The 68703-nt window shown below is 44.0% G+C and overlaps 7 protein-coding genes across 8 annotated transcripts in view; 3 read left to right on the forward strand and 4 right to left on the reverse strand.

Moving 5' to 3' along the window:
* The window catches only part of LOC306838688 (protein FAM240B), a 7004-nt gene extending 2219 nt beyond the window's left edge, over positions 1-4785 (reverse strand). The window contains exons 1-2 of the mRNA XM_079367011.1: positions 4611-4785; positions 3248-3369 (exon numbers count right to left, since the gene is read on the reverse strand). Of these exons, the coding sequence (XP_079223137.1) occupies positions 3248-3369 (122 nt within the window). The 5' untranslated portion in view covers positions 4611-4785. The remainder of the gene's footprint in view (positions 1-3247; positions 3370-4610) is intronic.
* Positions 4786-9224: 4439 nt separating this feature from the next.
* Positions 9225-15031, forward strand: lrrc2 (leucine rich repeat containing 2). The gene is made up of 10 exons (XM_079370331.1): positions 9225-9325; positions 10003-10147; positions 10709-10824; positions 11108-11205; positions 11298-11454; positions 11635-11771; positions 11885-12030; positions 12317-12469; positions 12905-13083; positions 13278-15031. The coding sequence occupies exons 2-10, from the start codon at positions 10011-10013 to the stop codon at positions 13325-13327; spliced, it is 1173 nt and encodes a 390-aa protein (XP_079226457.1). The 5' UTR covers positions 9225-9325; positions 10003-10010; the 3' UTR covers positions 13328-15031.
* A 3249-nt stretch (positions 15032-18280) lies between these two features.
* On the reverse strand, positions 18281-30968 carry mfsd14bb (major facilitator superfamily domain containing 14Bb). Its single transcript, XM_079370269.1, has 12 exons — positions 30629-30968; positions 26899-26985; positions 24931-24993; positions 24668-24795; positions 22996-23110; positions 21519-21737; positions 20672-20785; positions 20002-20073; positions 19813-19925; positions 19624-19721; positions 19234-19376; positions 18281-18634 (listed from the first exon to the last, which is right to left on the reverse strand). Exons 1-12 carry the CDS (start codon positions 30686-30688, stop codon positions 18410-18412), a joined length of 1437 nt encoding a protein of 478 aa, XP_079226395.1. The 5' UTR covers positions 30689-30968; the 3' UTR covers positions 18281-18409.
* A 2047-nt stretch (positions 30969-33015) lies between these two features.
* Positions 33016-43671, forward strand: spinb (spindlin b). Its single transcript, XM_079370434.1, has 7 exons — positions 33016-33179; positions 36331-36440; positions 36620-36668; positions 37473-37567; positions 37682-37837; positions 38022-38255; positions 38421-43671. Exons 2-7 carry the CDS (start codon positions 36389-36391, stop codon positions 38618-38620), a joined length of 786 nt encoding a protein of 261 aa, XP_079226560.1. The 5' UTR covers positions 33016-33179; positions 36331-36388; the 3' UTR covers positions 38621-43671.
* Positions 43672-47338: 3667 nt separating this feature from the next.
* mak16 (MAK16 homolog) lies at positions 47339-50801 on the forward strand. 2 transcript variants are annotated; one of them, XM_079352923.1, is made up of 10 exons: positions 47339-47557; positions 48350-48399; positions 48565-48674; positions 48879-48943; positions 49084-49235; positions 49437-49491; positions 49587-49661; positions 49844-49951; positions 50042-50163; positions 50201-50265. In XM_079352923.1, exons 1-10 carry the CDS (start codon positions 47543-47545, stop codon positions 50229-50231), a joined length of 783 nt encoding a protein of 260 aa, XP_079209049.1. In that variant the 5' UTR covers positions 47339-47542; the 3' UTR covers positions 50232-50265. The 2 variants fall into 2 exon arrangements, with proteins under 2 accessions (XP_079209049.1, XP_079209048.1); XM_079352922.1 differs by lacking the exon at positions 50201-50265 and adding an exon at positions 50388-50801 and having other exon boundaries at positions 47341-47557; positions 50042-50107.
* A 327-nt stretch (positions 50802-51128) lies between these two features.
* Positions 51129-61024, reverse strand: LOC306823947 (ras-related protein Rab-14-like). Its single transcript, XM_079343891.1, has 8 exons — positions 60843-61024; positions 60291-60349; positions 58205-58258; positions 57547-57724; positions 57379-57445; positions 56953-57040; positions 56829-56859; positions 51129-56623 (listed from the first exon to the last, which is right to left on the reverse strand). The coding sequence occupies exons 2-8, from the start codon at positions 60340-60342 to the stop codon at positions 56446-56448; spliced, it is 648 nt and encodes a 215-aa protein (XP_079200017.1). The 5' UTR covers positions 60343-60349; positions 60843-61024; the 3' UTR covers positions 51129-56445.
* A 2176-nt stretch (positions 61025-63200) lies between these two features.
* The window catches only part of LOC306828332 (actin filament-associated protein 1-like 2), a 13720-nt gene continuing 8217 nt past the window's right edge, over positions 63201-68703 (reverse strand). The window contains exons 5-16 of the mRNA XM_079350714.1: positions 67897-68014; positions 67569-67789; positions 67303-67482; positions 67003-67089; positions 66798-66867; positions 66061-66314; positions 65855-65961; positions 65389-65506; positions 64782-64863; positions 64515-64678; positions 64188-64298; positions 63201-63769 (exon numbers count right to left, since the gene is read on the reverse strand). Of these exons, the coding sequence (XP_079206840.1) occupies positions 63743-63769; positions 64188-64298; positions 64515-64678; positions 64782-64863; positions 65389-65506; positions 65855-65961; positions 66061-66314; positions 66798-66867; positions 67003-67089; positions 67303-67482; positions 67569-67789; positions 67897-68014 (1539 nt within the window). The 3' untranslated portion in view covers positions 63201-63742. The remainder of the gene's footprint in view (positions 63770-64187; positions 64299-64514; positions 64679-64781; positions 64864-65388; positions 65507-65854; positions 65962-66060; positions 66315-66797; positions 66868-67002; positions 67090-67302; positions 67483-67568; positions 67790-67896; positions 68015-68703) is intronic.

The following is a 68703-nucleotide window of genomic DNA, read 5'->3' on the forward strand; positions in this document are numbered from 1 at the left end:
TCAGATGTGAAGACAGACGTGAAGACACACGGAGACCGACAGACGTGAAGACACACGGAGACAGACAGACGTGAAGACAGACGTGAAGACACACAGAGACCGTCAGACGTGAAGACACACGGAGACCGACAGACGTGAAGACAGACGTGAAGACACACGGAGACCGACAGACGTGAAGACAGACGTGAAGACACACGGAGACCGACAGACGTGAAGACAGACGTGAAGACACACGGAGACCGACAGACGTGAAGACACACGGAGACCGACAGACGTGAAGACAGACGTGAAGACACGGAGACAGACAGTCGTGAAGACACACGGAGACCGACAGACGTGAAGACACACGGAGACAGACAGTCGTGAAGACAGACGTGAAGACAGACGTGAAGACACACGGAGACAGACAGACGTGAAGACAGACGTGAAGACAGACGTGAAGACACACGGAGACAGACAGACGTGAAGACACACGGAGACAGACAGACGTGAAGACAGACGTGAAGACAGACGTGAAGACAGACGTGAAGACACACGGAGACAGACAGACGTGAAGACACACGGAGACAGACAGACGTGAAGACAGACGTGAAGACAGACGTGAAGACACACGGAGACAGACAGACGTGAAGACACACGGAGACAGACAGACGTGAAGACAGACGTGAAGACAGACGTGAAGACACACGGAGACAGACAGACGTGAAGACACACGGAGACAGACAGTCGTGAAGACAGACGTGAAGACAGACGTGAAGACACACGGAGACAGACAGACGTGAAGACACACGGAGACAGACAGACGTGAAGACAGACGTGAAGACAGACGTGAAGACAGACGTGAAGACACACGGAGACAGACAGACGTGAAGACACACGGAGACAGACAGACGTGAAGACAGACGTGAAGACAGACGTGAAGACAGACGTGAAGACAGACGTGAAGACACACGGAGACCGACAGACGTGAAGACACGGAGACCGACAGACGTGAAGACACACTCCGCTCTGCTGCTCATCCCACAATCATCCTGACAAACGTGACCTTTTAACCCCTCGATGTCTGAATCTGCCTCCAAGTATTAAAACATTTTTTTTACGTGTTTCTGATTTCAAGTCGATAAATGAACATTTGAGAACGTTGATTTGAAAACAGCACATCAAACGGATGCTGTTCTGTCTCCGATGATAAACTCGTGCCTGCTAAAGGTTCCTCGGTTTGTATTGAAGGAGCATCAATCAGCAGTTGGAGGAACACGGACGCTGTTGTTGCTGCATTCGGAGCGGAAGCTGTTTGATGTAAATTCGGGACAACGGGCGTCGAGGGGTTAAAAGGGAAGAAAACATGATGCATCTCTGAGACGTGTTGTTGTACGTGAGTCCGCTGAACGGAGAGATGAACAGTCGGGAGGAGAGAGAGCGAGGAGGGCTGACGTCGGATTTGAACCTGCGGCTGCTGCTGTGAGAAGGGGTGTGGCCTCTGCTCATGGGGACGTGCAAGGTAACCACTAAGCCATGGGTGTCCAATGTGTCCGGTCTTTCAGGGGATTTTTTTTTGTTTCACCTCTGAGAAGTTTATGGTCCCATTAAAATCTGTTTTTTTTAAGCCGACTGGTTCCCAGTGAGAGAGAGAGGTGGACTCGCTCTCCTGCTGGAACCGTTTTAAAGTGGTTTTGGTTTTAGCTGTGAAGACGTATTTTAAGTCCCCGCTAAAATGGAAAGTTTGCATCGATGAGATGTTTCTAGAAAAGAATCCGACGCCCTAAGAGCAGGATATCTTCTAATTTGAGCCCGTGTGTATCCGAGGCTGCAGCGTGTGTGTCAGCCGGCCTCCATCACTCATCGCTCTGTGATTATCACCTCCGCTCTCTGCAACATGTTTTTCCAGCCTCTGGCCGGGTCACACATAACAGACACAATTAGCAGGGACTAGAAGCGGGGTTAGAGGGAAAGGGGGGGGGGGCGGATAGCTGCAGAGTCTGGGGGCTGCGGGGTAACGGATAGCTGGAGGATTAGGAGATACACAGGATGGATAGGGAGGGGATTAGGGGTACAGAGTAATGGATAGCAGGGGGATTAGGTGTGATGGGCTGAAGAGGAGGTTGGAGGTTAGAGGAGAAGAAGAGCGGGGTTAGGAGGGATTCGCCTAATGGCTGATGCAACGTTAAGAGGTGAAGGTTTAATGAGGTTGTATACGGGCTCCTGCTGCGTTGACCTTACATGGAGACAACAACACGGGCCGGCTCTTTCACACATGCACCTCGCAGAGTCGAGAGTTTCGCTGGCAAGGCGGTCGACCACGCGGTGGTGAAACTTCAGCGTGTGCAGATATAATTACCGATGAACGAGTCTGAAGCAAATATCACACCGTGCGGTCACAGGACGGGGGGGGGGGGGGGAGGGGGGGCGTGTGTGAACAGGCGAGAAAATGTGTCTGATTATTTAGGAGACTTTTTTTTTTTAATTTAAAAAATTTACTTGAGGTAACTTTTTTTTTGTCACGATTTTTCACGTTTAATAACAAAAAAACAAAAAGATTCAAAAGCTGCACAAATGAATAAATCTTCCCGTGAGGAACATCGATGTCGGAACAAGAGTTACGCCATGTTTTCTCGGAGTTCTGGTTGCCACAGAGGGAAATGCAGGATTATCAAAGTAAGTTCAATTAAACCTCTAACGATAATTTTTTTTACCAATTTATAAAAAAAAAAAAAAAAATTGTTGATAAATTTTCGTCCAGAGCAAAATTCAGTCCATGATTTTTCCTCTGTATGACCCACGTGTCTGCCTGAGTTAGTGTTGGTCTTCTTGTAAAGTCTGCTGTGGCTCAGCGGGAGAGTTCGATCCCCGGCTCCTGCAGCTTCATGTCTGATGTTTCCTCGGGCTTCGTCTGCGGCGACCATCTGTTTTTAGATGCGTCTATTTGCCAGACGGTCACACGCCGACCACGACTGAACATGACGAGGTAACGGAGCGACCCCGGAGGTCTCCTGAGGTAAGACACGTCGTGAAAGAGAAGACAGGGAAGCAGATAAAGCAGCAGAACGCGCAGGAACAGGAAACAGAATCGTTTGATTACGTGCACGGAGATGTCAGCGCTCATCTGCAGACGCCGCCTCGCTCGAGGTGAATTCTCCCGATTAAATCCTGCTGCGTTCTCACATCATAAAAAAATACTCGGCGTGACGTCTGAGTGAGTTTTGTGCAGGTGTGAAATCACTCGCTGGTGACGCAGAGCTTCACTGACTTCTTTAAGGCGCTCTTGTTCCTCCTCTGCTCCTCGCTCTCAACATGCTGACACTCGGAGTCGATCCTCTTCTCCCAGAACGTCTTGATGTGCATCCGGTCGTGGATCAGAGCCAGATTCATCTGCAACAACAAAAACACCGACTGATTAAAACGCCAGTGATGTCACAGCGCACTGACCACAATCAAAACCGTGACGGAGGTGCATACAATATTTCCAAAAAAAAAAAAAAAGAAAATATTGTGGTGATGATGACGACATGGCTGAACGTCCTGCAGGGAAAATTCACAAGTTGTTGTCAAAGCAATAAAAGAAAAAAAGTTTTTATATCCAGCGATCGGGAAGGAAAGTTCAATTCAGACTGAGAAACGTTTTTGTGTTTCCATCCGTCGGGTAAAACTGAGAATCGGCTTTCATGAAGTCCGTCAACGCATCAGGGACAAGAAAGAACTACAAAATAAAACAGGAATCAGGGACAAGAAAGAACTACAAAATAAAACAGGAATCAGGGACAAGAAAGAACTACAAAATAAAACAGGAATCAGGGACAAGAAAGAACTACAAAATAAAACAGGAATCAGGGACAAGAAAGAACTACAAAATAAAACAGGAATCAGGGACAAGAAAGAACTACAAAATAAAACAGGAAACACGAAAGACATCAGCTGATTTCACATCTGAACTCCTGAAAATATCCAGATGATTTCAGGAAAACCGCTCTCAGACAGGAGGGGGGGGTCAGGGGGGGTCGGGAGGTTGGGGGGGTTGGGGGGGTTGGGAGGGTCCGGGGTCTCCTGGGGTAAATGATGTAGTTAAAAAAAGACGCAGGATTGTCTGAACGCTATAATGAGAATATTTTCCTTGATATCAACGCTAAAGGAAATATAGGAATACAGTCCCAAACCCCCCCCCCCCCCCCCCCCCCCCACCTCAGGAGTTTTTTTTCTTTTTTTTCTGCAAGTGTGACAAGAACTAACACCGAGAACGTGACAATAATAAAACACATAAAACAGGATGTAGAGAAAGACGAGGTAAAGAAATTACCAAAATAAAACAGAAAACATGAAAGAGGAAACTTGAGGGGAAAAAAGCATAAAAAAATAAAAAGAGAAAAAACAACATGAAGAAAGAAAAGAAGAAATCCAAACAGTGAAATAAATCAAATGTAAAAATGAACCGAGCTCTTCTAACTAAAACAAACCATGATGACATGATGGCTCGAACATGATGCTGTTAAACATGTTTATGACTTAAAGCAAAGAAGATCAAATAAAACTCCTGAGTTTCATCTTATTAACTGATTTATAGACAAAAAATTAACACGTAAATATTTTAGATTTACTGAAGGAACAAAAACACAAACCTTGATTCAGTCCGTCAGCCTCTCTCTCTCTCTCTCTGTGTGTTCTCTCTCGTCCATCTCTCTCTCTCTGCACTGTGCTGGGATTTAATGGACTGCAGGCAGACAGAGGGCGAGCTAGAGAGAGAGAGAGAGAGTGAGAGAGAGAGGGAGAGAGAGAGAGAGAGAGAGAGAGGGGGGGGGTGATGGGGATGATGGAGGAAGAGATCAGAGGTGTGAATTAATCTATTTTAGTTTCAGATTTTTTTTTAGTTGTCTTGATTAAACTCCGGCTTCTGATTGGTTGATGAAGCCGAACACAGTTGAGGACGTCTCTGACGTGGACGTTTTTCTTCTCCATGTTTGGCACAAAGTCAGCGAACACCTTTCACCACTTATCGATTCTACACAGCATGAAGGTCGAGCGAGTCAGACAGTGAGCACGAGGTCGTTCTCTAATCCTCGACTAAAACACGAGAGGAGGAGCCGACAACAACACACAGGCAGCGGGACTCCAGCTTCAGGACTCACACACACTCACTCACACACACACACACACACACACACACACACACACACGGAAATGGAGAGAGCGAGGGATGACGTGCAGCAAAGAGCCGAGGTCGGATTCAAACTCACAACTGCTGCACTATAAAACGTCCATCGAAGTGTTTGGGCTCCGCCTTCTCTGAAAACGTGTCACATGTGGTTCATGTGGTCTCTTCTTGTGTAAAGGCAACACTCACGGGACAGGTGAGATCAAACAGGGCGGGGCACAACGCCACAGAGGCTGGAAGGAAAGAAAGTTTGTGACCATCAGGGCTGCTTGTCGTCCGACTCCTTTGAATCGGTTTCTCGATGGCGTTTAGTTTAATAGCAGAGAGAAAAAAAACATCCAACACAGTTATTGTAAAAGTTCTCGATTATATAACTAAAAAAACACCAAAGGTCTCTGACAAACGATCTGTTTACGATGATGTCATCTCAATGTGTGTGTGTGTGTGTGTGTGTGTGTGTGTGTGTGTGTGTGTGTGGTGTGTGTGTGTGTGGAGACAGAAAGTGATCTGCTTAAATGATGATGTCATGGACTTCAGACGACATTTTACAAGCGTGTGTGTGTGTGTGTGTGTATGTCAGTGTGTGTGTGTGTGTCAGTGTGTGTGTGTCAGTGTGTGTGTGTGTGTCAGTGTTAGTGTGTGTCAGTGTGTGTGTGTGTGTGTGTGTGTGTGTGTGTGTCAGTGTGTGTGTGTGTCAGTGTGTGTGTGTGTGTGTGTGTGTGTGTCAGTGTGTGTGTGTGTGTCAGTGTGTGTGTGTGTGTGTGTGTGTGTGTGTGTGTGTGTCTCAGTTGGGTGATAACACATGTTTGATATTTCAATCCTCCTGGGCTGAGATATGATGCTGCCCCGAACACACACACACACACACACACACACACACACACACACACACACACTCTGGGTGTTGTACCAATATAAACAGGCTGTTATAATTCCAACATGCCAGCATCACACGGCTGTTGCTATGTGACACCGCGGCACTGAACGCCAGGAAGTCTGATAAAAGTATAAATCCATCCTACTCGTCCGTCTGTGGCGAGCAGCTCGTTAGCTTCACTCACAGAGAATATACAAAGATGAACGACGTGACAGCAGCCCGACAGTGAAGACAAAATCATTGGGGCCTGGAGGTCATAAGCTCCGCCTCCTCCACGTCATTATTGTTAGCTCTTTTTATGTTGTGTCTTTAATTTATTGGCGTCTCCACTGTCAGAAATTGGGAATGTTGGCAAAATAACTGAGCCAGCGTTCTGATCCGACCCTGATGGGCGGAGCTAGACACCATGGTGGGCGGAGCTACACACCCTGATGGGCGGAGCTAGACACCATGATGGGTGGAGCTAGATACCATGATGGGCAGAGCTAGACACCATGATGGGCGGAGCTAGACACCATGATGGGCGGGGCTAGACACCATGATGGGCGGAGCTACACAACCTGATGGGCGGAGCTAGACGCCATGATGGGTGGAGCTAGACACCATGGTGGGCGGAGCTACACACCCTGATGGGCGGAGCTAGACACCATGATGGGTGGAGCTAGACACCCTGATGGGCGGAGCTAGACACACCAAGAATCATTTCCAGGCTGACGTCACAGACGACCTCGGCGTCGCGTTTAAAAGGCGGTCCCCATTTTGCGTCCAACTTTCCTCGGCCAATGACGGACACATCTGGAACGTCCTGTGCGTGTCCCTTCGTATCCCGAGATTCATTTTGTGCTAATTCAAACAAACTGACAGAATCTGAATCTGAACACTTTTAAATGTCGGTAAGTCTTTTCAAATCAACCGACGAGCCAAAAATACTCAAATCAAAAGCAACAAACTTCAGATTGTTTTTAAAGTAGCAGGTAGCATTAAGCTAGCATTAAGCTAGCAATGACTAGAAAACACTGTGAACAGCAGCTGAGGCTTCTTTTAGTTCAGCCTGACGTCACTTCCTGTATAATTATGCTTCTCATTATTTTAGCCTGCACTTCCAGATGTCAGCGTGTCGAGCCGAGCGGATCAACAGCAGAACCAGACGGATCAGCTCTCAAACATTCAGACAAATCTGTGAGTGTGTCAACAAGGTGACTGAACAGAGTCTGAACCAGCAGCTTGTAAAGAGTGAAGGAGCCGATGTTTAAGAGGAGCTCAGACACAACTGTAGTTCCTGCAGGTTTCACTTTCTTTGCCTTGTTGTTTCTGTTTTGTAGCTTTTAGCAATGTTTGAATTTCTTTTGATTTTCTCAGGAGCCTTTAATAAAATCTGCTCAGAGACAACAGATGAAAATCAGCCTTTTCGACTCACTCTGGTATATTTACAGATTTTATTTTTTTATTAATATGCATTATTCCTGTCAAATAAAAATAAAATACATAAACTCCTAAAGGCCTCGCCTGGATCTCGAAGTCCTCCCTAAACCCTAAACCCTAGACACTAAACCCTAGACCCTAAACTCTAGACCCTAAACCCTAAACCCTAGACCCTAAACCATGAACCCTAGACCCTAAACCCTAGACCCTAAACCCTAGACCCTAAACCCTAAACCCTGAACCCTGAACCCTAGACCCTAAACCCTAGACCCTAAACCCTAAACCCTAGACCCTAGACCCTAAACCCTGACAGATGTATTATAAACTCTCTGTAACCATGACTGCAGGATTTCATGCGGCGTTTTACTTACTCACTAATAAAAGTTTATCTTTTATAAATGTAATAGGTCTAACTTGTTTTTGTTTACAGACTTTATGAATCCGTTTCCAAATATACTCTTTAGTTAGACTGTAAATCCTGTGTGGTTATTTACCGTCTCTCCCTGTTTTATGTGGTTTGGTGACCTTTCCTCTCTTTCTGGCCTCAGGGTGCATAAAGGGCTCAGGTGAACCTCAGAGAGTCATCAGCTTCACCTGGGCAGAGAAGAAGATCAGTGCAAATACAGAGAACATGAAAATGTGTTCAGACTCTTCATAGAAACATTAAAACGTGATTTCATCCTCATGTAAATTAGACTCTGGTTTCTTGACTCGCAGATTTATTTGTATTCTGTGAAGCAGCGCCACCATGTGGACAAACAGCAGAGCTACATGAGACTGCAGCTGACCTTTGACCCGACAGAGCTTCATCACAGACTGTTACATCCTCCAGTCTAACACAACAGAGTAGAAACAATACACTAAATAAAGTCTCAAAAATAAATCTAATATTTACAGAAAATACTGATCAGAAGTAAAAACACTGCAGCTGTTTGTTTGTCTCCAGCATGAAGCTGAACCTTCATGAAGCCCTGCGTGTATTTAAAGAAAGTGAGCACACGTGTTGTTCATGTCTTTACATTGTGTTGACTGTAAATGTCATGCAGATATTTTTAGATGAACACAAACTGGATCATTCACAGCTCTTTGGATTTCTCTTCACTGAAACAAACGAAACAAAACCTGAAAAACTAAAATAATATATTTAAAAAAAAATAACAAAAATTATGCCGAATTAAAAATAAATAAATGCAAAAGTCAAACCATTTATTTATTTATTTACCGTTTTTTTCTGCTTGTAAAACCAAAAACATAAACCCCGCTTGATTTTATATTTATCCTGAAATCCCCGGATGTTGTTGTTAAAGACAAAAGTGAGCTGAACTCATGTTCATGTCATATTATACTCTATCTCTGATCCGTTCACATCATGTTGTGTTGTAAAGAGTCACGTGATCGTATTGTACAGTATCACATCGTATCTGACGTGTCGCATGTGACACGTCACGTGACGTCACGTCTGTTAAATTATCACGTCATTAATGAATTTATAACTAACTCTGGTACCGCTAACAGGCTGTCGCTGTCAAGATAAATAATTAAATAATAAAAATAACATCCAGTAAGAATATTTACTTTTTCATGCTTCTGTACGGACGTTTACTTTTTATAACTTTTTATAACTTTTTATAACTTACGTCTGTTTTTATAAACATGGTGTTTCATCAATTACTGCTCACTGCTCTGGTGAAAGAGGGAGGGGGCGTCATGTGACACACACACACACACACACACACACACACACACACACACACACTCAGCAGGGGTCACATCACAGCTGGTAAAAATAGCACTCTGTGTCACACACACACACACACACACACACACACACACACAGTCACCTCTGAGTAAACAAGCTGGTGAAAGTGAGCGGGGACTCTCAGGTAGGAACACACCTTCTTCTTCTTCTTCTTCTTCTTCTGTCTTTAGAACAAGCTGGATGTTGATTTGAGTTCTGTTCATTCTGATTGGTCACGTTGAGAGAGGACGAATTATAAACAGACACACACACAGGAAACATGACTTTACAGACGGATTAGCAGAACTCACACTCGACATGCTCCGTCATAAACAGCCAACAGAAACAACACTACTGTTGATTCATGGGAAATCGAGTTCCAGCTCCTTTTTCTCCTACAATCGTTTTTTAAAACGTTAATTTAACAACCTAAATATGAAGAATGAGACAAAAGTAAACAGAATCAAATCATGACACCGTTTAATTAAAGGACTAATACCAGAATGTTCCCTGAATAAAAATCTGTCAGAGGATAAACAGAAGCTTCATGTCTGATACGTTCAGGTAGAAGTTCTTAGTGTATGAATGAGCAGGTATAGAAAGTCGATGAGTTGTTATAGTGAACATATTTAATTTACAAAATTATTACATTTTTGAGTTTCAGTTGATTCCTTGTTGTTGAAATTTTTTTCCACGTGCTGCTTTTTTTTCTAATTGTTTGAGTAATTTGTTTTATGTGTGATTTTGCACATTTGTGATGCATTTTCCCATTAAAGCGGATCTTATCCCCCCCCTCCCCCCCCCCCCTCCCCCCTCATCCAGGAGCAGAGATGGGTTTGGGGAGGAAGCTGGACGTCCCGGTCTGCCATCTCTCTCTGCTCAAGGGGATCTGGGAGGTCCGAGTGAAGACACATCGACAGAGACAGAAGAAGGAGCAGGAGAGGATCGAGAAGAGCGCTCTGCCAAAGTAAGACGAGCAAAGTTACAACTCATCAGCTGTCACAGAAAACACACATTTACACAAGGACAACAGCAGAGGTGTGTGTGTGTGTGTGTGTGTGTGTGTGTGTGTGTGTACCCTCTCCAACATGTCTAAACTGAACCTCCACTTTAAGTTCACAAATCCTCAAACAGCTGTGAACAAACGTCACACTGGTTCACCTCTGAGTCAGACCTGTGCATAGCTGAGTCGTCATGAACTAAGAGAGTCATGGCTGATATTAGTAATATGAACACACACACACACACACACACACACACACACACACACACACACACACACACTGCTATTTATATCCGAACATCAGCTGGGATACTCGACAGGTCAGCGTCTGGCCTCCAGACAGCAGCGAGGTCACGAGTTTGGAGAAGGAAAGGGAACATTCAGTCTGTCTGGATTCTGATGTGACTTTAATATGAAGCTGCAGACACAGTGTGTGTGTGTGTGTGTGTGTGTGTGTGTGTGTGTGTGTGTGTGTGTGTGTGTGTGTGTGTGTGTGTGTGTGTGTGTGTGTGTGTGTGTGTGTAGAATCGACCAGCAGTGGCAGTATCGTATCTACTGTAAGACTCTGAAGACTCAAGAACGTAACCTGCTGCATCATTACCTGGAGAGATCTACCCTGACAGATATACAACCCTACACAGGTAAACATGTCAGATATACAGGTGTACACAGGTAAACATGTCAGATATATACAGGTGTACACAGGTAAACATGACACATATACAGGTGTACACAGGTAAACATGACATATATACATACACAGGTAAACATGTCAGATATATACAGGTGTACACAGGTAAACATGACACATATACAGGTGTACACAGGTACTATCATACAGGTACAGTTACCTGTACACAGACAGATGCAGGTTATTACTGATGTATTTCACTGCTGTTGAAGGTGGTTCTGTTTACCTGTCAGAGGCAGAAGCAGAACAGCAGGATCAGAAAGACCCACAGGATCAGAAGGATCCGGATCAGAGCAAACTGATCTTCCGGCTGGATGGAGATCGTTGGACGGTGAGCGAACGCCTTCAGCACTGAATCAGATATCCTACGATGTAATCAATAAGACAATCCCAGGTGAATATTGGGTGAGTGTTCTCTGGCAGGACTTCCCCAGAGAGCTGCAGTGGATGACCTACCTGAAGGAGTGGCACGTCACCGGGACGCAGATCCGTCTGCTGCCCGACTACCTGGCTCGCTTCACCCAGCTGACGGTGCTCGAGATGCCCAAAAACGTCATAACGGAGCTGCCGGCTGAGATCGGTGAGCGTCAAACAAGCATGATCTGAATTTTGTCCAACTTTCCATTTTTTCTGGAATTTTTGCGTCACTTCCAGTTTTTCCGACTAAGATTCAAAATGATATTTACTTAGAGCATTAAATGTCTTTTTCATGAAAATAGAATCTAAAGCTCGCTTGGAAAACAATCCTCTCCGTCCTCAGGTAAACTGACAGAACTGAGGGAACTAAACGTCAACTACAACCGTCTGTCCAAAGTTCCTCCGGAGCTCGGAGACTGTGAGAAGCTGGAGAAGCTCCAACTGGCAGGAAACCACAACTTGTCCGAGCTGCCGTTTGAGGTAAGCGGACTGAACCGGCGCAGCCGTTTCCCCCATTTATTGGCTGTTTACATTACTTGTCAGTTTGAGATGTTGTTGTGATGATGTCACTGTGCTGATGATGTCACGGTCAGCTGAGCAGCCTGAAGCAGCTGGTTCACCTGGACATCGCGGAGAACCGGTTCGTGTCGATCCCCATCTGTTCTCTGAGGATGAGCCGCCTGCAGCTGCTGGACCTGAGCAACAACAGTCTGACCGACCTGCCGCAGGACATGGACAGGTAACTGATGACGTCATCGCTACCATGTAAATAACAGTGAATAAAACTGAAACTGAAAATGAAGAATCGGACATAAATCAGCTTGATTAAAACTCATTTTAACGACAGAAACCATCTTTAAGAAATTTTAATTTAACGTGTATTTTCAACTTTAAAGTTAGACCCATGTCCCATCTGTTAACATGGAAGAGGTGGAGCTTCTGACCTATCCCGCAACCAGCCAGTAGGGGGAGCTCCATCATTGTACACAGTAGCATGAATGCTGTAGTGTTTTTTTTGTCTGCAGGTTGGAGAATCTGGTCACCCTGTTTGTCCATAAAAACAACCTGCCCTACCTGCCTCACTGTCTCTGCAACATCTCCACGCTCAAGATGATCGTCGTCAGCGGCGACGAGCTCAACTGTATCCCCACCAAACTGTGCTACAACCCAGAAATCAAGTACACAGACACATCCGCACGACAACGCTTCAGTCTAGACACTGAACTGGAGACAAACACGTTTAAATGGCTTTAAAAAAGAAACATGTCATACATACAGTTTTTATCACGGGAGGTCAAAACAAGTGTCACTGACTTCAGTTCAGCTTTCATAACAAATATGCCTTTTCATTCTGAAGTTATTATTTTAAACTTCCTAATTATTATCTACTGCTTGTCTTGTGTTTATTATTTTTAGCCATTATTTTTTTGTATAAATTAAAAAAAAAAAAAAAAATTATTACATTAAAATTTAATAAAATTTATTAAAAAATATAATAAATTAAAAATTAAAATAATAAAAATAAAAATTAAATAAAAATAAAAAAGGAACAGATTCCGGTTGGTCACAAGCACTCGTCTCTGGTAACTCTGTTTCCCCCTCTCACCTGGCAGGTTTATTCGACTGTACGAGAATCCAAACAGTGTAAAGAAGAGGAAGGAGGAGGAGGAGAAGAAGAAAGAGAAGAAGAAGAAGAGGTGGACACAGCCGAGAGGAGAGGAGGAGGAGGAGAAGAAAGACAGCACAGACAAAGAGTTTATGGAGGCGTACATCAGCTCGTTGAAGGACAGAGGTGAGTAAACTTCACTTTACGTTGGAGCTAATTCATTATTTAATCAGATTTTAATCTTGAGGCTTTGTATATTATTTTATGGGTTGAAAGCTAGATTGACATATTCTTATATTTCCCAGTAAAACTACAAGACGCAGAGCTTAATGATGATTAGTGACGATAAACAAGTTGGCCTGTTGTTTGTCCCTCACAAGATTCCGTCCCTTACTCCACCACCAAGGTCAGCATCTCCTGCCTGCTGTGAGGACGAGGAAGGTGAAGAAGAGCAGAGAGAAGGTTGAAGTGACGCTGTGTCACAATGTGAATGTCTCAAAGATAATATGAAGCAGCACTTAGCAGAATTTCTTTAAAAAATTGATAATACAGCCTACTATGGATATATAAATATTCATAATACAAACAATAATATTAGGTTGTGTGAGTTTAGAGGCGTACTTTTTACTCTGTATTTTAGATGTTCAACTTATCAGCATCTGTTAGAAAACAAACAAAAATGATTTCATTGCAATACCAAAAGTGGCCACCAGGACAAACTAGCAGCCTCGTGCTTCCTTGAGCTGTACTAAAAGTAACTTGTGTATTAACTGTTCCGTGATAGAAACATTTAATAGACGTCTTTATAAAGAGCCGAACATGAAGATTTTTATATCATCACTGAGCTGCCAAATTAACTTTTAATTTCACACCCACAAAAGCTTGACATGGTGGAAAAAAAAATCTGAAGTACAATCGATCATTAGAAACCATTAGAAAGGTAAACTCATTTTTAAAAAAAAACTAATGTATCGTGATTGCTGCGTAACACTTAAAAATAATAGATCTATGGGTCATTTGAAGATCCACCAGATTGTAGCATCATAAATGTTCTTTACTTTATCACAGAACATCGTCTGTCACAAATAAAATAAAAATACCTTTTATACGTATCAGTAAGGATAAAGATAGTCGTTGAAGGTCGTTCTGAAGGTTACAGTGAGCTGTGATGTTTGGGTCACTTGTTTGGTAAGATGACAGATGGATGGAGGTTTGAGTGAAGCTGAGTAAATTATGTGAAGTTATTAAAAGTTAGAACTTAAAGGAGCAGTATGTAACTCTGGCCCCCTGGTGTTTAAAATGAGTACTGCAGTCTAAACTCTAATCATCACAGAGAGCTGTCTCCGCCCCCTCCTCTCACACAGGTCACCATGTGGTGGACACTGTAGCTTCAGCTCTGAAAATTTAAATTTTATGTTCCTCAAGAAAAAATGTTTTAAAATAAAAATCTAAATAACTTTGACAAAGAAATATCAAAATGTAGGGAAATGGAAGCTATACATCATAATCTTTACAAATACGTTATTCACAAAATTTATTTACTTACTGATTCCCATTCGTTAACATTTTGACTTTGGATTTTTTTTTAATCACTTAAAACATTTCGTCTTTTTCTAACCATTGATTTTAAAGTTTTGTTTTTGAACATTCACAGCACTTTGACTCCCGCTGAGTTTCTAAATCTTTGATTTGTTAAATCAGGTGTTTGAGAATCATTCTGAGGAGTTTTTCCAGTTTGTCTCATGAAAATGTAAATATTGTGACCAAACGAGGCTGAATGTCCGAAAAGTGAACGATTATTTATGAAAAGTGTTTTACAGTTGAAACTTTGACTAAATCCTAAACATTTAGTTTGCACAGTTTGTATATTTTCTGTTAGTCGGAAGTTCAACTGCAAAGACGTTCCCATCAATGAAATCTCTTTTTTAATTGAACTGGACAAAATGTGTTGAAAAAAATAACATTACAGCAAAATTAAGTGATTTTGTTGCTCATTAGTGTCTTTGAAAATTAATGGAAATATGTATTTTTTTCACCTTTATACTTTGAGTGTCTGTTTGAGAGGGTTTCTGTGTGACGCTTTGATTATAGGGAGATTTTTAATTTTGTAATAAATTATCCTCTTCAGTTTAAATCAGTGTCCTCGCTCCTCTTCATCATGTGTGTGAAGTGTGTTGTTGTAAATCCACTCTGATCCGGTATTTGATCATGTCTATAAACCCCTCTATTTCAGCCCTGCTCAGAACAGGCTGTTTCTGTGTCTGTAGCTTTAAATATGTAAATGAGCTGTGTCTGACCACGCCCCCTCTCTGGAAGGGCTCGGGTGTACTCGCTGCTTTCTGGCTCCATGTCCTATTGTTTACGGTGAGAAGGCAGACTCAGAGGGCAGAACAAACACCTAGCTGTGGGAGGGTCACCCACCTGGGGGGAGGGGCTACTGCCCTTTGTGATGTCATGAAGGGAAAAGCTCCAAACACATTTTCTGAAAAGTGGAGCAGGCAGAAGACGGAGAGGATGGACTTTTCTCATCATTGGGCTGTTTGTAGGCAGACTAGAGACACATGTCAGAGTTAGAGAAACATGAAGTGGGATTCTGTGTTCCCTAATTTATCATCATAAAAACAATAAATAAAAACAAACAAGTCCGTGTTTTAAATATCATACATTTCTTTATTATTATCATAGATATTATTCAAAATTATGTTCTTAACAAGATAAAAGAAAAACAACTGCAAATACGACACGTTGACGTCATTCGGCGTCTTTGTTCTGATATAAAAACAGATGTGAGCATGAATGATTAGAGGCACACGTTCAGAGAATTTAAAGTGCAGAAATCAGCAAAAGTCCTGCATCGTGTGTGTGTATGTATATGTGTGTGTGTGTGTGTGTGTGTGTGTGTGTGTGTGTGTGTGTGTGTGTGTGTGTGTGTGTGTGTGTGTGTGTGTGTGTGTGTGTGTGTGTGTGTGTGTGTGTGTGTGTGTGTGTGTGTGTGTGTGTGTGTGTGTGTGTGTGGGGAAATATCTTTAAACATGATAACACAAAGTCTTATTAATAATCTTAGGATTTATATTCAGTAACAAGAAGGCTTCAGTCGTTTTGTTCTAGGTCAGTCGCCGTTTTCTCCGGCGGCCATGTTTTCTTTAAAAGTCCGCCCTGAAAGGCGAGGTTGATAAAATCGCTCCACCTCGTGTTTCCCCCCAATAACAGTCGAATCAAGTTCAGGTTAAATATGAGATTTAATGAAGCTTCCTAAATATGTGTCTGCTGACGTCGCTGCGTGAAACGTCGATGAAGCTGTTTCTGACGATTATTAGAAAAAGTGATGAAATGTTCAAACTGTCGTCTTTCCTCCTCATGGACTTCATTCTTAATCTTTCATCCTAAAGCTGAATCATGGTCAAACACCTTCAGTCAGCTTTCAGGACTTTGTAGTTTATAATAATTAAACTACATTGACATGTGATGTGTCCGTAGCTTCATGCTTTGGTCTCTTCATAGAATCGTTTTTTCCTTCTTACATGAAACTTTAAATGTCGTGTGATGGAGACGAGTTTACGAAACCGTTCCCCTGAATCCCAGCCCTCGCTCTCTGCCCGACTCCAGTTTCCCCTCGGGATAAATGAAGCGTCTAAAACAGCACACGCTGCAGATATACGACGTCCTGACTCGTGCGCAGGGTCTAACGGTGAGAGCGTGAAAACACCTGGACACAAGGTCGATAATCACGTGTTGAATTAAGAAGATCACCGATCCACAGCCGGAGCTTCAAATCGCTCATTCTGTTCAGTGTTGTTCGTGAAGTCGTGCTGAGTGAAGACGCTCGAGGGGAAACATAAACACAAACACCACAGACAAACCAGGTGAGGTGCATTATGGGACATTGAGTCACAGCTCTGCAGGATTTCACACGGACTCTAAAAAACACCGTCAGTCCAGCTTCCTGTTTCTGTTTTTTTGACATCTTAAAGAAGGAAGGATCAGTGGCGGACAGGAATGTGAAGCGCGAGATCAGAAACGAGTGACAGCGGAGTCGAGAGAGTTTCATGAACAGACGGTAAGAGTTTGAAATCGTTCTAAATAATTAATTTACAGTCAGACGGATGGGTGAGGATTTGAGTTATTTGAACGACGACGTGTTCAAAACGTGAGGAAGAGTCATGATTGTGCTCGATGAAGCTACACGACACCATCGTCTTCCTCATCGTCGGGACTCTCAGGTGTTTTTCGGCAAAACATGGAGGGAGACGCCAACATTTCATTGGCCGTCTTTGTCAGCAGGTTCGTCTTCGTTAACGTGACTCTTAAACGAGAAAGGAAGGCGTCTTTTGTTTTGGAATGACATCGCTCGATCTCTTCACAAAAAAACAAAAAGGTTCAAAGTAGAAAACAGAGAAAAATAAAGAACATGGCACGATGTGACTCAGTGATCCAAAGTCTGTGAGGGTTCAAAACCTAAAGACAACAAGAGGATCGACCTCCACAAACAAACATCAGTAACTGGGAGCGCTTGATATGATTGGAGGAGCACTTTCAGGTCGAACAGCTTTACTAATTCAAGTATTTAAAAATCTAAACACACTTCAAACTGGTTGAATTTATTTTCCTAAAAACACACAAAGACGAGTTTCTGGTCTCACGCACGTTTTAGGTCGTCCTTCCTCTGGAGCGCAGGATGATGTCACAGCCTGTCGGGGGTCTGCACATGCTCAGTGTGAGTGAGATAAACAGCAACAACGGAGAACAACTGAGCGGCCGCCCCTGCAGGACTCCAAATCCCATGAGTCACCTCGAGGGAGAGAGAGAAGCTCTGACCTCAGCGTCCTCTCTGAGCCCGTCGTGCGAGCCTGGACTCCGACTGTGTCAACACGGCTCAGCCTCCACTCCAGCCGGGGAGCGCTGGATGTCTTAACCTCTGCAGAGCAGACGGGTGGCGTCAGGTGACACACACAGAGGCAAGGCGACTTTGAACTACTCAAAGAAAAACCTCCAAAATGTTCCTTTCATCTCTTCTGTGCTGGAGACCGTCGTGCTCCACAGAAACTAGATTTAAAGAAAAATGGTCTTCAAACTAAAAGGCGTGACTGGTTAGCGAGGAGGGGGTCCGACTGTTTGCCTCGCCGAGTAACAGCTGCTCAAACACACGCGTGACGGTCGCCACATGTGTGAAGAGAAATGAACTAAAGCGTGTTAATGTTCCGTCTGCCACCAGCAGAGGGCGTGAGCGAGGAGAACGAGGACCAACAAGCAAAAACTGAAATGAACCAACGAAAGAAATGAGATTAAAACGGAGTCTGGATGTTTAAGAACTAAAAGAGAGGAACACTCACTTTATCAAAGGGATTACAAATAATCCGTCATGTGAGGAAATAAAGCTCGTCAGTGAGATCGCCGCCTACCTGCCTCTTTAATCTCATCCGGGTTTTTGAAGAAATAAAAAAATAAAAGGCGGTTTATTCTGGAGCGGGGCGGGACTAGCAGACGAGGCTTAGGCCCGCGGCCGCTCGTCAAGTCACAGGCTGCTGTCCTGCAGGAGCGGCTCGATGTCCTCGGCGTCGCTGGTGGACGTGGCCAGAGGGCTGCCGCTCTGCGTGTGCGAGAGGGTCGAGGAGGACTTGCAGTTGGAGCAGGTCTTGACGTCGCCCAGTTGGTGGTTGGGGATGAAGATGGCGACGATGAGAGCGAGTAAGACGGCGCACGCTCCGAACAGGAAGGGAGGACCGGGGACCATCAGCTTCTGCAGACAGAGAAGGAAATATTTATTGTAACAGTCAATTCCAAAACTTTATTTAAATTAAACACAGAAACAAGAAAGCTGTTACGCTCCAAACATTTGTCCTTCCTCCCTTTAGATCGACGCCGACTGCTCACTGACAGCTTTTTACCATGTTTTGGATCTGGGCTGCAGTACCCATTTTAAACACTAGGTGTCAGAGTTTCATTTGCAGTAGCTCCTTTGAGAGAGAAGCAGCTTCACATTTAAAACCAATGTTTGATTTAAAAATCTCGTTTTACAGATGACTCAGACAACACGAGGGAGGAATGTCTGCATACATTATATTTGAAAATAACCAAACCAGACAGGAGCCTAAAGCTGTGTCTGTGTGTGTGTGTGTGTGTGTGTGTGTGTGTGTGTGTGTGTGTGTGTGTGTGTGTGTGTGTGTGTGTGTGTGTGTGTGTGTGTGTGTGTGAGTGTGTGTGTGTGTGTGTGTGTGTGTGTCTGTGTGTGTGTGTGTGTGTGTGTGTGTGTGTGTGTGTGTGTGTGTGTGTCTGTGTGTGTGTGTGTGTGTGTGTCTGTGTGTGTGTGTGTGTGTGTGTGTGTGTGTGTGTGTGTACCTCTGCGTTCGGTGTGCTGCCTCCTGACACTGGCTCCATGTTGTCGAGCTCCACGTGAAAGACGTAGAAGATGAAGCCGTAGAGGGCCGGACCCAGACCGTTACAGAGACCTCTGATACCTGTGATCATCCCCTGGGCCACACCTGAACACACACACACACACACACACACACACACACACACACAAAGAAACACACACACACACACACCGGGGATCAAATGTGAAACCAAAACTTTTAGACGGAAGAGAAGAGGAGGTAAAAGACAGGTCACAGTCAGGTGGACGGACGAGTGACTTCAGAGGACAGACAGGTGGAAGGACCAACAGGTAAAGAGACAGGTGGACATGTGAGCAGACAGACAGGGAGACAGGTAGACGGGGATGCGGACCTTGCTGGTCCGGTGCTGCACTGTGTGACACCAGAGCAGAGATTGCGGGGAATGTGATGGAGGACATGGCTGCTACTGTTCCTGCCGCCCACATCATCCTGAAACAAAACACAAAACACACAACGTGAGCTTCGAGACGGCCGAGCAGAAAACTAAACAGAAACACGAAGAAGAACCCGACGGACTCACCACGGCTCGGAGCCGAAGCTGTACCAGGCCAGCTGGAAGAGCTGAAAGCTCAGACCCATCAGAACCGTGTTCTTGTTACCGATGGTCCTCATTAACACACTGAGGAACAGAGTCTGAGACAGGGAGGAGAGAGTAAGCAAACCAGCTGTGAAGCTTTTACTCTTCAGGTGTGAGTGGGCGTGTCTGTACCTGAGCCACTATGGAGAGGATTCCCACCATGGCGATGAAGCCAGCGATGGCTGCAGGTGAAAACTCGATCACCTGAAACACAGGAGGAAAATGTTTCTTTATGGCAGAAAGAACTCAAACTGCGTTCCTGTTCAGGAGTTTTAAACATAAAGTTTGATATCATCGCGGTCCTGAACATCGACACTGATCCCGCGTCCTCTGAGCATCAAACCTCGCTGCACGCGGCTCCAAAGGTCACTTCCTCCTCCTCCTCATGAAAAATCAAAATAAACTGATATCAGTGTGTCAACAACAGGAGGAGCGAGTCCGACTCGTCTCCACTGGAGGGAACAATGTGATTGGTTTACATCGTCCTCATGTTTCCTTTGTGACGCCTCCTTGAATAGAAGCACACGAAGCTATTTAAAAACACACTTAATGGACCTAACAGAGGGACGTGGAGGTTAACCCTCGTTACCTAGCAACAATTAGTGCTGGTGAAAAGAAACTGTGGTCTCTGAGTGCTGCCTGTGCACAAAGCGGCGTGAGCGGACAGAAGACCCCAAAGTGATTTATAAATGATTCAAATTATTAGAGAATTCTCTCAGTGTGTGTGTGTGTGTGTGTGTGTGTGTGTGTGTGTGTGTGTGTGTGTGTGTGTGTGTGTCTGTGTGTCTGTGTGTGTGCTCACCTGTCTCAGGTAGAGGAAGAAGCTGGAGTACTGTCCGGCCTCGGGCAGGTAGGACAGGAACACCGTGACACAGATCAGCAGCACCGTGCTGTCTTTCCCCACACGCCGCAGAGACTGAGCACACGGAGGAAACCAGAGATCAATAAATACTAATCAATCCATCAATCCATCAGCTGACACCTGGCAGACATCTTTAAATACCTGAGAGATTTACTGTAACGTTTTAACAACCCGTCACCATCCAGCCCACCTGCATTTTACACCCAGCAAATCTTTTTATTTTCTGACCTCCACGCTTTCTACACGCGTCGCGTCTTCACGCGGAGCTCAGCCGCGTGAAACAGAACCAACGGAAACAGATGATCTCTGGAGGGTTCAAAATTAAAGCTCCAACTACAGAAAACGTCTTCATTGACTGTGTATCAGGAGTGGGCGGAGCCTGTGCGGTCTAATAAAACCCCCCCAAAAACCCTGTATTCTTTCTTGTAGCCAGCAGGGGGCTCGTCTATAGGAGACACGTTGAGAAGAGATGACTCCTCTCTTAGATGAAAACATCAGAGAACATTTCTCTAATGACATTATTGACTCCACTTCTTGTTAAATAAGAAAATAAAACATCTGGACTGATGTTTGGACTGAAAGACACTCAGCTGGTCTTCTCTCCGCTCTTCTACAGACTCAGATAACGAGAGCAGACGAATGAGAAGCGAGGTCACATGACCACTGAAAATATGACCCGTCCTCCCGCTGGAGCCGATCCTCCTTTGACCCGTCGTGTGATGAGGTCACGTCCAAACAAACAACTTGTGACCTCTGACCCCGTGCTGTCACAGTGAAGCCGACTCACAGCGAAGGGGTCGGCCTGCTCCCAGGAGATGGGGAAGCCCCAGGACGTCAGCCTCATCTTGTCCGGGAGCGACTCCGGGACCACGAAGAACACAAAGGCGATGTCCGCCACCGCCACCACCGTGGCGACCAGGACCACCAGGCTGTCGCCATACTTAGCGGACAGGAAGTCGCCGATGGCGGGGCTCGTCACCAGACTGGCTGCGAAAGTGGCAGAGACCTTAAAAAAAACACACAAACGACAAAATGATCAAACTTTACATCCAACACGTTGGATTCTAAAGATGTTTGTGTGTTTTTCACGCAGGTCGACATGTGAAACCTTTTCCTCTCCTGGAAATCCCTTAAAACAGACCGCGCTAACATCATGCTGCCACCTGCATACATACAGACTAAACTCAATAAGTGATCAATAAATGGCACTGATAACTCTGGACTGAAGTCCCACGAAGGAGTGAAGGATGCTGGGAGATGTTTGGACCCTTTCTTTGTTGCTCGTTTGAAGAGGAGGGTAAATATCTCATATTGAAAGTTTCATTCCTTCTGCAGAAACAAAGATTTAATCTGAAAGCTTTTGATTGGCTCAGCAGCTTTGGGGAGAAACGTGTCGAGCGGCTGAGTTCAAACTGTGCGTCTGCACTCTTAGCCGGGTTTTCATCGACTGTATTCATGTTATTAACTCAAAGCAGCTCGGCTTTCTTTTAATTCTCTTTGTTCATTAAACAATGTGAAGCTTTTAGCGGTCACATGACGCAGTCACATGACGCGTGCGCCTGTTGGAAACAACGCAGATTAACAAAACGTAGCAGCTCCAAATATTACCGTGTGTGATCATCAACCAGGCACATGAATAAATCATAACTCCAGTGTGTCCTGTGTGTAAATGTGTGTGTGAGTCCTGACTGTCCTGCTGGCTGTGTTGTTGTCAGAGCTGTGTTTACATGGACGGGACGGCCGGCTCCTCCCCTTGTGTAGGACTAAAGAGAAGAGGCTACAAGCTAACTGAAGTCTGCTAACGTGCGAAGGCGAGGGGAGGAGGGCGAGAGGCTTCAGCACGGAGGAGGCGTGGCCAAACACATGTCGGTGTCCGTCAGTCAAAGGAAAGCTCTGAAGTCCGGACACCAGCCTGTTTGTTTTTTAAGCTTTGGTACTTTTCGATAATGACACATCAGTTAAATCAGAGAGAGAGATCGTGTGGTTTTAAAAACACTTAGTATCTAAAAGCGTCACGTGTTGAACATTTTTACAACCTTACGGACCAGAATGCATTGCAGCAGCTCTGATATAATCAGTTTGGTCTCCACGGGTCTCCATAACGCACTCAGACAGCTCAAAGACCTGCACGTGTACATCCTGTGACCCCGGTTCATAATGGACGGAGACTCCGCCCTCTTTAATGACCACCGTACTCTTCTACAGTCGTGCGGCTTCGTGGATGACATCACTCTGTTGCTCTTTGAAAACAGTGTTATAGTTACCAGTCCGTAGGCCGTGCTCCTCTCGTGCTCCTCTGTTATGTCGGCCACGTAGGCGAAGATCACCGAGAAGGTCACGGCGAAAATCCCTGAGACGGAGATCAGAGCGAAATACCACCTGCACACACACACGCACACACACACACACACACACACACACAGATCAGCAATACAAGAGGGCTGCGTTCTGGGTGAGAAGGTGAAAGGCTTCTTCACGCCTGCACAAAACTCCTGAGAGACTCAGAGAGCGATATTTGAACACCTTAACGATGGTGAATAATTAATGAGCCGTCTTATTGAATCATTAAGTCATCAAACGTTTTGAACCAATAAAAACAACGAGGCTCTCCCTATTTAAAAACGTTACGGCGAACAGACCGAAGTAAACGACTCTGCTCACATTAATACATCGAGATTCTTCGGTCTCGTGTTTGTTTTGTAGAAAGATGAGCGCGTGGGCCGAGTCGTGCGCTCCGTCTCGTCACAATAAGTCCAGACGCAGAGAAACAGCCTCTGTACGTCTCCTTCCTTTGAAAGCTGTTAGGCTCCGCCTCTAAAGGAGCGCTTTGGTTTCTCTCCGTCATCCAGTGTCAGAGGAAACAACGCTCATGTTTGCTGCTGGTTTCCATGAGGCGCTGTTATGAAGAGGAACGTGTGAACACTGAGCTGCAGTGTGCGTGTGCGTGTGTGTGTGTGTGTGTGTGTGTGTGCGTGTGTGTGTGTCAGTGCTGGGACTGTTTTCATGCTGATGCTCACATGAACAACATGTGACGGTTTAAACTCCAAAAAGCTGCAGCAGAGCCTCCTCGCACTCTTCCAGTTGGCAGAGGATCACGCTCTGAGTAACAATCATCGGTCATGTGACCGGCGTGACTACAGAATAATTACAGGGAAAAAGAAGTTTAATAGCTTAACTAATAAAAGAGTTTTTAAAGCAGCTTTTCACATCCAGAGACTCTGATGTCTGTCAGGACACACGATCCATGCAGTTAAGATCTGACCCGCTTCTGCTTGTTATGCTAGCTCGGCTTATGAGGAGGAATGGGATCATGACGGGGGGTTTCATAGCCCTCTAACAAAGAGACTCAACCTCACCTGTCCAGGTGTGAAAGGAGAGAAAGAAGCTGCTGCTGCAGGCAGGGAGCCATGACAACGTCCTGATGAGACGATTCGATAGTGCAGATTGTTTTTGTTTATTTTTAGCGACGTCAGGAACGCTAACTGAGCGGGTGACGGCTCCACATTCACACCTGATGGGAGAGGCTGCAGTCAGCGCAGACGAAGCAGCGGGATAACTCGAGGTGAAGTGTTCAGACCGAAGAGTGCGTCGGACATGTGGCTGCAGGAGCTGGGGATCGAACCCCCAACCCTCTGGTTGAGAGACAACCGACTCAACCGCTGAGCAAATGAACACAAGCAAAAGCCACGACTGCATCCTCAAACCCTCCATTCAGACCGACACAGATCCATCAGCTGGTTCACATTCAAGTCAGAGAATCCAAAACTCGAGATCTGAAAACATCCGTTTATAAGAACAGAAACCGCCAGAAATATAGAAACCAGAAAATAAATATTAAATGTCTTAAACGTGAAGACTTTTGCAGCCTGTTACATCACACTGTATCCAAAGCAGTCGCAGTCTCACACACACACACACACACACACAGTGACTCACCACGGGCTGATCCTCATGAAGGGAATGGGGGCGCAGGTGAAGAAGACCGTCATGAGCAGGAAGGACTTCCTGCCCCAGATGTCTGACAGAGCACCAATCAGAGGAGCCGACAGAAACGACAGAAAGCCCTGAACAGGAGCACAGAGCAGACGGAGGTCAGTGACGATGTTTGGATAAAAGAAGGGGTTGCTTCCTCCGCCGTCAGGTGCAGTCCACCTTAGAGTCATCCTTTCATATAAATGGTGAAGTGTTGGAGGCCTTACCTTCACGCCCTGAACCAGGCCGTTCATCAGGAAGGTGTGCTGAGGGAACGTCTCATGGAGGACCTGAAACGACAACATGACGCGTGCCGTTTATATAAAGCAATACAAATCATTTCACCGTCTACACACACACACACACACACGCGCACACACACACACACACAGAGAGTGAGACTGTGTTAAAGGGCATCAGAGGGAGAGAGCTGTGTGACTGAGGAAGCAGTATTGATCCTCTTGTAAGCCAAACTGTGTCTCTTTGTTCCAGTGATACACACGCTGCAGATTTCAGCTGCTCAAGGACAAACTGGAGTCCGGACTCGACCAGCACAATGTTCAGTTAACGGTTCGTTTATCCAAACACACTAATACACGACAGCCAGGTACTTTGATTTTTCTAATTAAGTCTCCGTGCTGATAACAGGTGTTTAGCCTAGCTTAGCACAAAGACTGGAAGCTAAATGTAGGATTAATTATGACACTCTGAGGCAGCCTGGGTTTGAATCATGGCTGTGGCTCTTTTTCCACATGTCACTCCGCCCGTCTTCATGTTCGAGGTTATGTAATAATGACAGCCGACGGACTGGTTTCATTCTGGGCTGAACACGCACTTGAGTATTGACGCTCCGCGTGTGCCATCGCAGACACACAGATCATTATTTAGCTCACATGGCGCTGAAGGCAGGAGCATACCTACCTGCACATCCTGTACTGAACACTGAACACACCTCTGACTCGGCCCGTTCAAATATTTGCAAGGACACATTCCTGCTGAGTGCCGTCGTGACGTCAACCTGACGATCAGACTGTGATGGTACATCGAGCTGAAGGAAGCTTTGACACTGCAGGTCTCACCTCCACATTCACTCCCTGATGACCTTTATTATATAAAGACACATCAGACATAGCTGCAGGAGCTGGGGATCGAACCCTGACCCGACTCTACCACTGAGCCACAGCCGGCCCTTTCCTGAGTTTTCTGACTTATTGTCCAGTTTTATAAATCCGGTGTCCGTGTATCCTCAAAAACCTCAGCGCTACTTCCTGTCCGCCTTACATCCAATCAGCATGTGGTGCAGGTCACATGACGCATAAGGAGGAAGGAGGTTTTCCTCTACAAAAACAAACCTCTCATACGTCTCATGTTGATGCAGCCGCACGCAACAGAGGCTATTTTCCACTTCATGTGATCGATTTAAAGTCCTCGACTCATAAATGTATTAATACAATGTAATCAGATTACATTCCCGTGTGTCATGATAGAAAACGTAACGTGGATTCTACATCAAGGGCTGGTTTTGTTCCTCCGCTGTCCGGTCTGCTCGCAATCAGGAAACATTCACATTTGATCTCACAAAGGGCCGTGTGTGTGTGTGTGTGTGTGTGTGTGTGTGTGTGTGTGTGTGTGTGTGTGTGTGTGTGTGTGTGTGTGTACTGAACAAGTCCTCGTTTACAATCGTGTTTCTCCTCCCAGATGAGGCTCCATCATTCGGAACGTTTCAGTGACTGTGGACCAAAGTTACGGTCCGTCTTCTGAGGTTTGGCGCTCGCAGTGACATCACAAAGACCTTTATTTTGGAGAACGACTTGCTTTGACTTGCTCAGACCGCTGAAGCCGCGTGATATCTTAAGAAGTCACACAGATTAAACCAAAAAAAACGCCTAATGTTCAGAACACCATGTGAGCACTGAATAAAGAAACTTGAATTGATCCTTTAATAGCCGAGGACTGAGGAATGCCCACGCCTCTCAATATCTGATTGTTCAAAAGATACTTAAAGTCTCAGAGCCTCCAAATTGGAGGAAAACCCCATTTTTTTAATAAACTACAACTCCTGTGGAAACTGCACAAATGTTTTGAAGGTGTGAAATGAGGACAGAGCTCCGACGTCCACTCGTAGCAGGTCTGTCAGTCGTGGGAACACGTGGCGTCCACGATGACCCCGGTGTGTTGATGCCGTGTTTACTCACGGTCAGCATGGGCGTGGTCAGCAGCCCCCAGGCGAAGAACTCCAAGAAGATCACCACCACCGCATGAGTCACTCTGGCTCGGCCACGCTGTGGGGGGGGGAGAGAGAGAGACAGGCAGAAACATTAAATATTCATCTGTGGGGAAAGCACCTCACTTCCTGTTCCTTGTTCATCTCCGACCAGCAGGTTACTCAGACATGACGACTGCATGCTTACACTGAACCTCTCAGCTGTGTTATCCAGTCTACTGAGCTGCACCTGCTGCTGTGTTGTAGCATGTGCAGGCTAACAGCGTCCTCAGACCAGCAGATCAAAACACACCGACAGCAGCTGAGGCTCGCCGAAAGCAAAACCTTTAAAAACACTGAACGTAAAACTCCGTTGTCAAGGCGAGGACGATATAGCTTGGGCTGGATTTGTTCATATTTGGTAAACAAACAAAAAGGATGATGGCGTCTGCAGTCTCTGGTAAAACTGCATGCTACCCTCATCTGCCAAATCTGGTGAGCTGTGTCCAAGTCGCCACATAAACTCAAGATTACAGAAGCTTTTATAGGAACTGCACTAACTCATCTGTTATCTTACTTATTCAACAAAACTAAATCTAACTAAATGAATAAATACAAAATCATCACATATTTTAAACTATAAAAGAGCTACAACATGAATGAACAGTTTAAGCAAATCCCTGATCAAACAGATCCCTTGAAAAACAATTGTTGGGAACAAAGTCAACGATGCTCCTGTGCATTTTAACGTCCCCTGCTGCAGAGTTTCATGACAAGAACGATCGTTTTAAAAACAACGTGGCATCGAGCAGGAAGGATTGAACATTTTGACAAGCTTGTCCACTTTTCAGGTCGTTTGTGGACAGAGTTAGAACGCCACAAAGTTGCATAAAACAAACAAACAAACAAACCTTTTGTTGCATTGATGTCAGAATAACTTCCAACATGTCCATACGCCAGCTGAGTCATTAATCGATCCAGTTTTACTAAATCGACAGCACTTTGTTTTAGTCCGATCACTGAGTGACTACGGTTTGCACATTAGTCTCAGATTTACAGCTGTGAGTAAAGCTGCTGATAATCTCAGTTTGAGGCTCATTAAAGAGGAAACTGACTGTCCAACAAAGTGTGTTTTAAACCTGAGCAGTCTGATGGAGCTCCAGGTCGGTTAACGGGCTCAGATTTTATTCTGACATGTCCGTTTGGTGTGAATATCTGAACTCCAACTCAGACTTTGACTACACAGCGACTCGCCTGACATGACTGCATCTCTCAAAATCATTCAGCTCTTAGGTCTGTGGCTTCTACAGGATGTGGTTCATGTTGTTTCCACTGAAGACGGACAACAGTAGAGTCAAGGTGTCTCCATGCACAGGAAGTCAAAACAAAACTGGTTCAGAGGCCTAGATGAGTGAAATGAAACTGAAATGATTCCCCAACAGTGCGAGACATTTACAGTGAAACACCACGATAGTTCTCCGTTGTCGGCTGTTCAATGGCAGCACTTGTTGCTGTTCTCGTTTTTATAGTCATTGTTACAGTTTCAGACCGTTGATTGAACAGCATATGATCTCTGAAGACGTCACTTTGGACTCCTGGAATAAAAGCTGCAGCCTTCACTCTTTAGATGTGGAGATAAGCGACACGTTGCATAAATGACCCAGTGGAGTGATTTTGGACTTCACAGCTGTATGAATGAGATTGTTAAGGCCCCGTGTCCACCTCGCGTTTTTCTCTCAGCGCCAGCGTCTTTTTTCAGTTGTTTTCAATGAATGGGTAGAGAGTGTTTTCAGCAGAGCGCTCAAACTAAAAATCTTTCAACTTTTCAAACAGGCGCTGCTGATGTCACCAGCGCTTTTTTCAACGAACCAATCACAAGGTTGAAAGGCCGGTCCTCGTCACCTTGGCAACCAAAAACAATGGCGAAGAAGTTGCAGTTTCATATTTACTTAATTTCAGTAAGCCTGAAATATGACTGGAACCGGGTTTCATCCAGTAGCAGCTCCCGGACAAGGCGGAGATATTCCCTGTATTGTCTCATACGGATGGTGTTGTACCGACATCCTCCTCGCTCCGTGTGATGGTGGGGCCTTCATTATGAAGCTCGTCATCGAGGCAGAGTAGGAGGGCGAGAATATACTGATTGATGGTCACCGTAAAGGGAACAAACAATCTCAAATATAATACAACATTAAGTAATAAGTAACGGAGCTGCATCGTTCATACAGCGGCAAACTTTTGTCATAGAGGCCGGGCTGACGTTCAGCGCTTTTTGCTCTCAGCACACAAAGCGTTGATGCGAGTGCGAGCTGGACATGGGGCCTTACTGTGGACATGTTTGTGCCTTCGTTCATAACATTACAGCTTACACACACCATCAGAAGACAACACTGCACTGTTTTAAAGCTTCACATCTAAATGTCATATTTCCATTCATTACAATCATTGGCAGCGTTTCAATGCAAAATATACACAAAGGACAAAGGACAGGAAAGGAGGAGAGGAGGAAAGGAGCTGACTGTTCGGTGCTTTAACCCCACGTCCTCTCTCTGAACCGGACACAGTCATGGCAGATGGATGTTCAACACCAGTCTGGGTCTGTTAAAAGGTTGTTGTTTTTTAAACTACTGTAACTTTGCTAAATGTTGCTGTGCTAATGTTTGGTCTCTGTAGATAATATAAAAAACTGCTCTTTCAGTAAAGTATCCTGATATAACTTTTGTGAAGGATTAGTGCCACACGAATACAGACTGATTGATTTAATAAAACGACTTCAAACAATATATTTTTGTGTTGCTCTGTATGGTTTTGTGCCTTTTTGTGGATGTGGTTTTTTCTATTGTTTGTATTCAATGTTTGTATTCAACCCAGTGATTGTATTGAATGGAAGCAACTGAATGTTTAGCAGCATTTCAAGTCCAAGAAGACAAATTTCCCAAAGGGGACAATAAAGTATATCGCATCGTATCAGTGTTTATTAATGAAAGGTGGAAAGAAACTCAACTTAGTGACGATTGCATGTCTGAAGGTGTGATGTCCTACTCTCCCTCAGTTTTTATTATTTACATATATATATATAATTTTTTTAGCCCACTCCTGTTTGATTTGACCTCTTCAAACCTGTCTGTTGTATCTCTTGTATTTCTGTCATTTGCTTTAATATTATTTTTATTCTTCCTGTTTGGTCTGTCTAGTTACCTCTGTTCCTATCGTTCCTTAAATGTTGATGTGTTTGTTTTTACCCCTAAAGCACTTTGTAAACAATTGTTTTTAAAGGTCCTATATAAACAAAGTTGTTATTATTATTATTAAGGTAAAACTCAACGACTTTACTTTCAGCAGATTACAGTGAAAATCCGAAAAGGGTTTGGACATCTGAATCAGCTTTTTGCTAAGACTAAAGTTTCGTGTAATCAGCAAGAGATAAAATCACAGGTTACCTAGCAACAGTTAACGTTAATTTGAATTAACGGCTGACGTTACCCTGGCTAACGGATTTAGCTCGTGAAGCTAAAAAAAAAACCGCCGCTAAATAACCGGCTAACAACGACAAATATTTTAAAATGACACCTGTACTGTTATGAAACAGCTTGTTCGTGTTATTCCTGAAGCTGTCATTCGACCAGCTTTGTTCGTTATTGACGTGCCGGTGAAAACAAACAATACAAACAAACTAGCACTAAGCCGAGTGTGCTAACGGACGGAGCTAGCGCACTTCTTACCGAGCTGCGGACCGACATGACGTCGCTGGCCCCGGCGGTCGCTGCTTTCTCTCGGTTCATCTCACATCTTGCCGGGGAGACTTTCACATCAAGTCGGAAGAACTCGGCATCCTCCTGAGGTTTTCCTGACACTTCCAGGGTGCGACGCGGCGTGAGTTGGGAGTACGTTTCTGCACTACCACCATGGAGTTAGCCCGAAAGTGGACGCGTTAATGGAGAGGTAAACTGTGAAAGGGGGGGGCTCGGCTTCGGGCTTTTTCAACAAAAATTCCTCTGCTCTGATTGTAAGTTTACAGCTTGTTGGTTTGTTTTATGTACCTGAATTCCCCGGTTGGGCGGTGCGGTCATTTGACACTTGCGTTGGTCGTTGGAAAAGCAATAAACTCCGCCCTCAGAAGCTGACGTCACTTTCAAAACGAACGCCTTTTTTTTCTACAGCGCGCGCGCTGCGTTCCGTCGTGCGTCACAGTTGGAACGTTGGCTGCTCCCAGAACAGCTCTAGCGCGAGCTCGATTCTCTGTTATATAAAAGACGGCTCACAGATCTGACCCTGGATCTGTTCACGCTTTAAAGCCGCTAAAAGGGAGCGCGCCACCTGCTGCACCAGCGCGCGCACTACAATGCAGATTAACAAAATAAAAGCACACTGTCGTCAAATTTGAAATGTCAAAATGCAGCCAATTATAAATACTGCTCGGGCTTTAAATGATTCCGCTGTCACGACTCAGTTTTAAAGAAAAGCAGTCTAACATCACACACACACACGCGCAGTGTATCACTATTTAGCAGGAAGTAGGTGCAGCAAATCGCGTTGCCAACATCCCGTCTGGATCACTATTTGGCAAGACGGAGAAAGGCGGGACTCGGCAGTGCAAGATTTTTTGGCTTCAATGCAAACTATCGTCAAGAAAACCAACTTAAGAAATGGCATCTCCGGTTTCACAGTTTTCAAACAAAAGTTCAATGATTGAAGGATAAATCTTAGTGTAGTTAAATCGAAATAACATGCCGATTTAAAGAGTAAATGTGAAAGCTTTTACAGGAGAATATTTAAGTGCATGGTTTTAAAGCACTTTTTTGTTCTAAATATTGCCAAACTCTATTTGAATGATTGGTTCAAAATTTCTTGCATGCAAACAGAGCAGAGCAGGTGACCATGTCTAAACTGCACAGTGTTAATTAGTTTGACGGCAGTATTTGTAGGTTTAACTCAAGAAATTGCTAACTTTTATTTGTCTAGAACTTCTATTGTTGTTGCCGTGTTATCAAACCATGTATTAATATTATTGCATCATTGCATCTGGTCTGTCCAATGTAATTTTTTTGTCCACATTAATAAACTTTAAATTAATTAATTTGAATCATATTGTTGGCTGCACTATGCTGAAATTATTTTACAAGAGTTTTATTGAAAGTGAGTTGACCTATAGGGAGAAGCATTTTCTTTACAAAATAAGAACAAAATGGACAATTGTTAAATAAGGCAGCAAGATTACCCGACAGACCGCTGACCCTCTGCACCCCTTTAGGTCTGAGTAAGACCTCTTGATTCAGGGTGCAGGAATACCCAGGATGAGGACTAAAAGAGGCGTTACATTCTTCATAACCTGCCACATTCAGCTGCTTGATAAACTCTGGTTACAGAGGATGAACTTTCCACTTTATTTCACTCTCTACTGAAATCCCTTATTTAATCATGAGCTGCTTTAGTGTGTTATTATTTGCTGTCCTGTATTCACAGGATCAATAAAGGTTTAATTTGCTAAAGTGTAATATTCTGGTGTCATAACAAATGTATTTGGTACTTTTATATAAATTTAAATATCTGTTTTGAAACATTAAACCTCTTAAACGTGTGTAAGCAGTAGTCCTACTGGTGATAAAATATTCTAAATAAGGAATTAACATCAGCCAGAAAAGCTAGTTTCACGGCAAACCTGCAACTAGTCATCAAATAGATCATTTGCTGCCCTGGTATTGAAAGAGGCATCAGTAAAGTTTGGTTTTTTATAGCTGTTCAAAATCTGGTATGCTTAAAACATATATAGCCATACAGTTACAAATGTTTGGGAATGTGAAAACACAATTAAAGTGGACATGTTGTATTCCTTTTTCATCTTTCAAACAGTCCCCCGGTGAGCTGAATGAAACATCTGTGCTGTGATTTGGTCCAAATATATCATGAATCAAGAACCAGAGGAGGTTTGTGACCCTGTAGAAACCAGCTCTCTCAGAACGCTCTGTTTTGGTGTGTGTGTCTTTAAATGCATTTCATATGTCCTCTTTCAAATTGTTGTTTTATTTATATCTTAATGATAAACGCGTTTGGTGGTCCTTCATTGTTTGGAAGTAAATATTCTATTTATCTCATTGACGTTGCATCAAAAACCATTTGTTTTATTTTGAAAACTGCACCACATAACTTCCGGTCGCCCTCTATCTTAGCGCAGCTAGCTTGACGCAGCGGTAGAACCAAACGGAGGCAGAGCGGATCAATTTGGAGCGACGACGGTCTGATCGGGATTATGCGGCGACACTGATTGCTGCATCGGTAAGAATCTGCGGCCTCGCGCCCCCCTCACGAGCCGGTTTAACGTCCCGTTTGTCCACTTTCACGTTTTACCGCAAAGCAGCCCGCACAGCGCCAGTGTTTTTCCCTCACAGACCTCCCTCTCCCTTTGTTCGCTTGCGCCTTTTTTTTTTTTTTTTTTTGCACCGATGCGGGTTTTTGTAAATACTGGCGCAATATGGCTGCCGTCTGTTGGGGGGGGGGGGGGGGGGACTAATTATCAGTGCACGTTTTTAAATCTGCATTCTACTGCTATCAGGTGAGGTGTGTAGGTGTGTGTGTGTCTGTGTGTGTACATGTGTGTGTGTGTGTGTGTTCGTCAGGTATATAAAGGAGGGTAAACTGTGACCTCTGGATGTTCATCTTCATCATGAGCCAAAATAAGCAGCTCCTCACTCACAGCACAATGCATGCTGGGATGTTGATGCGAGCTGATTGTTTTTAAAGTGTGTGTGTGCGTGTGCGCGTGCGCGCGTGTGGAGGAAATGCTAACACTAATGCAGATGAAGCTGACAGGTAAACCCAGGTGAGGTCACATCTGGACTAAATGAGTCGTTGTTGTTGATGTTGATGTTGAATGGAGGCTGAACACCTGAGCGCCGACCTATGACGTCATTTTGGGGCGATGTATCGTTATTGCAGTCGACGCATCGTGAAAGTACGAAGTTATCGCGGTATAAAGTGTTTAAGGCGTTCAGTCTGAAGTCAAAAAAAGAAAGAAAGAGATGGTTGTTTTTTTTTTCACGCCACCTTTCCGTTATCATTCACAGGTGTGTCAATGAAAGGTTGCCATGACAACATGGAGATTTATTTTAGCAGGGTTGACCTGGCTGTTCACGTTCAGCTGGAGACTGAGAGGGGCGTGGCGTCTTGTGCTGTAAGACATATTAAAAAAAACGACGCAGAAGTCGTGGACGGAGAGACGGAGGACGCTGGATTTGTTTTGAACCAGAGACGGGAGGCGGTTTTGGAGGCTCCGCCCACAGTCTGCGAGACGAGGCACTTCTATAAAAAAAATTTTTTAATCTATTTTATTGACGATTTCTCGACAGAGCGCCTCTCGAGCCCCGGAGGATCGTAGAGCTGGATGAGTCGGTCGAGGGTTCGATCCCCAGCTCCGACGTGTCCTCGAGCAGGACGCTTAACCCCGACTTGCTCCGGCTGCTTCGTCGTGTTTGTCTCTTCACACAGCGGCCTCGAGTCCGTTCACGCTTTCGACCTGTGATTGTTCCGAACGTTGAGCTCCAACATGTCGGCGTTTATCTGGACGGACGACGTCGCTCGGCTCGGTCAGGATTTAAACGTCTTCAAAGCGTCTCCCTCCGAGGGTCAAGTTCGGCGAGGAGCTGGAACGAGAAACTTCTAAACCAGTGAGTGCAGACCGTCTCCGCTTTCCTTCATGGTCGGTGATTTCGCCGCACAGCGCTGCCGTCTGCCGTGTGACTGATCAGGCGAGGAGACATTCAAACGTGGAGCTGAGCTGAACGCCGTGTCACCGACGCTCCTCGTCTGTTGATGCTGAAAGCAGTTTCATCCCTCCATCACTTTTTATTTTTTTTTATTTTTTTTGCAGTCCGGAGCTTTAATCTGCCCCACGTCAGCTCTCTCTCTCTCTCTCTCTCTCTCTCTCTCTCTCTGGCTTTAATCTCCCCCGCCGCCCCCCCTCGGGCCCCCCCGGGGTCTCCTCAGTCCCCCGGTCTGATCCCGGTCTGATCACAGCCTCTGCTGCTGCTGTCGGCTCCAGTTACTGCAGCGCTGCATGTGTGTCAGGAGTCTGTGGTTCCGTGGTTTCTGTTGCAGTTTGTGCAGCCTGCAGATCCAAGAAGAAGAACAAGCCCCCCCCCCCCGTTTATCGCCGATCTGATCGGCGTGAAGCCGTTATCTGCAGAACAACAGCAGCGTGCTTCAGAGTGGAATCATAATATCATTCTTGCACTTTTTCCCAGCAGTGCTGAGCGTGACCTTGTTCGAACATTTCTCTGCTTATCTGTCGTTCTCTCTCCTCCTCCTCTGCTGCTGCCGCCGCCGCCGCTGGATTTCACTTCCTCTTCCCCGACGGCTCGATGACTCGATTTGTTTGGTGATTGTCAGAATCTTCGACATAAAGACTTCTAGATACTTCTAGATAAGTGTTTTTTTAAAAGGATGAAAAAGTAGCAACGCTTTGAAGAAACGAAAGATCGGCAAACGGAGGAGAGATTTCTCAAGTTCTTTGTTCGTCTCTCAGAAGATTCAAATGTCTCTTACAATCAGACGCACGACCTCCAGACGGCGTGCCAGAGTTTAACTCGCCTCGCTCTATAACCAGGATGTAAACAAGAACGGTGATCAGAACGGAGCACGTTGAACACGAGCGTTCAGCAGAAAGCGCGGCGCCTGGCGTCTCTCTTTTCCGAGCGCTCGATTGGAGAATCTTTCATCATATCTGCTGTTTCCTTCAGATCGTGTTCTGAACCCACGAGTTCTTCACCACTGAGTCTTCTGCTGATTTTTGACCTTTGACCTTTGACCCAGTGACCTGTGCTCATGATCGGGGGGGTCGAACCTCTTTGTTCAGCAGTAATCTGGTTAGTCGCCCTCGCTCTGTTAAATGTGGATTCCTTTGTAAAGGTCAAAATGACCCAGCGAGGCGTTTGTGTCTTTGAAGGCGCCGTCAGTTTATTTTACTCTGAAGAGACGACAAGGGGACTTTGTTGTTGTTGTTGTTGTTGTTGTTTGTGGATGTTTAAATACTGTGACTGCGACACGGTGCATCGAGTGTCTCCGTCCGACCGGCTGAATTTTAGCAGATTTAACGGTTTAAAAAAATATGATTTCCCGTCTTTAAGATTTTTTGATTTCTGGCCCGCCGTCCTGAGTGATGTCATGTCTCATGTTCACGTGCGTCCCTCTTGTCCCCTCCAGGCTGAACGCACCGTGTCCTCATCGAGTCAATCAGCTGTGACGTCGGCTCCAGGCGTTAGTCTGCCCCCGACCTGTATGCAGCCTGCACGGAGCCCGGCCTAACTCCTGGTGCTCCTTCTCTCTTCCCACCTCCTCCTCCCTCCTTTCCCTACCCTCCTCCTCCCCCCCTGCCCCCCTCCCTCCATCCTCACCCACTCCCCCCAACCCCCCCACCTGGTGTCACACACAGACTCCCAGCATTTAGCCCCGACCGGCGGCCTGGCTGGCTGCCGCACACAGGTGGATGAATGAAGACCCCATTCAAGAGCCCAGCAGCCCCGCGGCCCCGAGCAGATGGGGGTAAGTCCCTGAACACATCACTAAAACATATATTTAGATATCCAACTGTCAGAGGTGGGTGTACATTTCACGTTGTTTTGCTTCCTGTTTGCGTTTGGACCCTCGGAGCTTTGATGTCGGACGGTCCTTGAACGCACCACCTCCTGATTTAATTAACACCAAATGTTTTTGTGTTTCAGGACATTCTGGAGTTTCTGCAAACATGATGAAGAAGAAGAACACACACAAGTAAGTCTGATGAGCGAGCAAACCCAGCGTTTAGACTGCCCCAGAGACCTCGGGGTGAATCACATTACTCTCTTCATCAAACTAGGATCAATGTTGGAGATGCTTTTGAAACATGGAGAGAGGTTAGAACGCAGAAAGCTTTACAGACCCATGCAGAGCTGGCTAAACACTGAAGCTACAGTGTCTCTACATGCAGAGCTGGCTAAACACTGAAGCTACAGTCTCCACCACATGCAGAGCTGGCTAAACACTGAAGCTACAGTGTCTCTACATGCAGAGCTGGCTAAACACTGAAGCTACAGTCTCCACCACATGCAGAGCTGGCTAAACACTGAAGCTACAGTGTCCACCAACATGCAGAGCTGGCTAAACACTGAAGCTACAGTCTCCACCACATGCAGAGCTGGCTAAACACTGAAGCTACAGTGTCTCTACATGCAGAGCTGGCTAAACACTGAAGCTACAGTGTCCACCACATGCAGAGCTGGCTAAACACTGAAGCTACAGTGTCCACCACATGCAGAGCTGGCTAAACACTGAAGCTACAGCGTCCACCACATGCTGACCTGTGTGAGAGGAGGGGGGAGACAGCTCTCTGGAATTTAGACTGCAGTGCCCATTTTAAACACTAGGGGGCAGAGTTACATTCTGTGTCTCTTCTCTTTGTTTGATCATCTTATTTAATTATTTGTTTATAAAGAAGCTTCACAGCACGAAGCTCATTGTCTGTTTCTTTCTCACTCTTCCTCCTTTTTAATCATTGACTCCTCGTCATCTTCTCTCTTTCTGTCGTTGTTCCTGCAGGAAACAGAAAACCAGTGTTGGTCCCAGTAAGGCTCTGGCTCAGCCCAGGAGAAACATCGTGGGCTGCAGGATCCAGCACATCTGGAAGGAGGGCAGTAAGTCGACAGATGTTCTTTGGTTGTTGTTATTGATTATCTTTCTATATTTTTATATTTGGCTCAGTGTTTTAGACGTTTGATCGACTGGATGTGTTTCTGTCTCCTCTTCAGGTAAGTCGTCTCAGTGGAAGGGGACGGTCCTGGATCAGGTTCCCGTCAACCCCTCGCTATACCTGATCAAATACGACGGCTTCGACTGCATCTACGGCCTGGAGCTGTACAGCGATGAGCGGGTGGTGGGGCTGGAGGTCCTCCCTGACCGAGTGGGTAAGTGCTCATCGAGCCGAGGTGGGGGGGGGGGGGTGTCACCGCTCACGACCACGCAGACAGAAGTAAACGATGCCAGATGGATTTCTGCTATCTTAATTGTTGAATCCTGTAACGACAAGAGAAGTGATTTGCTAACTCGTCTGATGATGTCACATTAACTCCCCCTGTGTGATTGGTCCAGCTCCGGCCCGCGTGAGCGACTCCATGCTGGCGGAGACGATGATCGGGAAAGCGGTGGAGCACATGTTCGAGACGGAGGACGGGCCGAAGGAGGAGTGGAGGGGGATGGTGCTGGCTCGAGCGCCCATCATGACCGCCTGGTTCTACATCACCTACGAGAAGGACCCGGTGCTCTACATGTACCAGCTGCTGGACGACTACAAGGAGGGAGACCTGCGCATCATGCCCGACTCCAGTGAGTGAAACCGGTTCTGATGGACCCGATAGGCCGGGCTTCAGTTTGGCAGCAGGTTCAGGATCCAAGTTAGTCTTTAAACAGAAGGTAAAGCCTGCAGCTCACCTCTCTCTCTCTCTCTCTCTCTCTCTGTGTGTGTGTGTGTGTGTGTGTGTGTGTGTGAAGACGACAGTGTGACGACGGAGCGGGAGCCCGGCGAGGTGGTCGACAGTCTGGTGGGTAAACAGGTGGAGTACGCCAAAGAGGACGGCGGGAAGCGGTCGGGGATGGTCATCCACCAGGTGGAGGCCAAGCCGTCCGTCTACTTCATCAAGTTCGACGACGACTTTCACATCTACGTCTACGACCTGGTGAAGACCTCCTAAGACCTGAAACGGGGTCAGATAAAGACTTACTGAGACCTGCCTAGACCCAGTGAAACCCCACCTCCCCCCCCACCCTTCGACGCCCAGTGAAGAAAAGTCCAGCTTAAACTTCCTGACGCTCCCTACGATCTACAGAGACTCCTGAGACAGACGATAACATCCCTCGACTCTTTTTCTTTTTTTCATGATACGCCTTAAAAAAAAGAAAAGAAAGAAAAGTCCTGATAATAAAAACGTTAAGACCAGCTACAGGTCTGCAGAAGACCCCCCCCCCCCCCCCCAAAGGTGTGCTGAGTCATGATCCATCCTTCACCAGTCATGTCCCCACATCTTCACCTGACACTTGGTCCAGAAGACGAGGGATTCAGGACTTCAAACTTTAAATTTAGCAAAAATCTGAACAAAAACTCTCCGATTTAAAATCTGGATCAGTGTGAAGACTTGAGTCCTGCAGCTTGAGATGTCCAGAGATCTACGAGGACACAATCCGGACCAAACTAAAGGGTCTGATATGATTCTGTTCAGGGTCAAAGCTGCTCTGAAGACCCCCTCCTCCTACCCCCCTTTCCTGAGACCCTGTCAGACTGTTTGAGACCATTCCAGAGGACGGGGGGGGGGGTCTGCCAGACGGGTCTGCCACGTCTGCCGGGTTAATGAAGGAATGGGACTTCAGGACTACAGGGGCCCCCTTTAAGGCATTTTTGAATGGACACGCAGGAGAAACTCTCGTCCAATCAGAGAGCATCTTCTTGACCCCGCCTTCTTTAAAAGTCTGACGGATGAAATGGAAAAAAACCAGAGGACACAGACTCTTTTTCTTTTTCCATTCTTAATCATTTGTTGTTGGGTTTTTTTATTTCGCTGTTGATTCCTACATTACCCAGAAGGACTTGCTGTTTGGCTGCACCAGTTGTTCTGACGGGCCTCGTAGCGTTGAAACCAGTAAGCTGCTCGCCACACGTAGCGCTCATGGTCGCCTCCCACATTCAGTCGGAGCAGCGAAGGAAAAAGCTGCTGATGAGTTTGAGACAGAATTTAAATTCTTCTTTTCCTGTCGAACCGTGACGGTCCGACCGACGTGAGCCGATTTTTATTTTATATTTTTGCCACCAGAAGACGTTTGATAACGAGTGTTTCAGATCGTTGATAACGCGGATCCAAACGGATTTCTACGGAAGCTCTAAAAGGACATTCCTCCATTTTTTTACTTTTTTTGTTTGTTTCACTATGACTCAGCGTTCCTGTGATAACGAGCACTTTCTTAACTTATTTATATTATTGGTTGGTTTCCCCGTGACGAGTTAGTTTCTGGAGTTCTCCAGAAAATGACTTAAATGTGCTCGTTATCACAGGGAAAAATAACCTGAAATGTCCCTTTAGGGCTCCCGTACGTCTCATCAAAGACGCCTGAAGGTTAATGAGTGCGCCCTGACGGCACACGCCGTCGTTTCCTGTTGGACTGTCTTCACCGCAACGTGAGCGACGGCACACGTCCAATCGTGCGTGAGGACCCGTCGTGTTAAAGCGAAGACTGGATCTCCGTTTTCTCATCTGACCACGAGAACGTCTCCGTCTGTCTTAATCCTTTTAAAAAGTTGAAAAGTTGAAGGAATCAGCTAACGGCCACGTCAGTAAACGTGCTCCTGCTCCTGAACGAGGCGACCTTGAGCTCTGTTCTCTGATTGGTCAGAGAACTGGTTTCTGCTCCAGAAAAGTTGCAGGGTTTTGTGAAGGACCGAGCCTGCACGCTGGCTTCAGCTGAAGCAGAAGGTCACCTGCTGGGAGTTGAGATAAAGTTTTTTTTTTAATATATATTTTTTTAATCTTTGCCCGCTGCTGCTGTTCACTTCTTTCTGTTTTGATATCAAAGTTTTTGCATCGTCTCCTTTTTTTTGTTTGTGTTTTATACCAGCTGGCACACAGATCGCCTTGTTTCCTTTTTGTACGTTTTCTTTGGTTTCGTTCGTGTTGCTCCGTGGATTCTGTCGCTGTTAGAAAGGCTTTGTCGGTTTAAAGTTCAAATTCACTGAAGATGAAGCTCAGCTCTTTTTACCCTCCTCGAACATGCCTCCCTCTCTCTCTTTTTTGTTTACAGGGGAGGCTGGAACACACTCCCTCCTGCATCTCACCCCCACACACACACACACACACACACACACACACGCCTGTCCTTTTAGCTAATGTAGCTGCAGCCACCACAGTAGGTGTCGGCATCACTACCAGAGATAACGTTTGCATACACAGCCATGTTGCCTGACCCACATCTCATGTGCCTGAAGGGACTCAGACCTTTTACAAAAAGTGTGAAGAAGGTAAAAGTTGGTTTCTCTTTTCTGGATCCACACTGTTTTAGATCTAGAAACAATCCTGGTGTGTACTTCTGTTGCATCGGGCTCCTTGGTGTTTGCGCCGTGACTTTTAACGTACAGCACATTCATTGTTGTCCTAAAAAAAATCTGGTGTTTGATATTGTGTCGAAACATCCTCACAAGTTTTTAATCCAGAACACGCAGAGGCTGGAGTCTGAACGTTTGTTCAGTAGGAATGGTGCAGAGCCTTGAGGAGTCACGTTTACGGTTTTCTCTAGAAGATGGCTTCAGGGTCTCGAATAACAACGACAGACTCGATTTAAAGAGCTTTTGTCCTCATTTTGGATCCCAGACTTTCATCGTCTCGTTTTAAAAATGTCCTACAGAGATTGGTTCATCTAGAGTTGGAGAATCTAGCATCTAATCAGATTAAAGATTGCTCTAGAATCACTATTATTTCTGGATTAGTGGACTTATTTATATAAGTATTTGTCACGCTCCTTCAATAGGAAACATAAAACAGTCACAGACGAGATACCTCGAAAACAGAGTCCACATGTTTCCAGTCCAGAAACCCCAGTTTAAAGGAACTCCCCTTTACAGCACATTTTACTCATGATGCTTCTAGACTTCATCGCACTCATTACTCCTCTGGAATCACTTTAGTTTTCTTCCCACAATTTGAACACATTTCTTATGATCCTGATCCTTGAACAAACTCATAAATTTTTAAGAACTGGAACATTCTGGAGCGCGTTCTCCAATCTGGACCCGCTCTCGCTGATTCTTGAATTCACCGGGCTGGGAACAGTACGCCTTCATAAGTAGAGTCAGTTTCCAGAAAATAGCTCATACTCAAAGTCACCCTTAAATCTCGAATCTTAACTTTTATACGTCTCTTTTAACTCTAGAATCAAATCAGTCAGATTAGCTGTGAGCTCCTGATATTAAAGAGAAATAAATGCGGCGACGATCCCGTTTGCACAAATCTTCCGATTCTGGACTGTGGTTCTGGAGCGGTCTGGGTTAACTTCCTCCTGAGTCCTCTTGGTTCTAGGGTAAGATAATCAATAAGAAAACCCCAGAAGGAATGTAGCGTTCTAGAACTTGCAGCTCTAGAATACAACGACACATCAAAGGTGAGGAGAACATTCCGGAACACTCGCCTGGTCCCACCTGTTCTGATTCTAGATGTGGACTGAACAGACGCATTTCACCATGGTGGTAGACTCAGGACTCGTATTAAATCTGCACATTAATGCACATCTGGCTCAGCTCTAGAATCGGTTTGATTTTTACACCGTGTATCCAAACGAAATGCGTTTGAGCCATGGGCCCAAAACACAGTGGGCTTGGATCTGTTTCGTAGATTGAACCGGATTCCTCTGAGCTCGATGAGACAACCTGAAAAACATTTAGAAATAATACAGAATTCTAGAGCTTGCATCTTTAAAATGTTCTAGATTTGATTTAAAAAAAATACACAACCTCAAATCCAAGAAAACATTTGTTTTCATATCCAAACCCACGAAATATTCATTTAAACTAATTTGATCAGATTGAAAGAATTACTGATCGTTTACAGATCTGGAATTCTCTGGAACAAGTGTGAGCCAGAGTATGCGTCTCACCAGGTTTGATTTCTGTAAACCCGAGGCCAGTAGATCCTTCTAGAACTCACATCTTCATCTTTAAGTCTGTGTGCCCTGATTCTGGATCACATTTTATTTGGGTAAACCGATCAGAAGTCTCTGTGATCTTGACGTGACTTGTGTGTCTTCTAGATTTTGAAACGATGCTGTTTAGTGGAGCTCGGTGTCACAAGCTGTTAAAATCGTTGTGGTCACAGGACAACAGACAAAGTATGAGTCGTGACTTTTCCAGACCTCTGCAGTTTCAGATTTGAACATCCGAAGGGCGAAACTGGAGATCAGATTTTCATGTTTCAGGATCTAGAAGACTTAGTTTGCCCTCTTCCTCTGACCCTGGTTTCTTTTTGTTCTTTCTTTCCCCTCTTGTTAAAATCAGCTGGTGGCCATTGATAAACGTCACAATTACAGGAGACCTAGTAGTTGGGTGAGCTTTACCCACAATGCACCTGGCTCCAGGCTGATTCATGCTCGACTCCTGGGTGGATCTTTGGGGGGAATAATCCTGTGTCTGGGTGGATCCTCAGCCTCCGTGATTTGGACATGAGTAGTCGTCTGTTCAGGAGCCGACACGCTGTTGGTATTTTACAGAAAAACATTGATGTGTGTGTGTGAGAGAGAGAGAGAGTGTGTGTGTGTGTGTGTGTGTGCGCGCTGTCGATCAGCCCCTGTTCAGAGCAGTGTTGTTTTTGCATGCCTATATTCTAGCTCGGTGTAAATCGATGTGAGTTGCATGTCTGTGTAGTTTTCAGTTGTTCGGCTGACTTCTGTCTGTTGTGGCTTCGGGTGCCTTTTTGTTTTTATTTCTGTTTTTATTTTTATTTTTTCTTTCCCTGTTTTTTTTTTTGGTACTGTGTGTCCCAGAGGCTGATGTGTGTTTTTGGGGTTCTTGAGCAAAAAAAAAAATAGAGAAAATGAAAACAAAGAAAATCCTCCTACCAACAGATCTGACAGCGGTTATTGTTATGACGGCTGTAAAGTCTGTTTTTGGGTGGATTGTCCCTTTAAAGAGTGCCAACTACAGATGCCAGTGTTGTACAGCAGTGAAGATCTCACACTATTTACTAAAATAAACCATTTCTCTGTTTTTTCACTCGTGAGTCTGTCCGTTCTTTCTGGTTCTTGCACCATTTTGATTTCTTTTTTGGAAAGTGTGCTGAACAAAATAAACTAAAAAACTAAACTTTTCACAGAAACACAGCTGAAATCTGTCCAACCCCCACAATCCATGCACAAGGTGAAAACATGTCTTTGAATACATTTAAAAAAAAAAGGATTCAATGGACCAGTGGTGTCATGCAAACCAAAATTCTGGGGGGTTGGGAGGGCTAAGTGAGAGTGGGGTCCAGGGTTCCTTCTTGGGAAAAATGTGAAGAATTAGATACTTTATTGATCCCGAGGGAAACTATGTTATTTTCTCAAATTTGAAACAGTTCTAATCAAAGGCAGTAAAAGTCAAACTGAGTCATCCTTACTTTAATCATGCAAAATAAAAAAATCCTTTCCGATTTTAAAAATAAAAAATGTGAGGGGGCTCCAGCCTCCCCAGTTTGAACGGGCATGATGTCTGACTGAGGAAACAGGAGGTTTAAATTGAACAAAAATAAGAAAATGAAAGATGAAAATAAACGAGATCATAAAACACTAAAAACTGATGCAGAAAAGAAGAACAAGACTACACTGTAAAAAATCAGAGGAAGAAACAACTTTAGTCGGTGCAAAGAAGCGGTAAGTCTGATCGGACACCGGAGCTGACAGGAAGTAATCAGAAATACAATTAATATATAATCATGTTCTTGAGAGTGAGTTCTAGTCAGCCTACAAACCATCCTAAATATCATCATGAAGATCGTAGGTGTTAATGAAGAGCTGGGTTTTTAACTTTTACTTAAAGGTGCTAAGAGACTCTACAGGTCTCTCCTCCTTTGGGGGGCGACAGAGGAGAAGAGAGTGCAGATCTATCGTTACTTGTTTCACATTAGGAGAAATATATGAAATACTTTAACACAGCAGATATTCACTGAAGTCTTTTCATATTGTTATTCAGTGATTATTGAATCTTCCAGTCCAGGATCAGAAAGGCTGAGGCACAGAGCGTAACAAGTGAAGGCTGCACCTTTCACAGATTGACCTGTGATCACCCAATCATCACTTTCATGAACTGGAAAGATCAATAATCAGTCATGGCGCTGAATGTTTCTGTAACATCTCTTCACCTCTGTCACTCACGGTCCAACATGTTCACACCGTCACATGTTTTCCATCTTTGTCTTTCTGGACTGAGAGCTGCAGCGAAAAAAAACAAGAACCAAGTCTGCTTAGTGTCATCGCTGATCTGAATTTAAAAACATGAAAAGCAGAGTTCTTTAGTTCTTTAGTTCTTTAGTTCTTTAGTTCTTTAGTTCTTTAGTTCTTTAGTTCTTTAGTTCTTTAGTTCTTTAGTTCTTTAGTTCTTTAGTCTACCTGGAGCCGGGTTCTGAAAATATTCATTTTGAGGAAAAGTTAGATTTGATTTATTTAAACCTGAATTATTTCTCAACATAATGTGGCTCAGAGGGTTGAGTCGTCGTCTCTCAACCGGAAGGTTGAGGGTTCGAGCTCCTGCGAGAAACCTGTCCGATGTGTCCTTGGGCAAGACCCCTGCTCTGTCAGGGTGTATGCATTTCGCTGCTCCTGTGGCCAAACGCTTGGTGCGCAATTACCCCACGGGGACAAATAGAGTTTCAAAAAAATAAAATAACAATAACCACAGAAACAAACTGCTCATGTGTACACTTGTTACATCTAAGTGCAATTATGTAAAAGTCATTTATCTAAGGATGAATGAGATAAATCTGTAAGGACCTGGGTTGGAAACTGGAAGGTTGTTGGTTCAAGTCCCTGTGTGGACCAAATCTGGAAATGTGTCTGGAGAGCTGCCAGTTTACTTCCTGAGCACTGCTGAGGTGCCCTTGAGCAAACACACCCCCCTCACTCTGACTCCGTTAGTCCACAGGATCCTGTTTGTATTTCAGTATGTGTATGTGTATGTGTAGTGTGTATATGCAGTATGTGTATGTGTAGTGTGTATATGCAGTATGTGTATGTGTAGTGTGTATATGCAGTATGTGTATGTGTAGTGTGTATATGCAGTATGTGTATGTGTAGTGTGTATATGCAGTATGTGTATGTGTAGTGTGTATATGCAGTATGTGTTTGTGTAGTGTGTATATGCAGTATGTGTATGTGTAGTGTGTATATGCAGTATGTGTATGTGTAGTGTGTATATGCAGTATGTGTATGTGTAGTGTGTATATGCAGTATGTGTATGTGTAGTGTGTATATGCAGTATGTGTTTGTGTAGTGTGTATATGCAGTATGTGTATGTGTAGTGTGTATATGCAGTATGTGTATGTGTAGTGTGTATATGCAGTATGTGTATGTGTAGTGTGTATATGCAGTATGTGTATGTGTAGTGTGTATATGCAGTATGTGTATGTGTAGTGTGTATATGCAGTATGTGTATGTGTAGTGTGTATATGCAGTATGTGTATGTGTAGTGTGTATATGCAGTATGTGTTTGTGTAGTGTGTATATGCAGTATGTGTATGTGTAGCATGACTGACTAACAGAGTGAAAAACCAAAGTATATCTTGTGTTGTGTGCAGTAAACCTCCGGGGTGCTAGGGGACACTATTGCTTTACTTTTCCGTAGTCTGTCCCAGAATGCACCGCTCCAGGTGGATTAAAGAACTCTGCTTTTCAAGTTCTTTAATTCAGACCTGCGATGACACTAAGCAGACTTGGTTCTTGATTTTTGCTGCAGCTCTCAGACCAAAAGGAAAAAGGTGAAAACACGTGACGGTTTGAACATGTTGGACCGTGAGTGAAAGAGGTGAAAGGATGTTACAAAAACGTTCAGCACCGGTTTAACCGTATGATCTTTCCAGTTCATGAAAGTGATGATTGGGTGATCACAGGTCAATCTGTGACAGGTGCAGCCTTCACTTGTTACGCACTGCGCCTCAGCCTTTCTGATCCTGGACTGGAAATCACACTGAGCACTTTTGACATCTTGTGAAATAATTACATATAGCCAATAGCATGACGTTAAATTGTGTCTCTAATTGTTACCCTACGACAAATAAATTTGCTTAAATTGAGTTACACTATCATTGAAACAGTGATGGGGCTATAGTTTCTCCTTAGTGAAGCTTGTTTGTGGTACAGATTTGGTAAATTCTGTCTTGAATTATGATTAATTACTTCACTAAAAAGGCTAACTGTCTAAACCGGCTCGTTCTCCACCGACACATCACTTAAACATAGTGTATATTGTTTTACATTATATACTATAACCTGGCTTCCCAAATGTCGCATGGTGATTAAGCAAAATCATCACTAATTAACCTGATTTGACTTTATTTTAACGAAAGCAATGTTAGGAAAATTAGAATTAAAATGAAACACAAAAAAGATAAAAATGTCACTCCAAAAACTTGAAATCCAAGATCGATTCGAAACACTTAAAGTCAATAAAGTCAATGAATTATTAGAAACCGTAGTTTGTTACTTGATATTAAATAGAGAAGTATAAACTCAAGCTACATCCTCCGGGACAGTAGGTGGCGGTATACACCTCTTTAAGATGTGTTTGTAACCCGCCATTAAACTAAAAGAAGAAGAAGAAGAAACCGTAGTTTGCGTTACAGTCTCGCGATAACAGAAGGGTGGCAGTAACGCAACTGTATCGATGCTAGCTGTCGGTAAGTCTCGCGATACTTTCTCACATTGACGTCACAGAATCCGCGACTGCACTCATTGCAAACAAAAAATGGTGGCTTCCTGAGCGTACATGTGGCTCTGTAGACGAATAAAAACTCTTCCAGGATCGACACTGCTTCCTTTAAATTCTCTTTAGAAGAAACAGCTCGGACTCGTCGCTGAAGCAGTGAGCTCGTGAGCTCCTCGTGAGGACGTGAAACATGCAGCACGACGACGTAAGTGTGAAACGTTCATGAATCCGCCGTCAACGTGCTGCTCCGACGTGATGCTAACGTTAGCTTGCTAACTTTATTAAAACAGTTTCTGTGACTTTTAATCAATCTTAATTCTCTCTGGACAGACTGATAATCCTTAGTACATGTCAATGGATGTGTGTCACACTGTCACGTGTTTGGTTTAAATGTCACGTTTAGATTTAAAAAAAAAATCTGGTTTCGTTGAGTATGTAAGTTTTAAAGAATATGTTTTTATATGAGATACACATTTAACAATGTGGTTGTAACATATTCCTATAATCATACAGTATATATCACAAATATACATATTACACCCTCATTCCCATAAACAAGACTTTAACATCCTGTTTTGGTGTAATAAAAGTCTTTGAATCTTTCTGGAAGATTTTGATTTTTATGGTTTCTTTTTCTCCTAAATCAGAAATCATAAAATAAATAATTCTTCCTCTGGTGAATCTAAAGGGTTCAGATTGCTTCAGTAAAGAGGTTTTAAAGCTTCACACGTTGAACACGCTCAGTGAGAAAGCGTCACTAATTATCACCATGAATTCAGACTTCTGTTTATTGTGAATGCTTATATCTCGATTATCTGATGTGCAGCTCTTCTTTCAGACCCGCCTGTTGTATCTTTCTTTTTTTTATTATTTGTATTTATTTGTGTAGACGTCTCTCTCCTCGAAGCGCTTTGTAAACATCTGTTATTAAAGGATCGATGTAAATAAAGTTTAGAGCTCCTAATAAAGTGTGTCATCTCTTTGTTGTTTCCTGCAGGTGATCTGGGACATTATTGGGAACAAACAGTTCTGCTCCTACAAAGTCAAGTAAGTCTGACACTAAACCTCCTCAGTCTCTGTTCTTCACTCCTCCTGTTTCAAAAGGAAGAAACAGGCGACGAGGTGATTTCAGAAAGTTGGTGTCCTGGGTTTGAATCTGACCCGTGGCTCCTGACATTCAAATATAAAGTCGTCTCTCGTCCATGTGTGCAGGACAAAGAGTCAGGGCTTCTGCCGTAATGAATACAACATCACAGGCTTGTGCAACCGCTCGTCCTGCCCGCTGGCCAACAGTCAGTACGCCACCATCAGAGAGGAGAAAGGTAACGACCCGCTCACAGCAAGTTTCATGACCTCTTTCCCACAATGCAACATGTCAGTTTAGTTTGTTCAGGCGACCTCATCAGGAGTTAGTAGATGGCAGCATTAAACAAACATCGTCTGCTGACATCATGCCGCGTGTTTTTGTCGATGTTGAACCTGAATGTCTCCTCAGAGACTCTGACGTGTTGAACTCTCTGCTGCAGGTCAGTGTTTCCTCTACATGAAGGTGATCGAGCGAGCCGCGTTTCCTGCCAAGATGTGGGAGAAGGTGAGCAGCACGTTTCTTTTCACTGATTCAGTCTCTCCGTTTGTTTACGTTTTATAACCTGAACTTAACTCTTCCCGTGTGTGTGCGTGTGTGTGTGTGCGTGTGTGCGTGTGTGTGTGTGTGCGTGTGTGTGTGTGCAGGTGAAGCTCAGTAAAAACTACGAGAAAGCTCTGGAACAGATCGACGAGAGTTTGATCTACTGGCCTCGATTCCTTCGACACAAATGTAAACAACGCTTCACCAAAATCACTCAGTACCTGATCCGCATGCGCAAACTGGTCCTCAAGAGACGGTGAGTCCTGCTGCTGTGACACAACAACACACACACACACACACACACACACACACACACACACACACACACACACACACACACTCTGAAACGTGGTGATTCGTGAAGCGTTGAACGGTCTGACTCTGACCCTTCATCGAGGGTCGGAGGAGGCTCTCGGGTGTTTTCTGTGTTTGACTCTTCTTCTGTTGTTTTCTCCAGGAGGAAGTTGGTTCCTCTGAGCCGGAAGGTGGAGCAGCGAGAGAAGAGGAAAGAGGTGAGTGCTCTTCGTGCGGTCGACTCTTTCTTCTTCCCGTCGTGTAAAAGGAAGCGCGTGACGTCGCTTGAACTGCTTCCTGTTTGTGTTCGTAGGAGAAAGCTCTGATCGCTGCGCAGCTGGACAACGCCATCGAGAAGGAGCTGCTGGAGAGACTGAAGCAGGGAACGGTACGGCTGCACTTTATGATGAAGATCTTACAAGAAAGGACGACTGAGTTTAAATAATAAAACCAGATAAAGTCAATGCAGCGCTTTTATTTTGAAAGTTTTAGTCTTTGACGCCACATCATAAAGTGTTTTGTTTTGATGTTAAAAAGGAAGAATGTCATTTGTTTTTGTTATTTTTTCAGTACGGCGATATCTACAACTTCCCCGTCCACGCCTTCGACCGAGCTCTGGAGCAGCAGGACGAAGAGAGCGAGTCAGAGGAGGAAGAGGAGGAGGAAGAGGACGACGAGGTGACGAAGGAGGCGACTTCACTCTCAAGTGTTTCACAGTGTTTGAGTTTCTTTCTAAGACGGTGTTGAACGTGTCTCGTCTGTCTGCAGGACGTCGGGAAGAGAGAGTTTGTGGCAGAAGAAGAAGTGGAGGAGAGCGACCTGAGCGACTTTGAGGTAAATAATAACAGCAGCTTCTTAAAGACGCAGAACAAACCCAGATTCAGCGCCGGGTGGGAATCGTCTCTGAAAGAGCAGCTTCATGTTTAGGCTCACGAAGAATTTGAGTTATTGGTTTTAATGCTGCAAACGTCCAGAATCAGAAAAAAGAAATGTAAGAATTTAGAATAAATGAAGAATGATTTTGGTTTTCTCTGAAGCGAAGGTTTGATTTGTGTCGACTCTGTTCTCGTTGAAATACGTTAAAACCATCAACGCGTTTCTTTTCCTCCTTCAGGAAATGAACAAACTGAGGACGAGCAGCGACGAGGAGGAGCAGGACGAGGACGAGTCGAGTGAAGAAGAGGAAGACGAGGAGGAGACGGAGACGAAGGCCTCGAGGTCGAAAGGAAAATCCCCGGCTAACGGCTCGGCAGCGAGGAAAAAGAGAGCGTACGTGGAGATCGAGTACGAGCAGGAGACAGAGCCCGCCACCAAGGGCAGAACCACGTAATGATGTCACACTGTCAGCAGCCAATCAGACTGTGAGCTGTGTGTGAGGGCTGAGGACACACACAGGAGACTTTTCGTCCTCGCCGGTTCTCAAACTGAGACTGTTTGTGTTTTTATGTCAGCTGCCGTCTTTACTCTGCAAACCACTTCCTGTAAGTGCAACACCAATAAAACGTTTCTATGGTTACGGCGAGGTGAATACACTTTTTAGTCTGGATGGTTTTAGAGTAAATAAAAAGACTCGTCTTTTTCGCTGGAGAAACAGAATAATCTGTTTTGAGAGTTTATTTTAAATGTCATTTAAAAAGGTTTAAACATGAAGAAAAGTTCATTCAGAGTTTGAACTGAAATATTGATTTGATCTCACCAAGAAGCTCCCGTCTCGTCCTCAGATTAGAGCCACCTTCATGTGCAGCTTCTCTGTAATGTATTTGTCGTTAAACTAAACTGAGTTAGAAACATGTTGTAATTACTGCCAGTTTGAGTTCATGCAAAAATCAAACATAAGAACCACAGCGCACACTGCTCCGAGTATATACAGCATATATACTTTATTTACAAAGAACTGATTCCCCCACGGTGGTACAATGAAAAGGTTCAGCTGAAGAAATCCTCACAGACTGAAATATGAAGAATCATGAGAAGCGTGTTTGTTACTTCAGCAGACGACAAAGAAAAGGATGAAATGTACAAACAGTCAGCGAGAGGGAAGAGTTCACTTCTCAGCCTGATGTCGGCGTCTCCGTCTGACCAGTTCAAATCGCTTCTATAAGATTCATAAGAGCAGTGTTTAGTCTACGTGATGGTTTCAGTGTTTAGCTGTAACAAAGGAGGGGACATCGTTGAAGTGGATTCTGCAGCTGTGACTCATGTTTAATACAAAGACATTAAATTATATCTTCTTTGGCAAGAGAGGTTTTATGGCGACTCCTCGTGGACCCTGCGTTGCTCGTCGGTCTGAGGAAACTTCTTAAAACCCTCTAAAAGTAACATTTTTAAATCTCGCGGGAAAAAGGACAAAGTCTTTGTCTCCAAGCGAAGGTGACGTGCGGTTTGTGCAGAAAATCAACATTTTGAGTGAAAAGCTGTGAGCCATGTGTTTTTAAGAGGGGGGGGGGGGAGCTTCATTCAAATATCAAGCGTCGTAGAAAGGCGGCTGTTGTCCAATCAGCGGACAACTAAGAGTAACACCGGAGACGTCGGATTCAGACAGATGTGGACCCCGTTTGTGTGTCAGATCGGACACATGCACAGGATGTCCGAGGGATCACACCGGATCAGAATCTGAACCACAACCAGAGGAAGGGGAGATACTTTTTACCCCTGCGTAGCAACAATTTCTACATTACAATTAAAAGGTTAATGAAAGTACGGAGGCTCAGAAAGGACAAACAAGTGGAGGTGAAATTATGACCTTTGATGTCAGAATGATGACATCGTGAATCAGGAGTAACACATTTGTTGTAAGGACACTAAAGTCGGTATGTTGATTTTTATATATCAATTTTGTGCAAAAAAAAGTGAATCAAAATGTTGAAATTTAGCCTTTATATATATTGCATGATTATTAGTTATAATTATTTTAACTGTTATATCTGTTAATTACAAACATTCGATTTGCTCGTTATTTACTCCTAACAGTTTCCATTTTCATAATGAGGACACACAGGTTTAAAAGTCAAACAGTGTAAATCAGTGTCCTCGCTCCTCTTCATCATGTGTGTGAAGTGTATTGTTGTAAATCCACTGATCCTGTATTTGATCATGTCTATAAACCCCTCTATTTCAGCCCTGCTCAGAACAGGCTGTTTCTGTGCCTGTAGCTTTAAATATGTAAATGAGCTGTGTCTGGCCACGCCCCCTCTCTGGAAGGGCTCGGGTGTACTCGCTGCTTTCTGGCTCCATGTCCTATTGTTTACGGTGAGAAGGCAGACTCAGAGGGCAGAACAAACACCTAGCTGTGGGAGTGTCACCCACCTGGGGGAGGGGCTACTGCCCTTTGTGATGTCATGAAGGGAAAATCTCCAACCAGCCTGTTTGAGCACATTTTCTGAAAAAGGCTCAAAAGTGCATAAATCTTCATTTTAAAAACATTAATTTAGTTTTTCTCTCCCCTCAGAGAACAAAAACAAAGCGGCTTCAAATTATTTATAAAAAAAAAATATTAAATACATTTAACAGCCAAACTGTTGGTGTTTGTTTCGTAGGTAGTTGGAGATGCTTTTGAAAAATGAGACGTTAGAACAAAGGAAGGTTTACGGACTGATGCAGAGCTGGCTAAACACTGAAGCTTCAGTGTCCACCACATGCTGACCTGAGTGAGCATCCACTCTAGAGAGAGGAGGGGGGGGGAGATAATTCAGACTGCAGTACCCATATACAACACTAGGTGTTAGAGTTACAGATTGCTCCTTTAATCTTTATAAATTACTGATTATTAGCGACAGTTGAACATTTTAAGCACATTATGAAATCAAGGCTCGGATCGTTTGAGTTGGACCAAGAAACAGTTAAGAGGAAATGTTTGAAGTTATTCACATTGAATGAAATGTCTTTTTTTTTTTCTTCTTCAAGATAACGAGTACATTAATTTATTTATTTGATTTTCAGAAATTGTGCATTAATTATTTTCTCACAGCTTTTGACAAACGACAAATATTTGGTTTAGTTTTTACGCGGGCTACAACGTAGTAAGACGTGATGTGTCTTCACTGCAACGCAACATTTTGCGATAATAAAAATAAATCAGAGTATCACATTTAGGTCGAGCCTAAACCCGACCTAAAGTTAACAAGAAACTGAATAGACAAAACAAGAAACAAAAAAAACAGGCAGTAATAAGTGAAATAATGTGTTGCTTCCACACAGTGACATTTTTCCTTCCTTTAAATGGCTTAAAAGGGACAATGATAATGGCCACTAGAGGGAGCTGCAACACTGAAAACATACATTGTTTATATGCGGAAACATGTTAAAAAAACCAACAAACAAGAAAACTGATAACAAATCCATCCTGAATTTTTGATCCACTGAGGGATCAGTAGTGACATTCAGGTCCAGGTAATCGGTTCTTCATCCCCTTCATCGATCGGCTACTTTATCTCTCCACAGAGCGATCAATATTCAAAGTAATTTGATTAAAATATATTAGATTTTAAAAAGGCAAAAAGTGTAGATGCAGAGGACTGCGGGTCTGATTGTGAGGCCAGCTTGGGGTTCAAAAGCAAAGCTTGGTCCAATCGATCCAATCAAATTTTGTTGGGAAGAAGTCTTTAGTGTCTTGTGTATATTGGGAATTGTTCCCAATTACTAACTATTTAAGATCGGAAAGGTTTTAAAAAGTCAGAGTGGGTTGAAAACATTGGTCCTGTTAAGACCTTTGATGTGTATTTTAATGATTTGCACATAAAACGTCTGTGTGCACTGATATGCCGTTTTCCCATCTTTGACATGAACCCTTCCTGCTTGGAATTTGTAAAACCATGATTGGTTTACCTGACCATGATCATGGAGGATTACTTTTGAACAACCAGGCCCCATTTTAAATACAGATTAAAGAGGGCCTCTACGTGGCCACATCAGGCATCTTACACGTTTTTCCAGGTGCTAAAACAACTGATCCTATTGTTCAAAATCAGTGGGGCCCTCCTTAATTTCACATTTAAGATGACCTGACTGTCAAACATATCAGTTGAATTCAGCCTCAGGTGTGAACACAGCTGAAATACCTCCAGAGAGACTTTGACCAGAGTTTCAAAAGGCTCTGTACCCAATGAAAAACCGCAGAACAAATGTGTCTTCTGATCCACATGACCAACAAGTGAGTGCAAACTGTTCCATGTAGAGAACCCCAGAGGTGTGTTCTGATGTTTAGGCCACTCAGTGCTAGGTTTAAAAGTCCTTAATGAATCTGAAAGGTTTTTTTTCCTTCTCATCTGAACAACAAATAATTGGGACTTTAAAACAAGTAAGGCTATAAATTCAAATGTTCATATGAAAGGGTGAATGTCAGAACTGCTGAAGAACAATTTGGACTCGTAGGACATCAGATAATGGCAAGATATGTTCGAGATTTAAGATTCAGCTTGGATATGGTCCTCCATTTGGAGCGGAGCAGTCTTGCCTGAACTGAACCACAGGAATGTCCGTAGGAATATTGGAACTTGGGAAAACCCAATTTAAGGGAAGTGTAGACCTTATGTGGGCTGCAAGTTCGTCCAAAATCCAGTTTTAAATCCTAATTTGGTCTTGGTCATTTGTGTCCCATGAGACTTGTGAAATGGCTCTCTAGTACTACGCTAAGGGTGGTGCTATTCTGGGTTCTAAAGATCCTAGTTTTGGGCAAATCAGGCATGGATGAAGGATGAAGGGCTGTCGTAATCCAGACCAAGGGGCAGTCCAGCTTGAGCCAAGGCTCTGGATGTGTCCATTTGGCTGAATATGAGCCTTGATATGCATCTCTTGGGACATGGGTACCTTTTGGAAAAGGTTAGTCCAGATCTTTCTTATGGGGCACCACACTTCCCCAAAAGGTAGTCCGGGATCAGGGGTGCTTGGCGATGAGTAAGAGACGTTCATTCTGGTTATAGAATAGCCAAGCCTACATTTAGGTCAAGCATTTCTTGATGTTAGCAAAGGTTGGTCTCAACTGGGATCAGGAGTTGTCCATCTGGGAAATATCCAGATTTAGAACTCGGAAAATCACTTTTGGGGGAGGTGAAGTCCAGTTTTAAGTTTTGGGTTACTTCAAAATTTGAGCCTTGGATGTTTTTTTTCCCCTCTTGGGACATGATCGTCAAGTCATTCCAGATCAATCTTTTCCAATTCTGACCACCGTGTCTTGATCAGTCCTGCCATGATTGGGTCAGGGTCGTTATCCAATCACGGTGTAGAGTTTTTCTGGTGCTGGGATGATTTCTGTCCCACTGTAGGATCCGAATGTTCCAGATTTTTCCTGGATTTCGCCCAAACATGCCTTAACTTGGCCTGACGGCAGAGCAGATTGACATCGTTGAAGGAATTGGAGTAAGATCAGTCATTACCCAGGGCTGGACCGAATATATGCTGAGGGATTTATGTAGTTCAGAGTGATCTAGTTTAGGTCTAGGATGATCCCGATAATGTTTGATTGAAATGTTTGATACTTTTCGATACCACACATTAAATCCACACAATCTCTGTTAATTTAAAGATAGAAAGTATTGATAAGTACCTCGGCTTTAAAAAAAACAAGCTGGAGAGGGACGAGTCAACAATTGCAGGCAAACTCCTGCACACTGTCGGAATTGCAAGAATACAATGGTGCACCATTGCAAACGTATTTAATTTAGACAGTATGCAGGATTTCTGCGATCTTTGGCAGTTAAAAACAGGTAAAACAACCCAATCGAGAGCCTAGGTCTCCTTTTTGTTGCCGTGGTGTTGAAAAAAAGTATCGATATCATTTGATTTTTACTCGTATCTTATCGAAGTTAATCCTAGTTTCACAACAACTTCAGGTTCCAACTTGCGAGTCACTACCCCTGATCCAAGTTTGAGACTGATCCAGAGGTGACGCAGAAGTTCCGATGGTTACATTTTCTCGACTCTTCAAACTGAAGCGTAAGCGATGGAACTGGACTTTACATAAATTGGCGTAGGAGGGTAAAACTGAAGTTTGGGCTTTTTAACAGGTAGTTGGACTGTGTCACTGCTATGTTTAATGTAATCCAGCTTAATCCTTTTTGACACACTCTGAACAGAACATACATGTTAGTGCTGTGTGGAGAGAGGGTCGCTGTGTACGTATCTGTCCTTTTCTGTCCTTCCGTCCTTCCGTTTGAGGGGTTTGTTTCTGTCTGAGGTTAGCAGCTGCAGCCTTCCTTCGCCGGCTGACTGTCGGCATTAAGGCGACCTCCTTGCGGTGCAGACGGTTTGTGTTGGACTCCCGACTCGGCAGCGTTTAAGTCCAGACTGCCATCTTGGATGTTTTGGTAAATCCTCTTTGCAGCTTCCAGGAAGGCCTCTTCCACATTCTCCCCTCTGGAAACAAATTTGAAACATAACAGACACAATGAGAGATGAATAAACTGTGAAAACGACCTAAACCAGCCGTGTGTGTGTGTGTGTGTGTGTGTGTGTGTGTGTGTGTGTGTGTGTGTGTGTGTGTGTGTGTGTGTGTGTGTGTGTGTGTGTGTGTGTGTGTGTGTGTGTGAGAAAAGCAAGTGAAAGATGTTTGTGTACTCACGTTTTAGCACTGGCTTCTAAGAACAGCAAACCTGTATAATAAAAAAAACAAAACCCAGAAAGTCAGTCTTACCCGAACACGTTTCACTCACATCTTTTCAAATATGAGTTCAAACACTTCTCACCGTTCTCTTCGGCAAACTGTTTGGCCTCCTCGTACGTCACGTCTCTCTGAGCCTCCAGGTCGGCTTTGTTACCAATCAGAATGATCACCTGCAAAAGACCGACGTGTGAGAAACCATAAAAAAAAAAAAAAAAACCCTGATAACTTAGAATCGGTTTTATTGCCAAACTTTTACATATACAAGGAATTTGCCTTGATGTACTAGTGCGAAAAAAAAGAGGCTAAAATAACAAGTAAATAAGTATAAAATAAAAACGAGAAGAAAAAAGAGAAACAATTACAGCTAAATATTATTAAAGTCTTGGAGGATTTTGAAGTGGCTCAAATAAGAGTGTTTCAGATGCAGTAAAACAAATACAGGGCACTCAAGACTGTGTGTGTGTGTGTGTGTGTGTGTGTGTGTGTGTGTGTGTGTGTGATGACTCACTGTGTTTGGGTTGGTCAGGTTCCTGGCGTCTGTCAGCCAGCTGCTCAGGTGATTGTAAGTACTTCTCCTGAGAACAAGCAAAGAGCAAACACAGTCATTAACTCCTGAAGGTCAGCGTCTACATGCTCTCATTATAACTCATAGCGACCTCTCTCTCCCGGTCAGTACCTGGTGATGTCGTACACCATGAGGGCCCCGGCGGCCCCTCTGTAATAGGACCTGGTGACGGCCCTGAAGCGTTCCTGACCGGCCGTGTCCCAGATCTGCAGCTTCACCTTCTGACTGTGGACCTCCATGATCCTCGTCCCGAACTCCACCCCGATGGTGTGAGGACAGTCTGCCATGACTGCACACAAAACACACGTCACCATGACAGTTTACATCAACACCCACACGGTCACCACGGAGACCGCACCAGATGTTCATAGATTCTTTTTTATCTTTTTTTAAATATGTAAATATTTGTGTTGGGATCTGTTCATTAAAAGAAGGGGAAGGGTTAAATAAGCTTATGCTTCATCCTCCTCCTTTTCAGACATGTTGATTTGACTATTGTTGTTGATTTGTTGTCGTTTGTTTTTTTCAGTTCACTTTATTGTGCTACTTGCACATGTTCGAAATAAATTTGAGAATTTTGAAAGAGCAGCTTTGTATTTAGCAGAACTAAATAAATGATATCTCTGATCTGAAGCTTTGTCGGGATCATAAAAAAAAAAAGTTTCAAGTCTCAATAAATCAAATGGAACGATCTTTTTCGAGGAAGTGGATCTGAAGCGGAGTATGAGGAAGCGAGCGGCTGAGTATTGCAGAAGGAGAAGGGACTCACATTTTTTCTCTGTAAACTGATGAAGCAGACAAGACTTCCCCACGCCCATATCACCTGGAGAGAGAGAGAGAGAGAGAGAGAGAGAGAGAGAGAGAGAGAGAGAGAGAGAGGACGTCAAAACTTAAAAACACAAAGTGTGATGAGACTAAAGAGACAAACAGACTCTTGTGGTGTCTGCAGGAACTCTTTACAGCGCTCTGCTCTGTGAGGATAAAAAAAAAAAGGCTTCAGCCTGTAATGGAGCACTCATCCGTGGAAAGTCTGCAAATCCATTTTCATCGATATAAACTCGAGCCTCTCGCTGTCTGTAAAGCAGGAAATCAATTCAGAACCTGACAGTGTGAAAATGAACCGAAGACGTTTCATGGCGTCCAACTCCGTCCGTACAAACTGTTTGTAAAATGAAGCAAACAGAAATATGTTAAAGAGGAATTCAAGAATCCTTTTGAACCTCGAACGTCTTAAGTTTCCAGATTTAATTTGTTTATTTATTCGGATCCCACTTAGCAGATAAATTACCAACACTGATGAGCATCATTTACAAATAAGGATAAAATTTATTGATCAACCAATGGGGGAATAAGAAGTTTCTTTTTAAAAGCAGATGTGTGTGTGTGTGTGTGTTCATGTAGTCCGTAGTGTTGTAGTTCTCAGAAATCTGACTTTTTGAAGGTTTCTGTCTCAGGCTGGACAGGCTCCAGATTTTAAAATCCAGACCACTGAGAGAAGAAAAATGTCTAAAAAAAGAAGAATGACAAAGTGAAATTCATTCTGATTGGTAACCCCCGGTTACGGCGGTGGATACGGTGTGAAGGTCTGAGTGAGTGACACGCCGCCTGCACACACGACAGGACGATGTCTCCGTCGTATTCATGGACTTGGATCACTCTGGTCTCGGTCTGGACTACACCACGAGCAGTCAGTAACATCGCTGAGTGTGGAGCTTGATCCAAAGACCACTGGACCGAAGACGTGTGTGTTTAACCTAAGTCCATGTCTTTAATGTTCTGTTTACACGACTGTGCGTTTAAGGAAATGCTGTTTGCTTTGGGAAGTAAAAAGCGGCCGGTTGTTGCTCGTCTGGTTTGCCGGGGTTTGTTTACGGCTCTTAACAGGGACAAAAAGGTTTGGAGAGTCCACCTCTGTGGATTCCTTCAATCAGCTGCTGCGACAGGACCCTTGGAGGTCTCTGATGTTTTCACCTGTGACAGACTCAGATTGTTTATCTGTTCTCTATCTGACAGACACACAGAGCTTTTTGTTAAAGAACCTGGATTATGGAAACATAGTGAAACCTTCACACATCTGTTTTTAAAGCCGGCAGACTTCACTCCTCCGACAGGGACAGAAATGTTGACGGTTATTTTATCAGATATTTTATCAGACAACTTCCCCAAGGACGGAGAAGAAAGACTGGTTCTGCCGAGGCAAGAAACCCGATCAGGGCCGATAATAAACTTTACCAAATGAGTCTGAATTACTCCAAATACAAAATAAAATAAAATAAATATTAAAAGCCCCTTATTGGTTAGTTTGTAATATTTGCTCACAGTTTTTGTCTCGTCTGTTGTCTTTTCATTTCTTTTATTTCCTGTCTTGTTTTGTTGAAGTTAAAACGCTTCCACGCCTCAGATTTAAAACACGGTGGAGCTCGATTTCTGACGGGACCGATGTGTCAGAGTACAGACGTGAGCTCACAGAGTTATTGAGATTCATTTTTAGAAGTACAGATGTGAACATGGACACCTCTTTGAATTGATTTATTACAATTAACCTTTACATCCCTATAATTACATTTGTTTTTTTCACCCGTGTCTAATAGAGCTTAATTCTTAAAACAGAGTTAAATGATCCACATGAACTCAAATAAGACAGATTTTATATACAAAGCCCAGATAGATGCCTGTTGTGACTTTCTGAGTGTCAGACTCACTAATGAATGAATAAATGATGATGTGATTAAAGATAAATGAATTAATGATGATGTGATTAAAGATAAATGAGTAAATGATGTGATTAAAGATGAAAGAGTAAATTATGATGTTTAAAGATGAAGTAAATGATGTGTTTAAAGATGCAGACTCACCGATGATGATGTATTTGAAGATGTAGGAGTAGTTGTAAGGTGCGGCTGTCATCTTGATGCTTTGAAGGGAAGAAAAAAAACAAAGAAAACAGGATTTAAAGTTAACTTTCACAGTCTGATACAGCAGGTCACATGCTGTCAGCTCAGTCAGTCTCGGTTTAAACAGCACTGTGGTGAAAACAAGCCGAGCAGAAACACCTTCACTTGATCAACAAACAAAAGGGAAGCAGCTGCGGCTAAGCTAACAGCTAAGCTAAGCTAAAGTCCGAGCTCAGCTTGAGTCTGAGCCGTTTAAACACCATGACAGTCACGCAGCATGACAGCAGTCATCTTTAGCATAACTGTTCAACACAATCAGCTGACTCCCCCCCCCCCCCTTTGTCACACGTCCACTGAAATCCTCCTGTTAGCCTAGCTCGGCGGCTAACCGGCTAACAGCTGCAGTCTTGTCTACGCCTTACTAACATGCTAACAGCAGGAGGCTACTTTACTCAAACATCATGAAATAATAAATCAAACCGAGGACATGTGTGAAGAGTCCTCCTGGCTTACCTTCAGTTCGGGTATCTATCTATCCTGTAAACTGGATTAAACTGCGTAATTACACTGATAGTTAGCTTCGTTAGCCTCGGTGATCCGTCAGGAAATCTTTCCACTCTTCCGCGATTCTTCTTCTTCTGCGAGAACAGGGGAAACAACGCGAGACTTCACAGTGTCTCTCGCCAACTAGTGGACAACGGAATGACTCATTTGCTTTAATGGGTTATTTTTTTGTATTTCAACATAGTTTTTTTTTAAAGCCTTCTTATTTATTTGTATTTTTTTTACAGTTCTGAGTGAAAATGGGCGCCGTTGATGTTAAACTATCACATTTTATTATAGATTATATTTGTATTTGGGAATTAGTCAGAAGGTTTGTTTGTAAACGTGTTTTCAGGAACCTTTGAATCAATGTCACATCCCCAATAGGCTACAGTACCAACATGTTTTCTTTATTTCTTTCTTCCCCCATGTTCATATAAAATCCTGAAAGTGATTCACGTTTCTGTCGAGGGTTCATTTCTGTTTCTGTTGAAATAAAATAAAAGGTTTCTTTTACATGTAATTCTAAACTTGTAAAAGGTCATGTGTACACACCAAGCGGCCAACCCCCGCTCCTGAACAATGAAGCCATTGTGGAAATTTAATTTGTCTTTTAAAGAAAGAAAATAATAATCATGATATATGTTTTTTTATTGGCAGCAGTGCTTCAATAATTATGATGCAATGAAATAATATTTATGAAGTCTGATGATTCAGTCTGGTGACATCACTCACACGTGTCTCAGCAGTAACCACGTCGATGTGCAAAACTTTTACTCACGATAGAACAAACTGAGGTGTGAAATTCATGCTTTTAATATTTTTACTTTTTAGTGTCAAACATCAACAAAGAAACAGTTTTCCTGAGATTATAATAAAATCCAGTAAGTATAAAAAGAAAAGAAAAAAGTGACTTTCATGATAATCAACATAAATCATTAAGATTGTGTATAATTACATTGTGTTGATCAATAATTATATACAGATGTGTTCGGTTTAAAGAAGTGGTGGACTCCACACTGCCATTAAACGTTTAAGTGATTTTAACTTCATGTAAGTTTAGACAACTTTAAAGGAAGAATGTGCAACTTGTTGATCCAGTAGATGTCGCCCTTCAGCACCAGCGTCAATCGCCATAATTAAGCACCAGTAAGTGCAAGCAGAGGACAAAACTGTCCACATAGTATGTTCTTCTTCTTCTTGACTCAAACAGCTTTTATACACGAGGGGAGGAGCCATGTAAACACAGCTCTGACAACAACACAGCCAGCAGGACTCCAGCTTCTCCCTCACTGCAGACACTCAGGACTCACACACACTGGATTTATGATTTATAGATGTGTGACATGTTGCTCATTCTTCCTTTAAACTTGTAGCATCTCTGAGGCTTTGGATGCAGGACTTTTAACTTATAGAGACGACAGAGACTATCTGGAGTTGTAATTCCGAAAGTTTAGATTAACTGAAAACATCATAAATTACACTGAAGAGAAAACATCAGCTTAAAAAAAAAAACAGAACCACAACATGTGCTACCTGACTGACAAACATTTAGAAAATCCTGATCACACTGGCTGAAAATTACACTGGAAAAAAAACACAAAAAAACATGTCGTTATCACATATTTTTTACCCTGCGCGACTTCACAGACGACCTTCTGTGATCGGCTCGTAAAGCAGGAATTACACTTGATTCTTAAGCACCAATAATTACAATGATAATTCTTATCTATAAAAACAGAATATTAAAGCCTTCAGATGACCAGAAAAACACAAATAAGTGGTTAAAAGTGAACGCTAGAGAGTTTTTATGTGTGAACGTCGTAAAGAAATGCGTCAGGAAGTAGACGTCACACGGCAGTGCAGTTCTGTCTAACGACCAGCAGGGGGCGAAAATGAGCCGACACCGATTTATTCCCTTTTTAAAACTGTTCTTAACGAGATACATTTTCCTGTTAAGTCTTTCCTTATACAACATGATGTTTACCTTATTAATTAAAGTCAAATTAAGAGAAAGATAGACGATAAAGCGCCGATCACTTTTCGGCCCGTGTTTGACGAGTTGCAGCAAGAGGACAAATCTTTTCAGCGCTCGCTTGTAATCAAAGACTCTGACTCAGTTTACATGCACACCATGTTCCTGTTAAAGTCCTGATTCTGGACTTCACTCCGCAGAGTGCTGAGCTACTGGAATATTCCCGTTTACGTGTTAATCAGCATATTCTGAATAGAGCGCAGCTGTAGAGGAGTCCTGACATGACGTCACCTCGGGACGTAAACTAATCCTTGAAATCAGGGGGTTTTATTCGGATTTTTTTATAATCGGAAAATGAGTTTAATCTGGTTGTAAGAATTGGAAAAAAGGTGTTTACATGACTCCTACGCAATCAGAACATTATCATTGTTCTGATGATAATATAATATAATCTGATTGCTAACTGTATATGAGTCCTACCACACATATCCCACCTCCCGTTAACTAGGGTCACTTTTTTTGACCTATACTCTTGTTGTTGTTGTTGTTGTTGTTGTTTGTTTTTAGATGTGTGCACTTTAAGGTGAAGCCAATCAGGCGTGCGCTCTATGTGAGAACATTTGATATAAAATGAAAGCTTCCCTTAACGCCTGATTCATTCTGCTGCATTGAATCGACGCCGTTTTGTTCCCCCGGAGAAACCTGCAAATGCACAACTTAACTACCCACAATGCAAAGCAAACCTTCCGTGTTTATCACACGGCGAGTGTCAGGATGTGAGCCAACATGCAGAGGATAAATGTGACCACAGGGTGTTCGTGTTTAAGTCTTCAGCAGTCAGAGAGGCAAACATGGATTTATTGTTTGAAGCATCAACTCGTAGTTTCTTCAGACGTCAAGCAGCAGCTTTGGTTTCCCACTCCTGAGAAAAACAGAAACAGCAGAGTGAGCTGGATAAAAGGCAGATTAAAGCTCCTCCAGGTGATCTCTACATGCAGCTGCTTTCTGTCTCACTCTTTTGCTTTCCTGATTCTGGAGTCTGTTGAACATAAAGTGAAGCACATTGAACATTAAACTCAAAAATCGTGAGCGAAATTTCTTGTGGTTTTTTTGCAGCGATCAAATTGATTTAAAGGAGAATTGAGCAGTTTGGACCTCAGACGGTATCAAACACGGAGCAGACGTTTGTTTTGGCACGCTCAAAATGGCTCCACGACCCACCTACGACCTCGACCAATGTTTGCAGGGGTTGATGGACTCCCTATGTGCAAGTCTACTTACATTCTGTGGCATTAAAAAAAAAAAAGACGTTGTGAAAAATGAGTTTTTAAGACTCTGACCTTCCGTCTCTGGAAAACCTTCCCGTGTTCGATGAACAGCGCTGAAGGAGCTCGCTTCAGTGAGTTTTTAGCCGAGGCCGTCCGTCTCAGCAGAGGATTCAGGAAACCAGCCTGGACCAGCAGAAACCAGAAGAGGTTAGAGCAGATACCAGTCAAACCAGTTATAATACAGTAGAATAGTGTTTGTTTTCCATGTGCAGCTGATAAAGAAATTAAGAATTCCTTCATGTTTAAAGCTTTTTTTTTTTTTTTTCCATAAAATGCAGAAATGTTGAAAAAAAGGAGTAAAAGTTGACTGAACCAAACGTGTGGTATCCGTTTCTTTACCTGAGCGCGCTCAGTGCAGACGGCCAGCGACTGTCTGAACGTGCGTTTGTTCTGCTTCCCCACAGACGTCAGGTTGATCTCTGACCCCGCCCTCAGCTGCACCGGCCTCTTCCCCGTCAGCTCCAGCTTCTGAACGGCCCGCTCGAAGTCCGCCGACTTCCTGCCTGAAACACACCGACACTTCAGCACTCTTTACTGGACATGTTTACTCAAAGCTCTGAGTAAACGTCGTACGTGGTGTGAAGAGTTCATGAAGTAAAGACTCACTTTGTGTTGTGAAGTTGCCGTAGGTCACCGAGTCTCTGGACGACACCGAGCTGCGGTGAACGGAGTCCTGAGAGCTTCTCATCTGAAACACAAAAATGGTCAAATGAAGCGCTCGACAGACTCTGATGGTCAACGAATAAAACAGAAACATTTCTTCTTCTGTCGTTCTGAAGCTTCGAAGCTTCTGAAGTTCCAGGAGTGAAAAAGTGTCAGATACAGAAGTCTTTGGTTATCAGTTTGTTTCAGAGACAGGATATATATAAGAGATATCTTTATTGATAAAAGGGATGTCGCCTATAAACAATTTATTGGCCTCCTCTATTGACTAAGGCCTCGAACAGTTTAAGGTTAAAGGAAAGTAAATCATGCTAAAACTTAATTTTGTTTTCCATAAGACTCAAATCTCATTATTGTGCATGAAGCAAACTTTATGATGTGCTGATGTGTTAGCAGGAGCGGTCTCTGAGTGTCATTGAAGGGTCAGTTAAAATCAAACAAACACTGAAGGGAACTTTTACTTCATGACAGGAAAACAACTTTTTTTTTTAAACAGAGTAATGAAACTGAAGAGTTGTTGTTGAGCCCGTGATTAGCGGTGTGGATGTACCATGTGCTCCAGGACGGAGGTGTTGGAGTAGATGGGTTGGCCTCGGCCTTCTCCGCTCAGACAGAAGGGGTCGTCCATGTAGGTGTTGGAGGTGGGAAACCTTCGAATCTGAAGCCCGCTGACAAAATAACCACAGACGACGAAGAATAAGAAACAGTACTATCAGATTTGGGGTACCGCAGGGTTCTCTTCTCGGCCCGCTGCTCTTTTAAAAGTGTATAAATTATTCAAATTCCTTTTATATTATATTTAATATAATGTGGTGTAGTTAAGGTAACAACATTTTCCTCTATAACTGTTGTTTAAAAACAGGAAGTGGCTCAGTCTACATTCCTCAAACTCGTATTAAAGCGTTTTTTATTTTTTATTTTCTATTTTCTATAAATGATGTTTGTACATAAAATCCAAAATATTTACATTTATACACCAGGCCTCGACCGGAGGCGCAGGTTGATAGATGTATTACCTGAGAGCTCCACCTGTGCACTCCTGGTGGTTGTCATGGTGACTCTGATTGGCAGCTCCGTCCTGCAGCAGCTTTAACCAGCGATCTTTTTCTTCTAAACTACCGACCTGGAAAAAAAGATAACGTTTAAAAAAAAAAAAAAAAACTACGATAAAGACTGAATTCAAAATAAATATTTCCTGTTTCCCTGTTTTGCGTCACATCACCTCCAGCACAGCCACCTGGTCACCGAGCATGCTCAGTGTGATCCTGTGGGAGCGATCGGTGTCCGGTCCAGGTTTGACCTCGCAGCCTCTCAGCTGGACGGTGTACTGAGGCGACCGCTTACTCTTCACCTCACCTCCCTCCTCCTCCTCCTCCTCCTCTTCCTCTTCCTCCTGTCCGAACATGTTGAGGAGACCAGCCTCCACTTGACACCGTAAACTCTGCCACTGACAGTTCATCAGCACGCTCAGGAAACCTGCCAATCAGAGCGCAGACGAGCTCACCGAGGGAGACCAGGATATTTAACCAGTGCAAAATGAAAGGAGCTTCATTTGACGTACGAAGAAGTTGCACTAATATAATGATTCCTGGATTTCTCTGATGGACCTGTCCACCCGTCTCCATGCTGTCAGAATTAAAACGGCTGAAGTATAGATCTAAAATCAACAGAACTGCAGCAGTCGGGCTGAAATGACTTGTAAGATGGGACGAGGGAATAACTGTTTCTCTGGAGTCTGGAGGGACTTTATGAGACATCAATTTCCCTCGGGATCAATAAAGTATCTATCTATCTATCTATCTATCTATCTATCTATCTATCTATCTATCTATCTATCTATCTATCTATCTATCTATCTATCTATCTATCTATCTATCTATCAGGACGTCTTCGTCTCTGGAGTGGATCTAATCTGACTTTGCGTGGACTGACCCTTTGCATTGTCAGCTGTTTCCGTACCTTTGTTTGAGTTGAGGCTGCAGCGGGCTGAAGGTTTGTCCTCCTCGGAGTCAGACAGGACTGCACTGGACTGAAGACGCGCAAGAAGTAGAAAGTTTTACCTTTTAAATGTTTATACAAAATACATTGATTCCATATAAAAAGTGTTTCAAGCTGCTTTTAACGAACGACAGGAACAAGAAGAATCACAGGTTGGACGTCTCACCCTGCAGGACAGCATCTGGTCTGATCTGCTCAGAGACGAGCAGCTCTGAGACTTCGCTTCACATCCATCACTCACCTCCTCCATCACCTGCACAAATAACACACATGATGTAGAAACACACACACACACGAGCTGACCCGTGTGACACCTCTCATCCAATCACAGACGCCCTCAGGTGGCGTGAGCTCCTTCAGGTGATGTAAAACACGATGAAGCGGACTGAACGAGATCAGATCGCACGTTTTGTTTGTCAGCGATGTGTGAAGTGTGTGTGTGTGTGTGTGTGTGTGTGTTTCTGACCCTCTTCCACTCGTCGGCCTGCTGGAAGCTGCTGTATCCCAGCACCAGAGACTCTGCTCCCAGTGGAACCAGTTTGAGCTGGTGCTGGATCTTCCTGTTGCTCTTTGACTTGTAGACGAGCTGACAGCCGCGCAAGCTCAGCTCCATGTGAGGCAGCAGGTCCTGAGCGCACTTATAACACTGACACACACACACACACACACACACACACACATTAGTATGATCTCTCTGCTTGTCCGGTAGAACGTCACAGATGGCGTTCTTACCAGCAGCACGTCGTTCCTGATGATGAACAGCTGTTTGGTCCACTGTCCGAGCCACTTCCTCCTCCACAGGTAACCACAGAGGCGGGACTCAGGGACCGGCCTCAGGCAGGGCTGCGAGGCGCTCCACTGGAGGTAGTGAGCTCTGTCCTTCACCGGCTCCTCGTCCTCCTCATCTTCCTCCCCGTAAGACTCGTAGTGACTGCTGTCTGACTCCGCCTTCTCTGAGGGCGGGAAGAGGACGCTTTTAATCCTGGTGCCTATCATCAGTGTGTGTGTGTGTGTGTGTGTGTGTGTGTGTGTGTGTGTGTGTGTGTGTGTGTGTGGATACCCATGTTAGAGGCGGTTGTGTCAGCTACATAAGGTGCTGCCTCCTCGTACGTATCTTCATCATCATCATCACCACCCAGACCTCCTGGAGGGAGCGGCGGCACCACAGGACCCTGAATCTGACGTGTCACATGGGGGGGGGGGGGACAGGAAGTGGTCGTCAGTATGACGGTCAGGTGGGCTGATGTTTGTTTGTTGATGGTGCAGATTGTGAGAGAGAGAGAGAGCGAGCATGTAAAAGAAACATGACCCCCACTTGACCTCTGTTTGTTTCCTCTGGACTATTTTATTTTTTAAAGATTTATTTTTGGGGCTTTTTTTGGAGGGAAAGGAAAGTAGACAGAGAGAGAGAGAGAGAGAGGGAGGGGGGCGATCGACATGCGGGAAAGGAGCCACAGGCTGGATCCGAACCCGGGCCGCCCGCGTTAAGGACTCTAGCCTCCTTACGTGGGGCCACCAGCGCCCCCTGGTGGACTATTTACTTTAACTTACAGCACATGAACTGTTGGTTGGTAAACTTGCTTTTCTCTTCCTCCTTTGGCTGCTCGTTTATCTTTCTCTGTTTTATTATTTTTAATGACTTTGTGTGTTTGTCTTCTGTAAAGCACGTTGGGTTCATGTTTGTGTGAAATGTGCCAGACAAATAAAATTGAATTGAACTGAAATTGTATTTTCTACTCTAGTCCGCCCGCTTTCATGTGACCACACTCAAAGAAACTCTTCGTCTTTATCGAGTTGATAACCAGCCTCGTCTGACTGCTCAGTGTGAGCACATCTGTCAGGGTGAAGACAGCCTGGGTTTGCTGAA

Source organism: Symphodus melops (genome assembly GCF_947650265.1).
Source record: "Symphodus melops genome assembly, chromosome: 1".
Classification (NCBI taxonomy): domain Eukaryota; kingdom Metazoa; phylum Chordata; class Actinopteri; order Labriformes; family Labridae; genus Symphodus; species Symphodus melops.

What these genes read in the sequence shown, in the direction of transcription:
- mak16 (XM_079352922.1), top strand. An exon ending in AGAGACTGAAGCAGGGAACG is followed by an intron (nt 49,662 to 49,843) that starts GTACGGCTGCAC and finishes TTATTTTTTCAG; the next exon opens with TACGGCGATATCTACAACTT. An exon ending in GCGACCTGAGCGACTTTGAG is followed by an intron (nt 50,108 to 50,387) that starts GTAAATAATAAC and finishes TTCCTCCTTCAG; the next exon opens with GAAATGAACAAACTGAGGAC.
- spinb (XM_079370434.1), top strand. Translation starts at nt 36,389, where the DNA reads ATGAAGACCCCATTCAAGAGCCCAGCAGCCCCGCGGCCCCGAGCAGAT. An exon ending in AAGAAGAAGAACACACACAA is followed by an intron (nt 36,669 to 37,472) that starts GTAAGTCTGATG and finishes TTGTTCCTGCAG; the next exon opens with GAAACAGAAAACCAGTGTTG. An exon ending in GCGCATCATGCCCGACTCCA is followed by an intron (nt 38,256 to 38,420) that starts GTGAGTGAAACC and finishes GTGTGTGTGAAG; the next exon opens with ACGACAGTGTGACGACGGAG.
- lrrc2 (XM_079370331.1), top strand. Translation starts at nt 10,011, where the DNA reads ATGGGTTTGGGGAGGAAGCTGGACGTCCCGGTCTGCCATCTCTCTCTG. An exon ending in AGATATACAACCCTACACAG is followed by an intron (nt 10,825 to 11,107) that starts GTAAACATGTCA and finishes TTTACCTGTCAG; the next exon opens with AGGCAGAAGCAGAACAGCAG. An exon ending in TGCTACAACCCAGAAATCAA is followed by an intron (nt 12,470 to 12,904) that starts GTACACAGACAC and finishes CTCACCTGGCAG; the next exon opens with GTTTATTCGACTGTACGAGA.
- LOC306823947 (XM_079343891.1), bottom strand. Translation starts at nt 60,342, where the DNA reads ATGACAGCCGCACCTTACAACTACTCCTACATCTTCAAATACATCATC. An exon ending in CTTCAAATACATCATCATCG is followed by an intron (nt 58,259 to 60,290) that starts GTGAGTCTGCAT and finishes CTCTCTCTCCAG; the next exon opens with GTGATATGGGCGTGGGGAAG. An exon ending in ACCTGACCAACCCAAACACA is followed by an intron (nt 57,041 to 57,378) that starts GTGAGTCATCAC and finishes GGTCTTTTGCAG; the next exon opens with GTGATCATTCTGATTGGTAA.
- mfsd14bb (XM_079370269.1), bottom strand. Translation starts at nt 30,688, where the DNA reads ATGAACCGAGAGAAAGCAGCGACCGCCGGGGCCAGCGACGTCATGTCG. An exon ending in AGCTTCGGCTCCGAGCCGTG is followed by an intron (nt 19,722 to 19,812) that starts GTGAGTCCGTCG and finishes GTTTTGTTTCAG; the next exon opens with GATGATGTGGGCGGCAGGAA. An exon ending in GCAGCACACCGAACGCAGAG is followed by an intron (nt 18,635 to 19,233) that starts GTACACACACAC and finishes CTCTGTCTGCAG; the next exon opens with AAGCTGATGGTCCCCGGTCC.